General features: G+C 39.8%; 1 protein-coding gene across 3 annotated transcripts; it reads left to right on the top strand.

The window, feature by feature from the left end:
• The first annotated feature begins 30,112 nt into the window (after positions 1 to 30,112).
• Positions 30,113 to 67,552, top strand: PUM3 (pumilio RNA binding family member 3). Of its 3 annotated transcripts, none has more exons than XM_066257172.1 (18): positions 30,113 to 30,222; positions 33,190 to 33,281; positions 34,320 to 34,538; positions 38,438 to 38,573; positions 39,512 to 39,587; positions 42,722 to 42,815; positions 43,065 to 43,131; positions 44,111 to 44,285; positions 45,227 to 45,330; positions 46,273 to 46,351; positions 49,109 to 49,207; positions 50,061 to 50,114; positions 52,399 to 52,479; positions 57,300 to 57,442; positions 58,044 to 58,266; positions 60,623 to 60,710; positions 64,303 to 64,393; positions 67,264 to 67,552. In XM_066257172.1, the coding sequence occupies exons 2-18, from the start codon at positions 33,197 to 33,199 to the stop codon at positions 67,394 to 67,396; spliced, it is 1,947 nt and encodes a 648-aa protein (XP_066113269.1). In that variant the 5' UTR covers positions 30,113 to 30,222; positions 33,190 to 33,196; the 3' UTR covers positions 67,397 to 67,552. The 3 variants fall into 3 exon arrangements, with proteins under 3 accessions (XP_066113269.1, XP_066113271.1, XP_066113270.1); XM_066257174.1 differs by lacking the exon at positions 30,113 to 30,222 and adding an exon at positions 30,239 to 30,260; XM_066257173.1 differs by lacking the exon at positions 30,113 to 30,222 and adding an exon at positions 30,272 to 30,403.
• The last annotated feature ends 4,537 nt before the right edge of the window (positions 67,553 to 72,089 follow it).

The raw sequence follows: 72,089 nt of genomic DNA, 5'->3' as shown, positions 1-72,089 counted from the left end.
AGCTTGGGATTTTCAAAGCCCAATTATTTCAGGAGCTTGGCCCTTGCTAATTCCCTGTTAAAACCTTCCTGGGCCTCATTCTCTCTCTGTGTTAAGGAATGGCCTTCTCAACTTCTGATGAATCATCCTCCTAATGTTAAGCCTGGGAAACATCTCCTGAGGGTTCGAACAATTTATAAACTGTCAGGTGTTGACTCTTCCTGGCCAGCCCCCTCTGATCACAAGCCCAGCTGCAGACTGTCACTTTTAGGTCACTTCTGAAGCCTAGCATGCTTTGAAGTCAGGGTGGAAATTGATTCTTATTGGTTTTATATAGCTATGGTTAATGGCTTATAGATTTTTGTATAGTCCAGCCCTGCTAAGCATGCCTATTAAATCTCTATTAAGGTTGACAAAGGAGAGAGAAGGTCAAAGAGCCTGGGACAAATGCATGGCTTTTCCTCCAAGCCAGATTGAGATATGTCTTCTTAACAAAAATTGTTATGATGTCCTGAAGATTTGAGAGAGGAAGAGGGACCTTTTGGTGTCTATTGGAGGAATTTGGCCTCTAAACTCAAGAACGCGTGTGGCACAGGAGGGGCCGGTGGTATCAGAGTTGCACAGATACCCTACTGAGATAAGCTGGTGAACACAGACACAGATGAACCAGCTGCCCTAGGAGCTTTTAGTTCCTGCCAAGATGGCTATAGTGGGTTGAATGGTGGTCCTGCAAAAGATACATCTATCCAGAAACTGTGAATGTGATCCTCTTTGGAAAAAGGGTCTTCGTAGATGAAATGAAGTTAAGGATCTCTAGATGAGATCCTGGATCATCTGCGTGGACCCTAAACCCAATGACAAGTGCAAGTGCCCTGATAAAAAGAGGAGAGGACACACACAGGGAAAGGCAATGTGAAGACAGAGGCAGAGATTGGATGGAGCAAGCCCAGGACAGAGACAATGTCTGAGCATCACCAGAATGGGAAGGGGAAGACAATTGATTCTCCCTCAGAGCCGCCAGAGGGAGCCAGTCCTACTGACAGCTCTGCATTGGACTCTTCCTAACACTGTGAGAAAATACACTTCTGTTGTTTTAAGCAGCCAAGGTTCTTAAGACAGCCTTAGGAAATTAATATAATGACCAACTACCCCAAATCAACCCTGGAGAAACTCTGGAATCAAGAATAAATATGGATTCCAGAAGCCAGAGATAAAAAATGTGAGCTGATTCTGAGGAGACTGAAGGTTGTCTTGGTCAGTGGTAGGACAGGTGGCTGTGCATAAGGGTGACTTAAGGCAACAGTGAAAGAGAAGGTGGAAGAAAGCCTGTTAGATTCTGCACTTGCCTCTCCTTCAGCTGACTGAGAAATCATTGGCTGAACTTCAGGCTTGTGGGGAGGGTGTCAAAAGAAAGGAGGTACAGTACTAGGCAGCCTTTGAGGGTCCACTCCTCTCCTCCTGCTCTACCTGCAGAGCTATTGCTCACAACCAGGGAGGGGACTCCCAGAGCCACTTCTCCTGAAGTTCTTAAAGGTGCACTCCTGACCTGAGCAGTTGCCTAGTAAGACGGTAGCAATTCATGGTTCCATGGTGCCTGGATCTCCACCATGACACTAATTATTCTCCTCACCTCTGCTCTGATGCCTCTAAATGCATGCAGGCGACCCTTCAGAGCTCATCCAAAGCAGGATTGCTGGAGCAAGAGTTTAAAATGAACACACACACAAAAAGCCTGTGATAAGAGATGTTAGGTTTATGAAATAAAAAATAAAAAAGAACCAGGTGGAAACTAGGATATTCTAAAAAAATATATAACATATGGAATAAATAATGGGGTAGATATAGCTGAAGAATGAAGCAACGATTCTGTATTTGTTACAAATACAGAAAATGGGCTGGTAACCTTAATATATAAAGAACCTGTGTAAATTGAAAATGAAACCCCTTACCATTCCAATTGTTTAATATGCAAAGAATATGAGCAAATATTCTCAATGAAAATAGAAAAGGCCAATAAATATTAAAAATATCTAAGCCTACTAGTAATAAAATAAAAGTAAAATAAAGCAGTGAAATACTGTTTAATCCCAAATTGGAAACGATGTAAAGCAACTATAAGTGATTCATTTGGGATGTCTTTAGTGAGTGTTTAAATAGAAATATCATTGGGAAAGTCATGAGCTTTATCATTGACACAGATTTTAGTGTAATACCTGACACTGGGCTCAATAGAAGGTGTAAAAGAGAGCGTGAGTGAGTACACTGGGTACTTAGAAAGAGGAGGCCAAGTATGGCCAAGGAGGACAGACAGCGAGGTAGGCACACTCACAGATTGCTGCTTGCAGCTTCTTTGCAGAACAATTTTAAAACAAGACTCAAGACCCCTCTTGACCTACTAGTAATCCAGAGAGCTATACAGAGATGCGGGCAAAATTTTGTGACATCCATTCACTTGCAGCCTCTGCTCTGTCAGGAGAAATTTTCTTTACCTCCTGTTCTCTCTTCTTGCCCTCAAAAGCAAGCCTCCCTCCTCTCATTTTGGGACTTACAGTGATCTGTTTGTGTCATTCGGGCTTTGCTAGACTGTAAGAGGAGTGACTGCCTTCTGGAAGCCACCTCGAATGATGAAGTACCAATTTTAAGAATACAAGCTGTGACTCAGGGGGGTGAGGCATACAAGAGGAGATGCCTGCATTCCTGGTGACAGGGAGTTGTCATATCAGCTTGAACTTTCTACCTCTGGATCTTTTTTTTTTTTTAATTAAAAAATATACCCTTCATCAGTTTAAGCCACTCAGATTAAGTCTTTCATTACCGGCAGTCAAATGTGATTTAAAGCTAAAAGGCTTTGAGCCTAGTTAGTTCTATTCATTAGCACACTTGCTATAAATTTCTCTTTGGTTGCAAGCATTTGGGTGAGCCTGACATTCATTTCCTGAAATACTATACAACTTTTATTAGTCATTCAGTAGTTTATTTTCTAGTTAAATTTTTCAAACCTAGTTCTGTGGCAACTCTGGAGCAGGCAGTTAGTGATATATGGAGAGCTCTTGTTCAAGTAATTCACAAGAGTGAGCAGATGTTCAAGGGTTTTGACTGTTAAAATGGAAAGAACATCTGTAAAATATGTTTTACAGACAGATAAGGACAAACATTCCAAGGAGCGAGGAAGGATTGTAAGAAGAAAAGGAGGTGATGGGACCAACAAAGAGGCTGGCATACTGCAATGCAGGTGAAGGCATGGTGGCACTCTGGCATTCTGCTGTTTTGTATCATCTTGTTTAAAATTATCTGAGATTTAAAGTTAGTATGAATGATCCATTGGGGATTTAATCTTAAGTCTCTTTCCCACCCTATTAAATTATATAGAAAATTTATTTTTTACTAAAACCATACAAGACAGGGAAATTCTTTTATAATTCAAATCTGAGCCTAAAGTAAAGTAAAAGTTACATAAGCAGAATGCTGCTATAAAATAGATTTGGAGCAAACCATGGAAAGAGGGAGGGGAGAAAGAAATGAAGCTAAATAGCTTCAGTGCAGAGCAAAGGGCAAGGATTAGCGGGATACTCTTGAAGAAGAAGGGAGAACTTGCTTTATCGTGTATTAAGACTAGTTATAGAGCTATAGACATTAAGGCAGTGAAGTATTGGTACAAGAATAGACAAGTAGACAATTGTACAAAATAGAAAATTTAGATACAGATTCATACATAAATGAACACTTAATTTATAACTAAAGTATCACAGAAAAGTCATAAGAGAAGAATATATTTCTAAATAAGTGGTGCTAACAATTGAATATCCTTAAGTGAGGAAAGAAAAAAGGAAGGAGGGAAGGAAGGAGGAAGGGAGGGAGGGAGGGAGGGAGGGAGGGAGGGAGGGAGGGAGGGAGGGAGGGAGGGAAAGGAGGAAGGGTGGGTTTTGATACCTATTTCAAACCATGTACAAAAAAAACAGGTCTAGGGGATTGAAGATTTAAATGTGAAACACAAAACACTAAATCTTTTAGAAGACAATGTAGTAGACTATCTTCATAATCTCTGAGTGTAAAAATATGAAACTGAACACCGTGGCCGGTGGCACAGTGGATAGAGCAATGTCCTGGAGCATCAAGGTCGCTGGTTCCATTTCAGCATTGCCAGTTGGAGCCTGGGGTTACTGATCCTGGGGTTGATGCCTTGATCTCGGGCTCCCCAGCTCACTCCAAGGGTGCCAGTCAAGTCCCAATCAGGGCACATATGAGAAGCAATCAGTAGAACAACTAAGTAGAACAATGAGTTGATGCTTTCTCTCTCTCTCTCTCCCTTTCTCCCTTCTTCTCTCTCAAAAGAAAAAAACTATTAAACAAAACACAGCACTATTAAAGAAACATATTAATAAATTGAACTACATTAAAATAAACAATTTTATATCAAAGGATACCATTAAAAAATGAAAATGTGCCTGACCAGGCTGGGGCGCAGTGGATAGAGCATTGGACTGGGATGTGGAAGACCCAGGTTCGAGACCCCAAGGTCGCCAGCTTGAGCACAGGCTCATCTGGTTTGAGCAAAAGCTCACCAGCTTGGACCCAAGGTCACTGACTCGAGCAAGGGGTTACTCGGTCTGCTGAAGGCCCGCTGTCAAGGCACATATGAGAAAGCAGTCAGTGAACAACTAAGGTGTCGCAACGAAAAACTGATGATTGATGCTTCTCATCTCTCTCCATTCCTGTCTGTCTGTCCCTATCTATCCCTCTCTCTCACTCTCTCTGTCTCTTTAAAAAGAAAAAAAAATGAGCCCTGGCTGGTTGGCTCAGTGGTAGAGCGTCAGCCCGGAGTGCAGGAATCCCGGGTTCGATTCCTGGCCAGGGCACACAGGAGAAGCTCCCATCTGCTTCTCCACCCCTCCCCCTCTCCTTCCTCTCTGTCTCTCTCTTCCCCTCCTGCAACCAAGGCTAACTAATGGAACAGCATTTATCCAGAATGTAGGGAGTGTAGGGAGAATTTCTACATAAAATAAGAAAACAACAATGCAGTAGAAAACATGAGTGGAAGATATAGGCACTAAACAAATGAAGGAATTCACATAAAAATGTGCTCTCCTTCATTAAGACAGAGGGGAATAAAAAAGCCACAGTGAGATGTCACTGGACTTTCTCTAGATTGTCTATATTTAGAAAGTCCAGCAATGTCAAATGTTGGTCAGGGTGTGGTGCAAGGAGACCTCACATTCATGGTTAACAAGAGTAGAAATTTGTATATTTATATGAGAAAATAGTTTGGCATTATCGAGTAAAGCTTTAGATATACATTCTTCTTGATATAGCAAATTACTGCTAGATATATACCCTAGAAAATGATGTAAACAATATCTAGAGTGACACCACTCATAGCAGCAAAAGACAAGAAAAAGTGATATCAAAGTAAAATTGATAAACTGTGAAATTTCTATGCAGTGGCATTTAATACAGCAACAAAAACCAGTGAACAGCTACAGACAATAATATGGATAAACCATTTTTTTTAAATGTTGGCCAAAGGAAGGTTGACACAAAAAGAGATCTGTCCTTGTTTATTTGGGCTGCTATAATAAAATATCATAGACTAGGTAGATTAAACAACAGAAATTTATTTCTCACAATTCTGAAGGCTGGAAGTCCAAGGATATCAGCATAGTCAGATTTTGTTGAGAACCCCCTCTGGCTTACTTCTTATACTCTTCCATAGTGGAGAACAGAGCAGAGAGGAGAGAGGCTCTCCTGTACTCTTATAAGGGCATGAATGCCATTCATGAGGGCTCTACTCTTATGACTTCATCTAATACTAATTATCTTCCAAAGGCCTCACCTCCTCCTTATACCATAACATTGCAGAGAAAGGTTTCAACATGTGAATTTAGGGGGGACTCACTTCAGTCTATAACAATTCCCTATAATTTCATTTTTATTAAGGTTAAAATGGCAAAAACAAGGATCTGTTGAGGGATGCACGCTTTTGTGGTAGATGTGAAGAAAAACAAGGAAGTGATTAACATGAAACTGGTGGAAAAGGGAATGTGATTGGGACTTTTAGGTGCTGGAAATGTATTTCTTGACACAAATGGTAGTTACTCAGATGGTAGCTTTATACTAATTCTTAAGCTGCATACTTATTTTTTATGTGTTTTTGTGTATGTGTAATTTTTTTTATCCAAATGAAATAAAAAAAAAAACACAAAAACAAAACAAACACAGAAGAGTCTCAATTCAGGCAGGTACCTGAAGCAGGAAAACTTGGCAAGCTGATAAATGACCTCTTCATACAATGTACATGATACTTTCGGCTGTCTTTTTCCTGGTTTTGTAAATACATTTTAAGTATTTTCATCATGAGTCCCTCCTAGGCGATGATAAATTTAGTCAGTGATTGTGCATGGGAAGGATATTTGATTTTCATAAGAGTTGTATTTTGCCCCTGGCCGGTTGGCTCAGTGGTAGAGCGTCCACCTGGCGTGCAGGAGTCCCGGGTTTGATTTCCGGCCAGGGCACATAGGAGAAGCAAGCGCCCATCTGCTTCTCCACCCCTCCCCCTCTCCTTCCTCTCTCTCTCTTCCCCTCCCGCAGCCGAGGCTCCATTAGAGCAAAAGATGGCCCAGGCGCTGGGGATGGCTCCTTGGCCTCTGCCCCAGGCACTAGAGTGGCTCTGGTCGCAACAGAGCGACACCCCGGAGGGGCAGAGCATCGCCCCCTGGTGGGCGTGCCAGGTGGATCCCGGTCGGGCACATGCAGGAGTCTGTCTGACTGCCTCCCCGTTTCTAGCTTTAGAAAAATACACACACACACACACACACACAAAAAAAAAAGAGTTGTATTTTATACAAAATATTCAACTTACATCAACTTTTCTTTGCATGAGGGGACATGAATAAGAATGTTCAGAACAGCACTATTCAAACTAGAAAAATAAAAAGAAACCTGGAAAAGGTGTCCATCAAAGTGAAATAGATAAATTGTGCTATATTCTGGTGGTATATTCAGCCATAAAAGAAAAACTGCAGATAACAATCTGGGTCAATCACTTTTTTAAAAAATGTTGTTCAAAAGAGGTCAAATGAACAAGGACATGTTTTCTATAAAATTATGTTCATTAAGTTGAAAGACATGTAAAATTCAAGCTATTATGTTTAGAGTTCACTTATATGGTAAAAGAATGAAGATAAGCCAGGAAATGGATGAGCATAATAGGGATGGAGCAGGGGTGGGGGAAAGCTGACATGCACTAACACCATTCTAGACTCACTGGGGAGATAAATCAAATTTAAAAGGATCTCATTGCCTAAAGATGTTGAGTAATTACTTTCTAGAACGATAGCATCCTAAGATTGAAGGAACAAACTTTAAAGATCACTACGATAAAATCTTTAATATTTTATTTTAATTTTTGTTATTTATTATGTTTCAAGACAACTTAGAGATTTCAATAATGGGTTGCCAAACATTTTATTTTGCCAGGAAAGGTATATTTAAAAACCTGTTATCTATCATTTTCATTAATGTTTAGAAGAAATGGCATTTCACCCTTACAACATAAGAAGTAAAAAGATATTAGAATAAACAATGGTCCTTTAAGTGGAATAAATTAAGCTTTATGAACCATGTTGCCCACCTCTTTCTAGAGATTTAGTAATTAAAAAGTATAACAGACTATTACTAATTCCTAGACTAGCATATGGTGAACCTTGACCTCATCTACCATTCATCTAATGCTGAAGCCTTTCCCCCCAAATCTGTAAAAAGTGTTGCTAGAGCCTATCTTCCAGTTAATGAGAACTTCCTCCTAATCATATCTCTTCATCTTTGAACACTTGCAAGTGTTTGGACATTCTTCTATTTGTTGAACCTAATTCCAGTTCCTTTACCTTCATTTATTGGCTCTATACCAGCAACTGCACATACTGTTTAGACTGTACCATCTTCTACTTGTCAGCCTCAAGATTTCAGCAGCATATTATACCCTCCATACATATACCCCATTACCCCATGACCCCTGCTCCTCATGTTTAAACAATCCCAGGTATTTTGTACATTATATATATGTGTGTGTGTGCGTGTGTGTGTACACACGCACACACACACATATGTTCCAAGTCCTCAACATTCTTGTTATTCTGGTTACAGTGTTTCAATTTGTCTATATCCAATTTAAAACTTGTGATATTCCAAACTGAGTACAACTTTCCAAGTGGTCTGTCTTGCCCAGTGGAGAGTAGACCCAGCATTTCTCATTCTAAACATAATACTTCTTAAGTCAATGCAGCCAAAAATTGCCCAGATCAACCCTCTGATTCTTTTTAACCCATCTGATGAAAACAAGTTCATATTCCAGTGCTACTTTAGAAAGTGATTGGTCATAGAAAGATAGGGTAGCACAGCTTACAATTTGATAAAACATAAATGTGGTCAATTATTTATTTTTTTTAACTGTTCCAAATTTAGCTGACTTGTGGTTAATTCACATAGCTCCACATGTCAAAATAATATACCACCAACGAGATCCCCAAACCTCTTTCAGAGAAGTTTCCTTGGCATGCCAGTCCAGTGAAGAAAATGAAGTCATATTGTGTGCTGTTTGTGCTTGGTGACTGCTCACTGGCTCTACCTGCTGGCTCCAGGGTCTCTTACGGCTTCTACAGTTAGTTCTCTTACTGAGACTCAGCTCCCCAATATCTGCAAACTAATTATGTTCATTAAGTTGAAAGACATGTAAAATTCTCCCTGCTTAGAAAATTTCAATGATGTGAATTTCCTACTTACAATCTTCTGTCACCCATGCTACCCATGAAGTTAAGAAAGTCCCACCAGCAGCAGTTCAATATATTATTAAACTATATATCTTGCTTTGCCTGGAACAAGATGCCCAAAGATAAATGATTAAATAGCCTTACCCACCTTCTATAAAATGAGAAAGTAAAATAATTTACAAAGTAATTAAATTATTATTAATAAAAGTGCCAACTTTAATTTTTACTATTAAAGGATAGTGTGTATATATATATCTATTAAATGATCTCAGCCTCTCGTATTTATTTTATATGAAATATATAGTATTAAATATATTATTCTATTTCACATTTAATTGTCACTCATGACCCATAACAAGCATTTTATGGAGAGGGAGCATAAAATACAGGGAGTTTCTTTTCCATAATTCAGAAAAGAGAAGAAAACATTTGTTTTCATGAAATACTCTTTGGTCTGCATAAAAAGTCAGAAGTGTATTTACATTTTATAAAAGTAAGACATTTATGCATATTATTTATAACCACCTAACCAAAGTTTATTCTCTCTTTTACTCCTCCAACTCTTAAGAAGTCACCTTCTTTTCAAAGTGCCATTCCACCTCACTGAAATCACTCCATGGAGCTCACACATGGTGTTTTTATACTGATAGAGTCAATTGAATACAATGGTTAAAAGACTGAGATTTTGACATTGAAGAATTATTTGCATTTTCATTCCATTCCAATATGGTTTGTTCCTTTAGCAAATATCATTTGGGTATCTACCACACACCCAGCCTGTTCTGGGCATTAGGGAGGTGGAAGTAAAAAGGACAAATCATTCTGTCCTCATGTACAGTTTGCATTGTAGCTGGGAAACAGACAATCATAATGTAAGTGCATAAATAAATCATTTCAGATAAGGGTACAGACTATGAGGAAAATAAACCAGAGTAGGGGATAGAAAGTGATGGGTGGAGAGGAAGGGAAGGAGATATTTTATGTAGAATGATGTAGAGATTCAAAAGCTGCCCTATTTCCTGTTACTCTGACATTGGACTTGCCTGGGTTTCACCCATTATTACATCCTCCCTCTTCCTCCTCCACCTCTAGAGGGAGAAGAAAGGGAAGAAGAGCAAAGGACAATTGACTAAGTGGTGTTTCTGGTACAGAGTGAGACTGATTTTGACTCTAGATAAAGAAAGAAGAGGAGCAAAGAGGTTCCGGGAAATGGCTATGGCTTCAGCGACCAAAGGAGAGAGGATAGACTGCAGAAAGAGCAGGAGGTGCAGAAACTGCAGTGCTTCAGGGGAAGGGCAGAAAGGAGGACTGGGAGAGGAAGAGCTGTGGGCCAAGGCTAGGCTCCCATCAAGGAGGGGAGTGAGAGCTCGCTGTGATGTGTCACTCCTTTCCTGTCAGTCTGGCTAGTCTAACGGAGGGTTTGTTTCCTTCCGTTATCAGAATGTGTGACAGACTGATTAAAGCATTGGCCCAAGGTTATTAAGTTGAGGTCTTCCACTCTCTAAGACATGATCTTTGAACAGAATTAAAGAGGTCTAAGAACTTAAATGTTTAAAAAAAGAAAATGAGAAGGAGGAAGAATGAGAAGGAGGGAGGGAGGAAGGGAAGAAAAGATATCTATAAAATATTAAGAGTATAAAATACATCTTTATTTTCACTAACTTCTACTAAAATTAAGCAGTCTCATCAAATATGATTGCAGGCTACAAACACAACATTAGAATTGTTTCAGATATCAGATATCTTGAAACATCATTTTGCTCATTACTACTTCACAATTTAATGGGCAGGAGGCATCCCCTTATTCCTCATTTACTGCATTAATAAAAAGGCACATATATTACTATATCTCGCATTTTCTTAAATATTCTAATGATTACATTTCAATATAATTGGGTCACTCTATTATCCTATGCATTATGTTTTATATATTTGAATATATAAGGTCTACCGGAAAGTTCTATCCATTTCTATCACAACAAGTTTCGACACGTAAGTATATGTTTATTTGGCACATGTGTGCCTCTCTATTTTTATCACTTACTGTATACATACTGATATAGCAAATTAACTAGAACAAAGTTGATTCACATTAGTCTTATGTGTGAAGCGATAGTGTACCCATGGCTACTGATAAAGTTCATTTACGCCACTGTAATTTTTATGAATGTCAACAAGGAAGAAATGTTACAGAAGCATGTCTGTTGCATCCACCATATTCCCCGGACTTAGCACCCTCTGACTATCACTTGTTTTTGTCCTTACAAAATTTTTTGAAGGGCAAAAAAATTCAAAATGAAGAACATATCAAACAAGCACTGGTTCAATTTTTCACATCAAAAGATAAAACATTTTTCAAAAATGGGATATACAAATTGCCCTCACGCTGGCAAGAAGTTATTAATAATAATGGCAATTATATTATTTAATAAAGTTTATTGACGGTAAGAAAAATTTGTATTTTGTTTTATTCCAAAAACGGACAGAACTTTCTGGTAGACCTTATATATTGCTGTGAAGGAGTTCAGAACCCTTCACAGACAGCCATAGTGGCTAATAACCCTTGTGTTAAACTCTGCCGGGAGCTTTACGGGGAAGAACAGAATCCTCCCAGTCATCTGTGCCAGGAGGACCTGTAGAACTACCTGAGAATAGACAAGACCACATTCAGCCCTTGCCTCTTGGGCTCAGGGCACTCAATTTAGGGGCAGTTAATAATAATTACGACTCTCCCTTCTACTGGCTTGGGAGTATTTATTTCATCCTGTGGATTTGGGTGCTGTCAGACATTTCAGGGGAAATAGTGCCATCTGGTGGCAGATACTCTTCCTCAGCTGTACACTTCTGTTTGTCTGTGGTTTGGAGCATTCACAGCAAAACAAACACGTTGGCATTTAGAATGGTCAGTGTGTAGCTCAACCCGACTTCTTTCCACTGCATGTGTCCAGTCTTGCCAATTCTCTGTCTCACAGATTTGATGCATAATAATACTCAAGCAAGGTTCTGCACAATCACGCTGTATATGTCCTTTATTGAAATGTTTAGCAGGAGGCAGTCTTGGCAGTGTTCAAATTTCAGTTGTCGCAAGGTTTCAATAATGAAGATCTCTCACCCTCAAAAAAAAGTAAATGAATAAAAAATTCGGTTGTGACAGTGCTTGGAGTGTTTCAAATGCAAGGTGCACAGAGAGATAGAAGGGCTGTGGGAGAAGTCCATGTCCTTCTGTGTGGGGCCTCATATGACGTTGATCTTAGTGGATTCTCTGGGTTTCTGACACACTGACTCTAGATTTGCTCCTCAGTTTTGGTCAACTTGTCCTTGTGTCATCAACTGTGATACTGGCTCTTCAGTGGACTCTGCTACTTCTCACCACCCTGGCCACTGCTCATGACTTCTGCTGCTCCCTCCGTGGCCCTTCCTCTCTGACTGTAGCAATAGCCTCCCAACTGGTCTCATGTTCTCCACCTTTGTCTCCTGCATTCATTCTCCACATGCAGAAAGCATGATCCTATAATAACACAAGTCAAAGCACACCACTTCTCTGCTCAAAATCTTTCTCACTCAGAGGGAAAATAAAAGTCTTCACAATATCATAGAAGGCCCTGTAATCAGGCCTGTGGAAAACTCTCTGATCTTGTCTCCTACATCACTGACAATACAAGCATCTTTCCTGTTCCTCAAACAAACCAGCCATGTATCTGCCTCAGAACGTTTGCACTTGCTGTTCCCTCTGCCTAAAACACTGTTCCGTGTTGCTCATTCTCTCACTTTCACAGAACCAGAGACCTGTACCCCTACCTTATTTTATTTTTCCCCATAGCACCATCTAACACAGTATGTATTGTACATTTTGTACATGCTAACTTTTTGTCTTCCTCTTCCTGCTAAATTATGATCTCCATGAAAATAGTGATTGCTATCTTCTCAGTTATAGTATCCCTAATGTCTAAAAACATGCCAGTCACAGAGCAAAAATCCAATGTTTGATGCATGAAAGACTTATATTTCCTGTCATCAGAAGATCACATTCTACCTAGTGGGTGGACCATCTTTCCCTCCCTGCAATGATATCTGTCCCCTACCCCCATGCCAGACTCTTCTGGCCTGTGAGGTCACTGGATAGCTCTCATGGTTTGAGCTATAGTGAGTTTCTCTGTTGCTTATAGCATTGAAGCAAGACTCCAAAAGGCAGAGTGGCCCAAATCTACTTTTCATGTCAAATTTGAACCAACCTTGGGACACAGGATCCCTCAATTAAAAGTTTTGACTATGATTACTTTGGGGAAGTAACATTACACAAATTGACAGTGCTTGTATAGGCTGGCTATGCTTTAGTTTCTCCTTCAGAGCTTTTAAAAAAAAATACCAATGCCTTAGACCTTCCCACTAAATGCTTCTGGCCCAATTAGTCTGAGCTGGAGGGTTAAAGCTCCCAGGTGATGCTAATGTACTTTATGACGGACAACAACTCTCATGCATTTCGGCATGTGCTTCTCACAGTACATCCATGTGAGACTTGAGATGGCTAGTGTTTTTGCCCCCATTGTTCAGAAGATGCAAGAGGATAATCTATTTGGCAGCCAGAAATCTAAGGGATAAGATTCAAATGTAGTTCTGGCTCCAAACCCAGGGCTTTTCTTAAGTTATAACGAAAGTCATCCCTAAATGAGGTTGTATATCCATGCATAACAACCTCTAATTCTCCTTTTAAAAAAGAAACCAACAAACATATTTCTAGCCTGACCAGGTGGTGGCGCAGTGGATAGAGCGTCAACCTGGGATACTAAGAACACAGGTTCATAACCTTGAGGTTGCCAGCTTGAGCATGGAATCATTGACATGATCCTGTGGCCGCTGGCTTGAGCCCAAAGGTTGCTGGCTTGAAGCCCAAGGTCACTGGCTTGAGTAAGGGGTTACAGTCAAGGTGCATATGATAAAGCAATCAACAAACAACCAATATACCACAATTACAAGTTGATGCTTCTCATCTCTCTGTATCCCTTCCTGTCTGTCTCTGACTGTCGCAATAAATAAATAAATAAATAAATAAATAAATAAATAAATAAATAAATAAGGAAAAGCATATTCTAAGTGCATTTTATTGTCTTTCTTCTTTATTAGACTGCAGGCTTTGAGAACAGAGATCAGGCTGCCTTAATCACTCAGCTTACCACATTCTAGATGCTCTGCAAAATATTTGTTGAGTGAGTGAGTGAATGAATACATGAACAAATGGACAGAGCTATTGTGCCATTGGCCCATCTGCTATATTGTTCTCAGCAAATTCATTGTCAGTTTCATTGCTTTTGTCCGGCTTTCTTGGCTACACTGCCCAGTTAGAGTTACATTCACATGCTGGTTTTACTCCAGGAGCACCTGAGCTCCTGTTTTACACAGTTCAGAAGAGCTTCCAGGAACCTTCTCTTCCTCCCTTTTTTTAGAGCACTCCTGCAGCTGAAAGACTGACTGAGCTATTGGCATGAAGAAATTAAATTTATGTCTGCTCAGAAATCCCAAACCAGCAGGCTTGCCATCAGTAGGCCTCAGTGGAATAATTCTCTTTCCCAGCAAGTCAAAGAAAAAGGAAGAATGATCTTCATTAAGATGTTTCACCAATCAATTTCTTTCCAGATGAACCTAATGGCTCCCTACACACTGGAAAAGTCCCATCACCCCCAGTCAATGAGGTTATACTCACATTACCAAGTCTGTGACTGGAACCAGTGGACTACTAGCGTTTCTCAACCTTTGCACTATTGACTTTTGTGGCTGAGTAATTCTTCATCATAGAGGGCTGTCCTGTGCATTGTAGAACTGTTGCAGCAGTGTCCCCAGCCTTTACCCACAGATGCCACACACACACACACACACACACACACACACACACGTGTGTGTGTGTGCACACACAACCCCTTCCCCACAATGATTAATTTTGTGTCAAGTTGTCTGGGCTACAGTGCCCAGCTATGTTGTCAAACATTATTTTGGATGTTTCTGTAAGGGTATTTTGGGATGAGATTGACATTTAAATTGGTGGATTTGAGTGAAGCAGATTGTCCCTTACAATGTGGGCAGGCCTCATCTAATTGGTTAAAACATAAATAGAACAAAAGACTAACCTCCCCAAAGCAAAAGGGAATTCTGCTAGCAGATGGCCTTCGGACTTGAACAGCAACACTAGCTCTCCCCTAGGTCTCTGGCCTGCTGGCCTTTCAACTGGAACTGCAGCTGTTGGATTTGCCTCCATAACCACATGAATCAATGATTTAAAATCTCTTTCTCTATTTATACACACATATTTTATTGATTCTGTTTCTTTGGAAATCTGTGACTAATACCCCCCCCCAAAAGGTTCCCAGGCATTGCCAAAAAGACACCGAGGGGCAAACTTGCCTCAGTTGAGAACAACTGCTGTGGACAATGAGGCCAGCACTCCCTCGGGCCCAGTTCCTACAGAGGTGGACCTGGCTAAAATAGTCTGGAACCTAGAAGCTAAAGTATCTCCTGGGAGGTGTTTTCTATATGTGATTTGGTTGTCCCACACCTGACCTGAAAACTGAGGTCTCAAGAATCTCTGGAATAGCTTCAGCTAAAACTAATTAGCCGGTGCTTTGAGCCATAAAATCCTCTCTTCTAGAAGAACCATTTTATATATGCTTGAATTTTACTTCAAAGAAGAACCAAAGTGATCGCCCTTTGAATCCAGGATTTATGTATATGTTCTCATGTCTAGTACTCTCTCTCAGTTCTGTTGAAAAATAAAGTATTGTTTGCAGAATAAAGTCATGCAGGAGTTCGGTCAATGCAGATTTTGGGTTCCTACAAAGAGCGCCCAAGAGAATCAAGTACAAAACAGGAGAGGAAAAGAGAAAAATACTATGTCACCATTCTTGAGTTTTATACTTTAATATTCTAAGTCCTTTCTGAAAACAGTATTGAGTGAGTCCCAAAGTGCCTGTATTGATGACAAAGATACTTCCACCAAAAATGAACTTAAAGGGTTTATTCAATGAAATAAAAAGAAAAGGCAATATTTCTAAATTTATATATCATTTTCAATGTAGCTTTAAATAGGTACAAGCTACTAAATAAATATTACAAGGAGACATTTAGCTGGTTTACTTATATCTATAAAAATTTAAGTAATCAATTGGCCCCACCACACAAGCACATTCAGTATTTGTTAAGGAACCAGCCCTTTCTCGTTTCTTCCTCTCCTCCCCATCCTTTTCTTCCCTTTACTTTTTTTCTCTACTTCCCTTTTCCCTTCTCCTCTTCCTAATCTGCTGCATTCTCTCACTCTGTCTTCTTGTTCTCCCAGCTTGGCTTGCTCTCCTTCCTTCCTTTGTATTTTTTTCCACATATGTGTCTTTCAAACATCTCATCCCCTGGGTCACATGCACTTTTTCTTGTTCACATATCAAATTTTGATGGAAAGAAGAGAAGAAATGCAGAGGAAGAGGTAAAAAAAATCCTGTTCTTGTTCCGTTGCCGTGAATGTCAGGGTGTAGGAGCCTACACAGGGATGGACAGGGTGGGGAGAAGGTTGTATGGAGCATGGTTCCCAACATGAACCTGGCAAATATTGTTCATTGCCTCCCGTGTGAATCTGAAAATGGGGCTTCCCAGCACATAACTTCAAAAAGCAATCAGAAAAACAAAAGTAAAGATTATATCTTAGTTATTCCTTCCATTACAGCTATGAGTTTGCTGCAAGAATTAACATTTTTTTTTCTTTTCAAATCACATCAATTTGGCTAAGGTCTTACTCACCAGGGGTAATGAACATTTTCAGTTGGGTTTATGGAAACCACTTTCTCACTTGTGGATAATAAAGAGTTCTACTGGACTTTAGCTGCCCATAAAATTAAGGTGTCAGGGCCTTTAATCTTTAGTTCATATGATTGCCAAGAAAATGCCCATTCCTCAAGCCCCACAATCTTCTAGGCAGGTGCTGCTGCTTCACCCACATTCTCCCACAGTTCAGGAGTCCTCCCAGTCCTCACCTCCACTCTACCTCCCATCACCACCCCAAGGACACCTGCAATGTTTTCCCTTCTGGAGATTCCAGCTTCATTTCTCCAAGAGCCCAGCCTCTTCTTTCTTCTCCCCTTCCAACTCCTTCTCTTCCTCCTCCAACTCTTCCTTTTCCTTCTCTTCTTCCTCTTCTTTCACTTTTTCCCCCTCCTTCTCTTCCCCCTCCGCCTCTTCCCTCTCCTTCTCATCCCTCTCCTCCTCTTTCACCCTCTCCTTCTCTTCCACCACTACCTCCTCCTCCTTCTTGTGAAGAGCATGGGGTGTGAGAAAATGGAAAATACCTCTCATTCTTTTAGTTACAGCTGTGAGAATGAGACTAAAGTAATGCCAAAGTAAATTATATCCCTATGCTTCTATTTCTGATTTCCAAACTTTGGTGAGTTTTCTTAAAAGCTCCTACTTGAAATACTTGAACAAACTTTTGAGTTATTTTTACCTTTTTTTTTTAATCTCAGTTATTCCTAGGTATTGTTTCTGGGTTTGAATTATCTCTTTCTTTTAGTGTGTGTGTGACAGAGACATAAAGAGACAAAGAGAGAGACAGATTGGGACAGACAGATAGGAAGGAAGAGAGATGAGAAGCATCAGTTCTTTGTTATGATACCTTAGTTGTTCATTGATTGCTTTCTCACATGTGCCTTGACCAGGGGGCTACAGCCGAGCGAGTAACCCCTTGCTCAAGCCAGCAACCTTGGGCTCAAGTTGGTGAGCCTTGCTCAAACCAGATGAGCTCATGCTCAAGCTGGTGACCTCAGGGTTTTGAACCTGGGTCCTCTGCATCCCAGTCTGATGCTCTATCCACTGCACCACCACCTGGTCAGGTTGAATTATTTCTTCATTATTTTTTTCTTTTGTTCCCATGAAAAAGACAGGGTAGCTAAAAGGAACAAGTCTAGAACTCTCCCATGAGTGTGCTTATGAGCTTTGCCTACCTTTCTCCAGGTGCTTTACTGATGCATGTATTTTATAGATATTTTAAAATACTAGTCTTATAAATACTTATTTCCCCTAATAGATTTAAAAATGTGCAGGTAGGGCCAGGCCAACCCTTTCCTGGGTTAACTCCAAAGTCATTAATTGACCAGAGTCCCTAATGCCTTATAGGGCAAGAGATTGTAAGGCCAGTCCTTGCAATTTTTCCTTTATAAAAGTCTTAAAATCTGTTCCTTCTTTGAACTCCATGCGGTCAGCACATTAGTCTGGACTCATGTGACTCTGTTTAGGGGACTGAGATAATCCACTATCATTCCTGCTGTAGCAGAACCTGCCAGTAGCCTGTCCGTGTCCCCCACCCTCACTTCATTGCACACTGTCTGGTCCCCCAAACCACAGATGCATCTTTGTCTGAGTGTTCCTCTGATGCCACCAAATGCCTTCTTAATGCTCACAAGGTAGACTGGAAGTCTGGGGAACCATGGTCCCCTGCCACCAATAGCAGCCCTCAGCTCTTGACTGGTGGGAATTCATGTATAAACCCCCAGCTCCTGGACTCTGTGGCTGGGATGCGCTCTGAGGTCTGTGCTCTGCACTGGCTCCTAGAGCCCCCCACCACAAGGTTGCTCTCAATTACCCACATGGTAAATAGCTTGATGATGAACACACTGGCTGCCCTCTGTCCTGCGTTAGTATTTTCTGGCAGCAGCTCCCCAAATCGGTTATTTTCTCCTGAATCTTTGTTTTAGGATTGACACTGCCTTTCATGTTCACATCCACAAAACATTGAAGCACAGTTTTGTGATATTGAATTTTCTACAAAGAGATTTCTTTTAAAACTTTGAAAACTTAGAAATCATTGGAAACCTCCAGTGGATAAAGTACAAATGGTCTTTATTTATGGTCTGAGATTCTGTACAATGTGGCCTTTTTCTACATGTGTGGTCCTGTTGCCTACAACTCCCACTTAAAATGGAGGTTTCAACCATTGCAGACCACTCACCCATTCCCAAGGGCACAATGCTCATCTTGACCCCACAGCATCTGCTGGCACTGTTTGCCCACATGAATGCCTCTCCACCCCCACTTCAGTGTATCTAAAGCTACCAGCCATCATAACCATCACCCTCTCTGAACGTATTTGCTTAACACACCATGACTTTGGCACTTTGCCTCTGTTTCTTTTTTTTTCTTTTTTTTTTTTTTTTGTATTTTTCTGAAGTTGGAAACGGGGAGGCAGTCAGACAGACTCCCGCATGCGCCCGACTGGGATCCACCCAGCATGCCTACCAGGGGGCGATGCTCTGCCCATCCTGGGTGTTGCTCTGTTGCAACAAGAGCCACTCTAGCACCTGAGGCAGAGCCACAGAGCCGTCTTCAGCGCCCGGGCCAACTTTGCTCCAATGGAGCCTTGGCTGCAGGAGGGGAAGAGAGAGACAGAGAGGAAAGAGAGGGGGAGGGGTGGAGAAGCAGATGGGTGCTTCTCCTGTGTGCCCTGGTCGGGAATGGAACCCAGGACTCCTGCACACCAGGCCGACGCTCTACCACTGAGCCAACCGGCCAGGGCCTTGCCTCTGTTTCTTTACTCTGATATTTAACAATTTTTTGTTTATTCCTATCCTGGCCTTCCCATCTGGACTGTAAAATGCCCCTCAGACCACTTTCTATAACACCTCGAATGCTGCTCTACAAATAGTAGATGATGAAGCAAAATTTGAACCCTGCCATTTATTAACTGTGTGACCCACACACACACATTACATTGAGTATTATAGAACCAGTTCCTGGGCATTAGGAGAACCTGATTCATATCTACTCAAATATTCATTAATTCTACAAAAACTTTTTGCTTTAATGTAAGTCAGATCATTTTTCTCTCCTGCTCAAAACCCAGAGATCTCTTTTCACTCAAAGTAAAACCTAACATCTTTAAAATGACCCCAAAAAATCTTTTTACTGTCTACTAACCACTCCCCCCTTCTGACCTTGTTTTCTGTTACTCTTTTCCATAGTTGACCCCAGATACACTGGCCCGCCCTGTTTCTCAAAGACACTAGTCATGTGGGATGGTGATTCCTGACTTGGGCCTTTGCTCTTTCCTCAGCCTGGAAAGCTCTTCTCTCAGAAATATGTTTAGCAAACTCCCAAACCTCTCAAGTCTTTCCTCAAATCTCTCCTTCTCAGTGAGATCTACTCTGACCACATTGTTCAATGTTGTAACTTGTCCATCCACTCTGATTCTCTCTCTCTACCCAGCTCTATTATTTTTTTACTGTAGTACTTCAGACATATCCTACCATAAATATATTTATTGTTTGTTATTGTTTGATGTTTGTTGGCAGGAGTTTTAGTTTCACTGACTACTATAGCCCAAGTGCCTAGAGCAGTGCCTGGGACAGAGTAGACTCCGAATAAATATAGATGTTAAATCGTTGACTAAATTCTTACTATGTGCCACTGAAAAAAATGGCTATGATCCCGATACTTGTGAAATTATAGTTTAGCACTGACACTCATTTAACATATATTATTGACAACCAAATATGTGCTGGGCGATCTGTGAGGCTCAGAGATCTACAGCAAACAAAAGGAATGTCCCTGCTCTCATACAGCCAATTCCTGTGAAGTGATTTAGTGATGTTATCAAAATACATGTATTAATATATATGAAACTCTCAGACACCAAATATAAAATGCTAGAATGTTATTTTAGTGTCCCTATTTTGTGGACTGGCTCTAAGAGCTCCCTGCCCTGCACATACTCAATCTCAATAGTACAATGTGGTGGAAGAAACACTATATAGTGTAGCTCCCCAAAACCTAACTTCTACTCTCAATGCTAACCCATATTTTAATTCTGTAGTTTATATAATTTATGGTCCAAGGAGGGTTTTTTTCGGGCCTAATTGTTTTGAGTTGCTAAATACTAGATAGTACATTAAAGACTATATGGTAGAAATTAATCTTATCCTTCAAAACAGAAAAAGGGCTGAGGATTAGGCTTCTAAAACTCTGATGATAGTTCGGGTTTTTCTCCTAGTCTTGGCATTACACTAAACAAGTCATATGACTGTGGCTGGTAGAGAGTGAACTCAGATCTCATACTTTCAGGGTCCACCACCAGACTCAAACCAAGGTCTCCGTCTCCTCGGGCTTCTCCAAGCTCACAACAGAATGTGGCCAGGATGTAAAAGCCAGGACTTTTCTTCCCAACTTGGGACTCTTCTAATGGTTAGTCTTTGGTTTGAGGCTCCATACCAGCCTGCCCAAATCTTTCTCTGAGCCTTTCCCTAGGTTTCTTCCTCCACAGTCCTTCCTTCCCATATCAAAGGCAGAGATTCTCCCACTGAGCCCATTCCCCCTTACCTTTATCATTCTCAGCTGTTCCCTGCATAACTCTATAGTATCGCTAACTCTGTCTTTGTTTTTTCTTCCCAGATAAGTTGAAATAACACAATTGGTACTTGTAGTGGTTCCAGAAAGCTGGCGGTAAAATGGGACTTTAAGACTGGATCATTTACCATGGGCTGGCAAGAAGGAGCACCCTTCCAAGTGGTATGTGGGGCACAGCTAGTCCTGGACACAATGGAGTGCTCAACTACTAAAAAAACAACACTGATGAGGAGGAGGATATCTGGGGTGGAGGAATGCTCTTGCCAGTGCAATGGTCCAGGCATTTGGAAGTTATGGGGGTGCAACGTATGTAAGGATAGTGGAGTTGGAGGTTTTTCTGCAGAGTGATAATTAGAACTGGAAGCAGGTAGTTAAAGGCAAGTGGGAGAGCCCCAGGCATCTTGGAAGCTTACAAAGAGGACAATATTCAGAGCAAGCACAAGATTTCAAAGAGTCACGAAGCTCCTAAATCTTTTAGTTGCTTAGCCAAGATGGTCTATTACACTGAAGTCAGTAGCCTGATTGGGAAAACGTGAGACCCTGAAATATGGGACAAGGATTTTGACTCTGCTGACTTCCCTGAATGTGCAGAGCTTGCCCACACCTCCTTATTAAGAGCTAGAGTGCCCTTGTGCAGGACGACACTGCAGAGGCTTCTCCTGCAAGACAACTGCTCCCCTACCCCCTATCATCAGGATCTGCTTTGGTGCCTCTCCTGGTAGCCAGGCCAATAACTAGGGTTAAATCCAGCACAACCCAGCTGAAAGCATGCTGGTCCTGCTGAGTGTGAAAGAAGATTATACCCCAAAGAATCTGCAAGAATTGGCCGGCATCCATACCATCAACAGCAGAAGAGCACCTAGGTACTGGATTGTGAGGGTGCTTGACCAAGGGGCTCGAGCGTAAGAGTAAACAAACTGAAAACCATTTCCTTGGGGTCAGTGTTTTGGGACTTAGCATTTAATACCATGACAAGAACCCCGGAAGATGGGACAAACACATTGCTGCAAGGCTATCCCGAGCCTGGAGAGCAAGGGCTAAATTCCTAGGCTGTCATAGTATGTGGTAAAATAGGATAAAAAGTAGACAGAAAATAGGACCAGAAACAGTTTATATACCTTGGAGTGAACAATAATATTCATTTATGGTTTTACACCAGGGCTATGTTAGCTCACCACCTTCTTTCTTAATATAATTCAAAGAGATGTGAACCCTCTGAACATCCTGCTGAGCTCTGATTCATTACATTAGTAAAATAAAGACATGGCTCATATGCTAGAGTCCTGGGTAAGAAATGTGTGTTTAAGAAAGGTGGAGACAAACTCTATAAAAATTCAGGGACAGGCCACTTCAGTCAAGTTTTCAGGAAACATAAAAGCTAAGACTAAAAAGGAGGGGGGGGCGCACACTTTCAGGGTCAGGGGCATGTCTCGACATCCCCTCCAAAGTAAAGACACATTGCCTCACCTTGCATTCACAAATACAAGGAGGAAGTACAATGTCTGGTGACCTTTTCAGGCTCTGGAGGGCACATATTCCACATCTAGGAATTCTGCTTCAGTCCACATACTGAAGAAAGCTGCTGGCTTTAAGTGGAGCCTGAATCGGGAAGAAGCTGTGGAGCAGACTCAGGCTGTAGTGAAAGCAGCCTGACCACTTAGACCAAAACATCTGGCAGACCCTGTGGGGTGGGAGGTATCAGCACTGGGAAGAGATGCAGGTAAACGCAACTATAAGGATCACAACCCAGGGTCTCGGGGTTCTGGAGCAAGGCCATGCCATCTGTACTGAAGAATTATACACATCTCTAGAAACGTCTCCTGGCATGTTGCAGATCCTGATAGAGAAGTTTTTACTATAAAGTATCTAGATTTGCCCATCTATAGCTGCCTATATGAAAGGAATTATGTTTCTCACCTGTTAAGTCATAAAGCCAGGTAGACCCAGTCACAATCCATTATAAGATGAAAATTGTATACCAGGGACTGAGCCCAAGTAAGACTGAAGGGCCTGAGTTAGCTTCATGAAAAAGGAGTACAGACCTCCCACATGACTGCACCAGTCCCCGTCCTCAGCTCTCACATTGGCCACATAGCAAGGTCCTATAACAGCTGAAGGAGGAAGACAAAGGCCAAGCATAAGGTACAGATGAGCTAGCTCAGTTGGTGGGTGCAAACTAAAACTAGGCAGCATCTTTTCAGCCCCACTCAGGCTGAACGACAGTGAAGAGAGAAAATCTCCCTAACAGGCAAGCACCTGCTTTATGTGGAAGGGGATATGGTGCCATAGGTGACACGACTGTGGATCACATGACGTTCTTTGCTGTGAAGTGTGTCCTCTGTTCAGATGCTGTGTTGTGTAGGATAGATATGTGCCTATGTGTCAGGTACTTATGAACTCCTAGGTAGACGCTCTGTGGGCAGGAAAGGCAAGCCTGTTCTTGGACTGGGACTCTGTCCCTGTGAGGAGAAACTGCTGACTATTTTTGAAAGAAAGGTGCCCAATATCATCAAGTTACCAGCAGGTGGCCTGTTGCTCTCTTTGGGAAATAGTCCCAGATCAGGGACTCAGCCGTGGTTTCTTTTACTGGCAGGTTCTAGTTCAGATGAAGCAGTAGTTAGATAAGTGGAAGTTTATGCTATTGGGGCCATGTGTAGTCTCCATGTGTGCCATGCCATTCGTGTACCTATCATGCCAGTTTTAGAGTGCCCAATTCTGAAAGCTGGCTAGTGACAGCTGGCTGAGTCATTTTGTCTGCTTAGTTGTTCAGTGTTCATGGTGAATGCCTTTCAGTGGGTATTGATATGTGAAAATGTTCACATTTTGTGTCCACTGCCATATGTCCATCCACATACCTTTACCCTGGACCTCCTTAAGCCCCATTGTCCTTTTCCTTCCAGGCCTCTGACCAGCTGTTTGAGCCATTGACCAATGATTAGAGGGCTGGTTCCAGGGCACCCCCGTGGATACCAAAATCCATGGATGCTCAAGTCCCATATATAAAATAGTATAGAACAATGCATATGTAACTCTGATCAAGCCTAAAACCAGAATTTAAACAAAAACTTGAACCAATAAAACATGTTAATTGTTCTCATTCTAACAAATGAGAGCTAGTACATGTCACTTAAGGAGTTTTATTTCTATAAAATCATAATACAAGTTAAGTAAGTGCTCTATGTATATATGATAATTCGTGGGCTTTGAGTGATATTAACTAGTCATTATTTTTATTTCTTCATCACATGCTGACAAGATCTTTCATTAAAGGCAGTGGTGGGATTCAAATAATTTAATGACCGGTTCTCCGCCCTAACGACCATTTTAAGTATAAAAAAATACATTAAAGGGTAGTTTATTATTTCATACATTTAATACTTTAAAATAATAAAAAAGGAACACAAAACTAGATTATAGGAGTTTTAAAATATTAATGAAAAAATACTAAGTAATACCTAAAAAAACAATAAAATTGTTATTTAAGATATTTCCATATTGCTTCTTAAATTTTTTTAAATTTTAATTTTTTTGTTTTGTTTTTTACAGAGACAGAGAGTCAGAGAGAGGGATAAACAGGAACAGACAGGAACGGAGATAGATGAGAAGCATCAATCATTAGTTTTTCTGTTGTGACACCTTAGTTGTTCATTGATTGCTTTCTCATATGTACCTTGGCCATGGGCCTTCAGCAGACTGAGTAACCCCTTGCTCGAGCCAGCGACCTTGGGTCCAAGCTGGTGAGCTTTGCTCAAACCAGATGAGCCCACGCTCAAGCTGGCAACCTCAGGGTCTCGAACTTGGGTCTTCAACATCCCAGTCTGATGCTCTATCCACTGTGCCACTGTCTGGTCAGGCCATATTGCTTCTTAATTGGCATCCTCACTTGCAATTTTCTTCACCTTTATCCAAGCATCATCAGCTGTGTGAATTATCCTTAGTCATCTTTTCACTCTAGAAGTAGGATCCCATTCCTTCAGAGGTAGGCCAATTAGACTAATAGTCTAATTAAAATGTAGTTTTTCATCAAAGGTATAATGAATTTTATGAGCTAGATAAATAAATATTACAAGCATAGTTCTATCAAATCTTTTTCACCTATGGACAGAATGAACATTATTATGGGTGCTTAGAATACGCTGTTGCACAGATGAAAATTAAAAAAGATTAAGAAATGTAAATTTGTGATTTCCACATTAAGTGGTTGCCCAGGCACCCATCTTAGAGAGAATCCTGATTACAAGTGCTATTTTAACAACTGGTTCACCGAACTCAACAACAAATTAGGTATTGGTTCTGCAGAACCGGTGTAAACCGGCTGAATCCCACCAGGATTAAATGTGATACTTTGTACTACAATCAGATAAACTTTCATATTGGTCATATGATTTTCCTGCTGCTCCTAATCATTTCACCAGAGAAAGTAAGTTAAGACAAGGTCACTTTATTTTTACTAGATAGCAAACAGACATTATGAATATGCAGTTAATATTTACTCTATTAGTACAATTTTTAGCAAGTTTATGGTATTGAAAACCATAATCCTTCCTCCTCCAAAGCATCCCTTTAACTAAAGAAAAATGTGTTGGCAACTGCTCCGTTTCCATGGATTTATGATTCTAATAGGTCCTGAAAATAAAACCCAATCTTTGCCAAAATCTCACTTATGCTTTATATCAATAACATGCCCTTTATCCCTGCTTCTGTATTTTGGAAACAGAGAAACAACACCAATTAGTTTAAAAAGTCATGAATTAGAACTCTAAAGAGCTGATTTGGGGGAAGGGAGATGTGTGGGAGCTGAGAGCTAACACACTTTATTTTTATGAAAAAGAGAAAAGTTGCACAAAATCACAAGGAATTGAAAAAAAACACATTTTCCCAAATACATTTGGAAGTGTATAGTTCATATTTAAACCATTTTCAGTATCTAATGAAATTAAATCACTACAGGAGACCTCAAGGAACAAGAAGATTACAGTTATGTCCAAGTGTATTATACATTTAATTCTTTAATTCTGGTGACTGCAAAAGACGGATCAGAAGGTGCAGGGCTTAATCCTCAGTTAACTAGAAAATCAAATCCACAACTTGATCTCCATGCCTTAAACAAGTGGCTCTGAATTTTGGCTGCACACTGGCATGATCTGGGGAACTTTCCAGATTTTCAGTGCTGAGTTCCCACTCAGACTAATTAAATCAGAATATTGGTTTTGTTTTTTTGCTTTTTAAACTCCCTAGGTGATTCTCATGTGTGGCCAAGATTGAGTCACCACGATGGATACTAAAATTATTTTAAGTTTTAGCTTACTATTATTAAATTTTGTTTTAAACCAGATTAGATTAAATTACAAATTAAATATCTACCGCTGGATAAAGGCATATTTTCCAAGTGACCTTTAATGTTACTAGAGTAACAGTGAAATCTAAATGCCTGGTTAATATTATGTCTGATGGACTTCCAATCCTGGCGGTGCTCAAGTGACCCAGTTTTAGGCATTGAACTATAAGGGGAACCTTGCTGGGTCTTTTCCTTCTGGGATAAAAGGATAGCAGCCTACTGAGGGGGAAAGTGAATTTATTTTTTTCTCCATTTTTTCTAGCCCTGAACTCTGATGTAAATCCTGAAACTGAGAAGTACATCTTGCAATCAGAAAACACCAGTGAAATAAGTCAAAGACAAACACTGTACGATCTCACTTATATGTGAAATTGGAAAAATCCAGAATTTACTAAAACACAACAGATTGGTGGTTGCCAGAGGTGGAGTGGGGTGTGTGTGTGATAGGATGGATTAAGGTGGTCAAAAGGAACAAATGGAGGAAAAATAAATAATAAATGAAAGCAGCAACTGGGAAAATGAAGTTGACAAGCAGAGCATGGTGGAGCATAGAAGCTGTGAAAGAACATGAGTCTTTTGTGACATTGTGGAGTCATTGAAAAGGAACAATGATTTTCAACCAGTATGCCATAAGAAATTATAAAACATGAAATATCAGACTATTTAGTCAGGGCATGGACTTCTTTTCCTTTAGACTGTCAAATAAAAAAATGACAACAGCTAACATAACAGTAGCTGTCTGGTATGAATGAATCAAAATTATATCTATTTTTTTGTCAGACTGGCAAAAAAAAGACATATTTTGGTGTGCTGCATATTTTTAGTAATTAATTTGTGTGCTTATGGAAAAAAATTATGTGTGCCATGAGATGAAAAAGGTTGAAAATCGCTGAACTGAGCAACCAACTACCTTTGGAATTTTGTTGTGTGAAAAAAATTATTGCTTATTAGCTGAATTCTCACTACTTGTAAACCAAAAGCATCTCAAATGGAAAAAACTTGGTTCTATCTCTGTCTCCCAAGCTATGAATCACTCAACATTTGCTATTGGCCAATAACTTTATAGTTATTATTACTTCTGTGTCACAGAGCAACCCCATAAGTGTTGTTATTCCCATTTTAGATATGCAGAAACTGAAGCCCATAAAAACTGAACTATCTTGTCCTTGGTCATACAGACCTTGCATTCAGAGCCAGATTCATTTAATTTAAATGCCAGTCCTCTTAATTACATTGCTATAAAAACTCTTGGATATATACTAGTCTAGTTGCTCTGATTAAATTGTATCTTATATTATTTAGGAAGAGTATTTTGTGCTTCTAGGAATACAGATAATCCTAGACATTTAAATGATTAAATGTTTGAAGAATTAATGGGCTTAACTTGGTTAACTCCAAAATTACAGGCTAAGCTTTGTCGCTGTTCTGCAAAACCACATCATACTTTCAGTCCACTACAAACAAAAACACTCAAGTGAATCTACTTTTTGACAGCATAAAAGGCTTGAGAAAAACATTATTAATATTAATCAAACACTTTTTGGTATGTGATAATTTTTTTCTCCCTGATGAAAAGGCAAATGAAAGGGTTTTGAGGTACCTATTTCAGACAGCTATACAGATGTGTCTGAGAGGATGTAAGGTGCTGCCATCTGTGGCCTTGAAAATACAAACGTGTACTTGTGAAGTTATTTATATATTTAGACTAGCATGTACCATAGTATTTGGCTAATAAGCACTGATGATAGACCTGCAATTCTTGTTCTGTATTCTCTTCTCTCAAGCATTTACTGCAGAATTAATGGATTAAGGAAAGCAGTACAAGGCAGTCAGGTTGAGTTTGGAGTCAGGCTCACCACATCAAAACTACTTTATGTTTCCCCCTTTTTCCATAACACGATGGAGCAAGACCTACCTGAAATGTTCTTATGAGATGTAAATGAGTTTAGATGCAAACATAATGGTTGAGGCAGACAACAGATACTTATTAAACACCTCTGTGCTGAGTAGTGGGATAAGTGCCTAAGTAGTGGGAAAGTTGCCCTGACCCTGCCTTTAAGTCTAGAGAATTACCAGGCTGAAGCCTAATGCCTTGAGGGGCAGTCAACTGTGATTTGGAAAATAGTAAAATCTGAGCTTAACACACCTCGTATCAAGTTCCAATTGTTTAACTTTCCAAGTGGTCTTGCAAAAGATATGTCAGTGTCCTCACCCCAAAACTTATGGAAATGACCTTACTTGGGAAAAGGATCTTTGCACATATAATTGAGTGAGGAACTCCAGAGGAGATCATCCTGGATTATTCCAATGGGCCCTAAATCCAATGACAAGTGTCCTTATAACAGAAGAAAAGACACAGAAAACCATGCGAAGACAGAGGTGGAAATTGGAGTGATGCAGCCACAAGCCAAGGAACACCTAAAAACTCTGAGAAGCTGGAAGGGGCAAAGAATTCTCTCCTAGAGCCTTAGGAAGGTGCACAACCTTGCCAGCAACTTGATTTTGGACTTCTAACCTATGGAACTGTCACAGTCATTTTCAGAACTGGCCCATTGTGCGGCAAACTGGTACAGCCCCTCCCTGCTGATCCGTTCCTTTCCACAGGTTAGTTGCATGTTGCCTCTCATTTGCACTCGTCCTTTTCCCCTGCAGAGCAAGCTGGGGTTAGGTTTGTTGAAAATGACCTTCAACAACCAAAGACACTAAAATGTTTGTGTTTTGCTGTGTTCTGTGATGAATGAGAAATGCAGATTTCAGAAAGACAGCCCTTACTGTTTGAAAACATGAGAAGGACCTAAAACAAGTAGATTATCCAGGGCAGGAATGGTTAGGTGTTGGGACCAGACCATATATATCCTTTCCCCAGCCATCCCCTCCACCAGGGGCACTAGCACGTCTTTGGCTGATGTTCCAGGTGCATCGGATCTGCTAGTCGTTTTTTCTCCCCCAGGGTTGCGTGGCCTCCAAGATGGTAGTAGCAGCATCCCCAGCGTCCAGTTTTCAGTATGTTACAAAACCTCCAAGGGGAAATTTCTGTTATAGAATAAACTGTGTTTGACACGAGCTTGTGGTGTCAGTTTTCTCATCTATTAAATGGGGGACACTATCGTAACTAGTCTGTTTCTGAAGTGGAAAATGTGATAAATGTAGTCTGGAGTACTGGACAGCTGTTAAAAATGGCAAACACTGAACGCTAATCCTGACCATTCACTGCACTAAGCTTTCCATGTATGACTTAGCTATCCCTATTATACTGCTCAGGTAATCAGAGCTCAGAGAAACTTAGTAATTTGCCCGATGCCGCACAGCTAGAAAGCAAGGTAACCAGGATTACAGTTCAGGACTCCGGAGAAATCTCTTTTATCCTTCGCACTCGCCCGCCAGAGAGGATGCAAATTCATGCACTCTGAAAACATTCAGTATTTTAGTGTTAACCCAAATTATAGGATTCACCACGCCAACCACACCGGCTTCAAATACTGTCCAGCCCTCGCGAGATGGGACTGTCCTCTGTCCTCTGCGCCGTGGAAGCGACAGGGTTAATGACGTCACTTTCAGGAGCCGCTAACACGTCTTCTCCTGACGGATCTTCTCAAGGACCAAAAGGCGCGTGTGGCACGGCCTTAGAACACCGAGTTTCTGTTTTCCCAGCGAATCCCGCCCTTTAACTCAAGTTCCCTTGCGGAAGAAGAAAAAAGTGGCGCCAGGGGCGGGGCAAGTCCAGGAAGCGGAAGCGGCAGCCAGGCCGAAAGCTGCTTCTCTGTGGGCTACACGTGTGCGGTGAGTGTCTTCGCCTCAGGTGACTGGTCCTGGAACAGGTTCGCCCTGTGCTCGGCGCTGGAGTGGGAGGGTCTCGGGGTCACCCGAGAGGGCAGAGATGTTCATACCTGTCACTCATTGGGCAGTCTTCTGTGGTCTCTATCCTGGGAGTTTTGAGCTAGACGGGAGCCTGGCGATCAGGGTGGGTTTACGACTCTTCTACCACGTTGTCCTGAGAGTGATTAGCCTGACTAACTTCACCCTCTATAACCGTAGCCTGTGCTAGTTGCGTTAATCTTTTGGTAGTGCATTTGAAAAACCTCCGCTCTGCTCCTCATCAGTGCTAGGTTCCGAATTCACAGCCTGAACGTACACTTGTAAGTTCTTAGCGCTGGGAGGGAAACTTACTGGGTACTGAGGGGAGTCTGAAGAAGTGATCTTTAAGCCGACCTAAAGCATGACTAGAGGCAACCTTGAAATTGGAGTCCCGGGGAGAACTCCTTGAAGCAGAAACAGTAACTTGGGCTCAGTTCTTGAGATGGAAGCTATAGAAAAGGAGCCGATGTCGTGAGCTAGGAGTACAGTGACACAACATAAAATTAGAGTGGTAGCGTGGGACGAGGTTCTTCAGGGCTTTGAAGGCTATGCATTCCTGTTTCTATTCCCATTTGTAATTAAAAACAAATAACCCATTAAGGCTTATAAACAAGGGAGAAAATTCTAGGTCCTGGTTATCTTTAGAAAATGTATGTAATTTCTGTTGTTTATATAATTGGAGGTTATTGATGATGGTTTGGATTAAGGTGGTAGTGGAGATCAGAGCTGGAGGGTTAGAGATATATTAAAGAGGACTGAAGAAGACTTAAGGACTGAAGGTAGCAGACAAGGGAGAAGAAAATTGTCAAAGATAATTTTTTTTTTTTTCCTTGAGTATCATTGTGGATGATGTGCCATTGGTTGAGATGGAGAAGAATAAATAGGGTGGGGAAAAGATGAGGGTGTTATAATTTGGGTGTTATTTGCAGTGTAGATAAAGTTAAAGAATTATGCTTTGGACTTAGTACCTGTAAAGAACATAAATGGAGGTATCAGGTAGGCAGTTATATACAGAAGTCCCTGCTTCTCACTTAAGAAAAAGAAGAAAAGACAGAAACATTAGTATGAGCTTATTTAATAGGTACAGAAATATAGGTTTGTGTGTACACAGAGCTTAGTGAACATACACATGTATTTTAGTCCTGTCTGGTGAAAAGACCTGGAAGCAGCCGCATCCCACCGACAGCAAGCATACCTAGCACTCATATCCTGGTTTTTAAACACCATTCTCAGTAAAAGGAACCAGGAGAGGTGGCTGATTTCATGACCACCACAGGAAGAACATAAGGTGAACTTAGAACAAGTTTCAGGAAGTAAGAACATGCTTTAAAGGAAAAAGATGGGGCTGAGTCAAAAGGACACAGTAACATGAAAGATTTTCCACTGGCCAAGGTTGGAACAATTTGAGCAATAGTATTAGGTTATAACCCAAGTAATAAAATATCTGAAACCATACTAATGTAACTAAATGGGTGGTGGGTGGGACACATTTTCCCCATGGAAGAATTCAAAATAATAAAGATAGAAGTAATGTGAGAAATAGAGAGTCAGCATTAAAACACCACAGTAATTGCTGTAGGCAAGATTCATGAGAATGCTAAAATTAGTGGGAGAAACAGGCTATCACATAATCTCAAAATACATCATCCAAATATTTATTAGCTGCTGTCTATGTTTAACAGATTCTTTAATCTACTTCCCTCTGGGAAGTAGAGCTTAATTCCCCTCACATTCAGTTTGGGCTGAATGTAGTGACTTGATTCTAATAAGTATAGCACAGAAAGGGAAGCATAGTAAGCTTACAGTGGAGAAACCTGGCAAACAGTACCTTAACCAAGTGATTAAGGTAATATTGCCAGTCACATTGATATCATGTTCCTCTAATATGGTGTGATGCCACAGCACTTCACCTCTGTGGTAGTCTTCCCCAGAAATTTACAAAGCCAGTCTAATAATAAAATATCAGAGAAACCCCAAATGAAGGATATTCTTCAAAGTCCCTGACCAGTAGTTTAAAACAGTGTCCCAGTCCTGAGAAACACGTAAAGACTGACAAACTATCGTAGAAATAGAGTGTTGTCTGAGATCCCCAGCATCTACACTAGAAAGTCAACTTAAGAAATTTAGGAATGAATCAAATGTACAACTTTGGAAGGCAGAGAAATAGCCAGATGCCTTTTGCTCTTGTCGTATTCTGCTGCTTTTAGGAGCCTTGTGTAAGTGAGGGGTTATCTGTCGTCTGTCCTGTGTACTGTGGGGTTTCTGTACCTGGATGTGACCTCTTAGGCAGATTCCTTAAAATGAAATATTAAATGTTTCAGCATAGTCGTATTTTGGAGGTCACTGAAAATTAGTTGAGAATAACAAATTAAACATTTGAAGTTAGTCTTTGTTTTAGCTACAATGTGTTACATAAGGAACTTTTAGATAATCTTTTATTTTTGTTCATTAAATTTGAATATATGGTAAATGCAACCTGTTGTTTGTTTCTGCCTCTTTAGGATAGAGACCCAAGAAATCAAATGGTAATATTGTCAGTTTCTCATCACAAAATCTGCCCAGATTATAAGAAACACAAACTGACATGTTTATCGTGTTTAATGTATATAATGGCCTATGTTTAGCCAGTACTACTGCAGAAGTATGTATATCACACAGTAGCCAAGGTATGCGTGCGCAAGTTTCTATGTGTGTATTTTGTGTTGGTATCTTGTTTATTTTTATTTGTAAAATCTTAGAAGCAGTGATTGTTTACTTCCTGGACATGTGTAGGTACCCACATGAATTGTCCTGCATCTGTGAACTCAAGGACTAAATGTGGTAGTGACTACTTACTGACTCTTTGGATGAGAGCAAATCAGTGATCCTTTTGAGTTTGTTTTTGTTTTCCAGAGTTGCTATGATGGAAGTCAAAGTGAAAAAGAAATTAACAGGAAAAGGTACAAAGACATCACAAGAGAAAAACAGATTTTATAAAAACAACGGTAAGATAGCCTTACCAATATATGCTTCCCGTGTGGTTGTTTGGTTTTTATAATTGGAGGAAGGTGTTTGTGGAATGAAGGGGCATGTAGCAGATGGCAGTCTGTATTCATAGGCTAGAATTAGGATTAAAATAATAGGAAAGTGGCTGAAAGTGAGACATTTAAGAAATTGCCAGGGGAATAGGATTCTGTATTCATAAAAGACTCCCTCATGTCAGCTGATGATGCTGTTGCCTCATGTTAGTCACACTGATTCACTCATTTTAATGTTTGATAAAATGTGGCCGATGAATACATTCTACTGGTATACCAATACTTTTATCTTCAAGATATCTAATTGTGCTGTCTTTATTATTCCATCGGGTGTCAGTATTGCAAAATAGAAAAGTTGGAGTCTAAGTTATTAAATGTTTCCTAAACAATCTTTGTTTTATTTTCTTATAGCAGTCTTAGGGTGTAGCTGTTGCTATTTTTATTTCATATCTTAGGTAGTTATTTTGTAAGCTTTGTTGACCAAAGAAGATTTTTGTCAAATAACTTTATTAATAGACTTTGAAAATAGAATTTTTGAAAAATTAACATCTTTAATTTGTCTGTGTGTTATACCTCCTAAATTTCAAGTGTTTGTTTTATTTTTAGATTCTTATGATATTGAACCTTTAGAAATCATGTGTAAAAACTTTAATATGCAGTCATTAAGATAGAATACAAAGGTATTTAAGTAATACCTCATTTCTACTTATTGCTTAAAGTAGAGAAAGACACCAGATTGGCAACTGGTTATCTCTAGAATTGGGTAGTTTTTATTATGCATTTCTCTACTTTATAGGGTTTCTATAATGAACTTATTATAATTTTATAATCAGATTTTAAACTTTGTTTTGGTATTTTAGATCCTATTCTGCTTCGTATTTGAGAATAAAACAAAGTATTTTCACTAAAAGAAGCTGTAATTTTCAGTAACAAATATAATTCAGTGGATAAAAGAGATCTAGGCTCAGGATCATTGAACTAATTATTATTTATTATTGTCACTAGATTATGGTTCTTCAAAGACCTTCCCAAGAAAAGTTATTAAGGATGGTGGACCTAAAATCACATCTAACAACTTTCAGAAAAATGCCACAAAACCTGGGAAAAAAGGTGTAAAGCAGTTCAAGAACAAGCAGCAAGGGGATAAAATATCAAAGAACAAATTCCAGCAGGCAAATAAATTCAACAAGAAGAGAAAATTCCAATCAGACAGTAAAAGTGATGGTAAGCCCCAGTTCATTCCTTCAGCATAGTTTTTGTGGAAGCCTTGCCCTGCCTGAGCTACGGCCAGAGTCTGTGTACTAGACTCTAGAAATCTGTTAGAGACCTCACGTTCTTATTCTTTGACAGGCAACATCTGGGGTGGGAGAGAAGAGTAGGTGGGATTAAATAAACAACAGGAAGTATCTCTTTGGTCGTAATTGTCCTCTGGTGTTTAGAGTTCCTTATGTTCCAGGCTCTTGCTGAATTCACTAAGCTATGGAGTTAAGCTAATTTTAATGCCGTTAAACGGAGGGATCTCAATATAACATTTCTTTTTATAGGCTAAAATTTATTTTATTTTATTTGTGTTTGTGTGACAGAGAGAAACAGAGAGAGGGACAGACAGGAAGGAAGGGAGAGATGAGAAGCATCAGTTCTTCGTTACAGCACCTTAGCTGTTCATTGATTGCTTTATCATATGTGCCTTGACTGGGGGACCACAGCAGAGCGAGTGACCCCTTGCTCAAGCCAGTGACCTTGGGCTCAAGCTGGTGAGCCTTTTTCAAACCAGATGAGCCTGCGCTCAAGCCAGCAACCTTGGGGTTTCGAACCTGGGTCCTCCATGTCCCAGTATGACACTATCCACTGCGCCACCGCATGGTCAGGCTAGGCTAAAATTTATTTATTCATTCAGTCAGTTATTAAATAAATAAATATTTAAATTTTCTGCGCACTTGCTTGGAGATGGAAAATTTTAACAACCAGTAAGTGTACTTGTCTAATCAGCATAGAAGCCAGCCTTACATAAGTAGTGTGTCCAGCTAAATATCTGCCTTGGCTGAGGATGTCTTAGTGAACAAGAAACATATAGGCCCTGCTTTCATGGAGCTTAAATCACTCTAATGTAGTCAACCGATCAGATGGCTCAGATCCAGCAGGCAATTTTAAGGAGGGTGTAGTGCAGGGGTCCCCAAACTTTTTACACAGGGGGCCAGTTCACTGTCCCTCAGACCATTGGAGGGCCAGACTATAAAAAAACTATGAACAAATCCCTATGCACACTGCACATATCTTATTTTAAAGTAAAAAACCAAAACGGAACAAATACAATATTTAAAATAAAGAACAAGTAAATTTAAATCAACAAACTGACCAGTATTTCAATGGGAACTATGGGCCTGCTTTTGGCTAATGAGATGGTCAATGTGCTCCTCTCACTGACCACCAGTGAAAGAGGTGCCCCTTCTGGAAGTGCAGCGGGGGCCAGATAAATGGCCTCCGGGCCGCATGCGACCCGCACCACCGTAGTTTGGGGACCCCTGGTAGTGTATACATGGCCTAATTGACTTTCATTGGTTCAGAACAAGTTGCTAACTGATGGGATATCCTCAGGCCTCCTATTTGCCTGTTGAAGCAAACTGCTAATCTCTTTGTCATGATGTTCCAGGGGTTGTTTCTAACCTAGAGCTTTGCTGTCTGTTACACCCTCTTGTGTATTATCTTGCATTGGTCTCCAGGTTTCATTTGCTGCCATATATAAATATATACCTTCTCTGATGCACCATGGGAATATCACTGGTGACTTTCATTGTCTTTTTCTCCAACATGGCCTGTCCTAGCACTGCTCCTTTGCTGCCAGCTGAGACTACTGCCATACAGCCTTCTCAGTCCAGTTCCCTAGCCCTGTTCACTGCTCTCTACTCTGCCTGGGGATGTTTACTAGAGGGACAGCCTCCTTAAGATGGAGGTTGTGGGAGAGGAAGGAATGGAAATTTGTCATTGATTTTTTCATTAGGCCTGCAGGGTCCTTTCATGTTCCAGCTTCAGTGTTTTCTTTTGAACCCTTTTTCTTCCTCGTTTTTCCTCACTTCTGCACCCCCTACCTTCTCTTTCAGGTTCTCTTCCCTACCCTCTCTAATAGCTCCTAATTCTTCCTTTCCCTGCTGGAATTCTTGGCACCTGCATTTTAAACACACACATTTTCACTGTTTTCATTTTAAAACACACTCATTTTACTACCCTGTCATGCTGCAATCTGGTTCATTTTGATATGGGATGTTCCTGACATCTCAAAATGGAACTCTGATTTTATTTTCTCATATTATTATACTATAGGGGATTGGATACTAGACAACCCCAAAATTTGTGTCTCTACTGCAACCTAACATGGCATATATCAAGGGTACCCAAATATTTGTGGAATTAAATGAACTCTGAATCACTTACTGTCTTCTGCTGTATAGTACATGATGGTCTAATATGGATGGTAAATATGCCTCCTGTTATCTACAGTCCTCTATTACCAGACCAGGAATAAATAACCAGTAAGGGGAATAAATATGTTGTATGTTGTATAGTCATTAAAAGTTATGGTTTTGAGGAATATTTAAGGAACACTTAGGATATAGTTATTAAGTTTAAATGGCTAGTACAGTTACGCAAGCAACCAATAAGCTATCGGCGACAAACAGACACTTAAGCCACATATAATAAAGAAGTTTTGGGATTATAGGAGAATTTTGCTTTTGAATTTTCTAAGTTTTTTATAAGGGGTGTATTTTCTAAACAGAAAAAAAGGAGATATTTAGAAGCAACTAATTCTCCAAAAAGTTCTTTGGAGGATACTCATGTTAGCAATACATATTTTATTAAGTTGTTCTTTGTTTGGCCTCATCAACCTTTATTTTATTTTTTTTAGATTTTATTTCTTGATTTTTAGGGAGAGAGAGAGGGAGGAAGAAAGAGAAAGAGCAGGGAGAAGGGGAGAAGCAGGAAGCATCAACTCATAGTAGTTGCTTCCTATATGTGCCTTGACTGAGCAAGCCCAGGGTTTGACCTGGTGACCTCAGCATTCCAGGTTGACACTTTATCCACTGCATCATCACAGATCAGGCTCATCAGGCTTTTTGATTAAATCAGTAAACCAGTTCAATTTTTGAGGACAAAATAGCTAATAGAAAGTCACTTGAATTATTCTACAGAGAGCTTAGGAATTTTTTTGGTTGTGCTTTGTTGTTAGTAAGAGGCTGCCGAGCATCAAGTTTCCGAGTTGTCTGGATTTGAATCCTGACTACCATTCACTAGTTACAGGACCTTGAACTAGGAGCTTAACCGTTTGATGCCTTTGTTTCTGTTTGATAATAGTACCTCTTAGCAAATTTCCAGTACTCAGTACAGTGTTAAGGATAGTCATCCCGCTGTACAGTATCTCTAGACTTTCTCATCCTATGCAGCTGTGACTTTGTACCCTTTGATCAGCATCTTTCCATTTTCCCACCTACTTGCCCTGATAACCAGTGTTCTACTCTCTGCTTCAATGTATTTGACATTTTTAGATTCTGTATCTAAGTAAGATTTTACAGTCCTTCTTTTCTGTATCTACCCCAGAAATCATCTTGTACAAGGAAAAATATAGTACATTAGAATTGTTGTAAGAATTAAGTGACTTAAATAACATCATTCAGAATAGTGAATTTTTTATACATTGTTTTTCCTGTTTTAATTTGGACTAATTAACTAGGACTAATTAATTTGGATTAATTTGTTTTCCTCACTAATTATACCTAAAGTCCAATGAACTTAATGTTCTAAAGTAGAATATTATTTTATAATTGAAAAAGATACAAGTTTTGAATTGCTTTATCATTCTTTCAGTTTCCTTTTTTTTCTCAGTAGGTATCTTACGATCAAAAAAATTTCTGTTGAGTGAATAAATGGTTAGTTTTAATCAAATTTAAAATGTATAAATGCTCAGAAATGAAGTAAAGTATAAGTTTATAGAGAACGATATTTTCCGCCTTCTAGTTTCCCCATTGAGTATATGTAGATCTAATCAGCAATTGCTCTACATCCCTGATTTGTTCTTGTGTTTGGCACTCAGAATGTTAAATGTAATTGGAAATACTTTCTATAATGATTAGAATCAGCAGCCAAGAAACCCAAATGGGATGATTTCAAAAAGAAGAAGAAAGAACTGAAGCAAAGCAGACAACTCAGTGATAGAACCAACTATGACATTGTTTTTCGGGCAAAGCAGATTTGGGAGATCTTAAGAAGGTAATGCTCCTCAGTGGTATCTGTATTCGTCTCTTTGAGCTGATGGAGGAGTAACAGTGTGCCTTGTAAATAGTGAGATGTCCTAACACAGGGGTCGGGAACCTATGGCTTGTGAGCCAGATGTGGCTCTTTTGATGGCTGCATCTGGCTCGCAGACAAATCTTTAATAAAAAAATAATAACGTTAAAAATATAAAATATTCTCATGTATTATAATCCATTCATTTCCTACCGCTCATGTTCATGGTTGTGGGTAGCTGGAGCCAATTACAGCTGTCCTCTGGGACAACACCAAATTTTTATTGGGTAATGCTTAACGTACATGGGTCATTTTATGGCTCTCATGGAATTGCATTTTAAAATATGTGGCGTTCATGGCTCTCTCAGCCAAAAAGGTTCCTGACCCCTGTCCTAACTGAAATGCCTTATTAACACTTGGATTATTTAGAGAGGACTCCTCCAACACTCCGGCAGAGAGGCATCAGTAGTTGGATATCTGCACATTGCAGAAATGTGAGGAATCATTAGAATGGTGTTAGATATGTTTATGAAAATGTATGAGAGTGAAATTGGATTTGAGGTTCTTCCTGAAAGAAGTCTGAGAAAATGAAGGACAATTTCATATTGGTTAGGTTTAGAGATACTTAAGTATTTGATATACTGTGCTTGTTTTATTATTTTCTTTACTTTTGAAGTTCTGGCTGTTAAGATTTAGATTGATGCATGTAATTATACCTTGTGAGATGAGTTTCTGCCTTTGAGAAAACTTATTTTCTTTGGCTGCTCTGGAACAGTAATTTTAATGTCAAAAGCTTCGCCGCTTTTAAAGAGAAAATCACACATAACTGAGTGAATATAACGCTGAAACACTTTAGTTTTGCATGTTTAAAATAATGTCTTTACTTAAGCTATGTTTCTTCCTTTTATTCTCTTTTATAGAAAAGACTGTGACAAAGAAAAAAGAGTGAAGTTGATGAGTGATTTGCAGAAGTTGATTCAAGGAAAAATTAAAACTGTGAGTAGGGCATACTTACAATTGCAGTTTTAACAGTTGAAATTGACTTACTCTCAGTAAAGGGTAGCTGATAGATGACAAGTGAAATTATTGGTTTAAGTGTATTTGGCCAAACAATTTCAAATACCAACTAAATAAAGAGTTTAATAATAAGAAAACTTATTGCTGGGAAATTGTAAAAAGACTGTCAAGTATTTATGTCATCTTAAAATAATAAACTTAAGATAAACCAGTGTTCTTCAAAGTGGTCTTGAGGAATTCATTAGTTCAGTACTCTGTATTAAAATGTCTTGCTCTGGACTGCATATACTTTTGTATGTGGTGCAAACATGATTACATCTTTTCTTCCATGCTTTTACAAACATGCAAGATTTCTTTTTTTTTTTTTTTTAAGTTTTTTGATTTATAGAGAGTAGAGAGAGAAAGGTAAGAGGGAGGAGCAGGAAGCATCAACTTAAACTTGCTTCTCTTGTGTGCCTTGACCGGGAAAGCCCAGGGTTCAAACTGATGACGTCAGCATTCCAGGTTGATGCTTTATCCACTGTGCCACCACAGGTCAGACAACATGCAGGATCTTTAAAATATAATAGATTTAGGAGTTCTAAAGTAATTTTTATTGTTGCTGATTAGTCCTGTTTTATAATAAACTTCTATTGTCTCATACGTATTTGGATACTTTGTGACTGTTCACTGTTCATGTGTAAGGCAACATACTCAATATCTTTGGGAACTCTGGAGGGGCAGCATTTGACAAACCACATACATAGGGTCTAACAGGCTGCATTGCAGTTCAAAGGAATGTCTTCAGTAGCAAAGTTCCCAGCTCCTGCTTTCTTACACATCCAGCGAGATCTTCTTAGAACAGAATTGTTCCTTTGTTCTAGGAGTCTGTTATCTTCTGTTTACACTCAAGATCTTTTCCCGTTACCTTTAGTCATTACTTCATGCCTGTGGACGTGGGAGTTAGTCCGGTGTTTAAATCTGGTGTTCTAATCACTCTGCTGCTTAACATTATCTGTGCCTTTCAACAATGAAAATTTATTATTTACTGTGTGCTAGTAGTTGTGCTAACTAACGTATGTGTTGCCTCCTTTACCTTAGGTTGTTATCACTGTTAGACATTTTGTACCTCTGGGACTCAGACAAGTTAATGTTCATTCCCAGGCTCACAAAGGATAGCAGGCTCCCTAACTTCTACTAAACTTACTTTCTCATCTGTAAAGTGGGAATAACAACAGCTCACTCTTAAGATTACTTTGAGGCCTAAAGGAGAAAACTATATATAAAGCATGTGCTGTATTTCCCATGTATAAGATGCTCCCATGTATAAGACACACCTTAATTTTGGGGCCCAAAATTTGAAAATAAATATATTACATAAAGTTATTGAACTCAAGTTTTATTCATCATAAAATTCTTACAACTCCTCATCACTGTCAGAACTCCCACAAATTAGCTTGTCCTCATCAATGTCTGATGACAAATCACTGATCACTGTCTTCAACAATGAGCACAAAAACAAGTGCAAAAAAATGGGAAATGCAAGTAAAAAAATCTACAACCTCTGTATAAGATGCACCCAGTTTTTAGACCCCAAATTTTTCAGGAAAAGGTACATCTTATACATGGGGAAATAAGGTATATTGATATTGTAAGAAGTCAATATATGTATATACAAAAACAGCCTTATTTTTTAAAAAAAAGTAGTGTTTTAGTTTTAATAAATGTCTATATAAATATCCCTTAAGGAAATTCTTCTGAAATCTGTTACTTTGATGAGTGTGATTCTACCTTCTGATTTGTTGGAATTAAAAAATTTTAAAGACAAGCTAAGCAAGAAATAATAAGCACTATTAAAGTAGACAGGTAAAGCCCTGGCCAGTTTGCTCAGTGGTAGAGCATTGGCCCAGTGTGTGGAATCCTGGGTTCAGTTCTCAATCGGGGCACATAGGAGAAGCAACCATTTGCTTCTCCACCCTTCCCCTTTCTCTCTTCCTTTCCCGCAGCCATGGCTTGGCTTGAGCAAGTTGGCCTCAGGCACTGAGGATGGCTCCATGGCCTTGCCGCAGGTGCTAAAATAGCTCAGTTGCTGAGCAACAAAGCAGTGTCCCCAAATGGGCAGAGCATTGCTGGGTAGGGGGCTTGCCAGGTGGAATCTGGTCGGGGTGCATGTGGGAGTCTGTCTCTGCTTCCTCGTCTCTCAGTATAAAAAGTAAAATAAAAGGAGACAGGTAGGCCCTGTCTGGGTAGTTAAGTTGGTTAGAGTATCGTTCTAATATACCAAGGTTGCAGGTTTAGTCCACAGTCAGTGCACATACAGAAATCAACCAGTGAATGCATAAATGAATGGAACAACACATTGATGTTGCTCTCTGTCTCTCTCTAATAATAAAAAAAAAAAGATAGGAAGGGAAGAATGAAGGTAGGAAAGGCAACTAGACTGGTACTATATAGCATAGTAAAAAGTAATTTTGCATGCCTTACTGTTCGTGGTTCTTGTTACAGAAAATTAATCACCAACTCCTTCATTTAGGACTTAATTGATCCAGTGGTTGTGAGGGGCAGATGGGTGATGGGATCAGATTTGAGATACAACAAATTTTTAGGACTCTAATTGGATATATGTTCAGGGAATCATAATAAAAATGTGAGAAATTGAGGGATTGACTTATAATTGCTAAGGTGTAGATTCATTTACTTATACAGCAAGCCTTTATTAGATCTATCTTATATCTATACCTTTGGTTGCCAGAATAATAGTATTTTTGAATTGGAAAATTCCCCTTGTAGGGGAAGTAACTCAGGGAAATGAGAAATAGAGTGTATATGATCATTAGACAGGTTTAGTTTGATTTTTGGTTTTAATTAATCATGATAGGAATCGGGCAAAATGGTTAAATCTGTCCTTGTCTCAATGCCATATTGTAGGCAGCAAAACCAAAGAATGCCATTTTGAACAATTAAAACAAGTATTTCTACTCCCAGGTAACCTAGATTTAATTTTATTCATGAAGGCTCTACCTTTGTTTTTAACAAGGAATTCTGAAAGAGATAGCAATAGAACATAAATAATATGGCAGAAACCTAAATATCAGAGAGACTTAGTCTAAAGGCCCAAATTGTCACTCCTACAGATTGCATTTGCACATGATTCGACTCGTGTGATCCAGTGTTACATTCAGTATGGCAACGAAGAACAGAGAAAGCAGGCCTTCGAAGAACTGCGAGGTATTCTATTTTGAAGATTAATTGTAATCATTTTAAGAGGTCACTTGTTTTCTCTTTAAATACCCAAGACTATCCTGGAAAATAATTCTGCTGTGGGAAAGCAGTGTCCTCTGTAGGGCCTTTTTTGTTTGTATTTGTTCTTTGCCTGAGACAGAGAGCTAGTTGTTTGTATATATTTCCAGGATTATGCAGTTACTTAGTTCTTTCCTTTGTTGCTAAGTAATCACTGTAATGTATTTTGTTTTTCAGATGATTTGGTTGAATTAAGTAAAGCTAAATATTCCAGAAATGTTGTTAAGAAATTTCTTATGTATGGGTGAGTTGTTTTATATATAAAATATATTTTTACTAGTTTTTTAATGGTGTGAATACCGATTGTGGGCAGATGTCACTCAAAAGTCTGTGATCCTAATAGTTGTCCTCAAAGGATGCTTGTAGTGTTTTCAGGGAGTGTAGTCTTAAAATTTAATTGAAGGTAAAATAAAACAATGGTACTGTACTGCCTTTGTCATTCTGAGGAGTATATCCTGAAGCCCTAGAAGAGTGGGATAACTAACTGTAATTAGTTATTAGTATTTAAAGGGTGAAGGGTTGGAGGGGTAGGTGAGTAGACACAGGGAGAATCAGAGGGTCAGGAAATGTCAAGATGGGAGGATTTCCTGTATTAGGTGGAATTGATACTTGTCTTGATTACTCTTTTAAGGTGCCAAAATTTGCTAATCAGCAGCAAAAAAGTATAGTTGACAAAATTTTTAAAAACTATTCCTGACTATAATTATGAGCTGCTTGATTTTAGGTTGTAATATAAATACTTATGATTAAGTCCTGTTTTAAAAGAGCATCCTTAGAATATGTTTTATTCATATTTCCGTGCAGCTTTGACTTTTACCTTCTCCCTTTCTCCTTCCCTAATTTTTCAAGCAGAGCAATTTAATGGAAACTGACATTTATCGAGCACTTTTGACAAGCTGGCCACAGTTCTCAGTACATCTTAACTCATTTCCTTCTCACATCAGCATCATTCTTTCTATTTTATGAGTGAAGAGGCTGCGGCACAGATGTTAAATAACTTGTTCTAGGTCTTGCAGCTGGTAAGCAGAGCCAGGTTTCAGCTGCTGAGTAACTTAGGAAGCTTGAGGTAGAAATACAAGTCAGTTTGATCTTATTTTTCATAAACATTTCACTGGTAGCCCCCGCCCCCTTGGTCTCGGGAATTGTGTTGGTGTCAGGTTATGTTTTGTCATCACCCAGCTTTCTTTTATCACTTATCTTTTCCCATTATCGCCTTGGGTTAGGAGTAAACCACAGATTGCAGAGATAATAAGAAGTTTCAAAGGCCACGTGAGGAAGATGCTCAGACACGCTGAGGCATCGGCCATTGTGGAGTACGCGTACAATGACAGAGCCATTTTGGAGCAGAGGAACATGTTGACAGAGGAGCTCTATGGGAACACGTTTCAGCTTTACAAGGTAACATTTCAAGGCATTTGTTCTGATGTTTTTACTTTTTCTGTGTGTTACTGCTGAGGCCTTGTTTTCAGAATGTATTTTTACTTGGGCTGGTCCTCTAAGAGATGGTCTCTTAAGGACCCTTTTTCTCATGGATTATTTTGTCTCTTGGTATAGTAAGCAAATGATGATACTTTCTCTTTCACCCAGAGCACTATTTTTAAATCCCTTTGAATCAAACTACTTTTGTTACTCCCTCCCAAGTGCTCTGTGTACTGCTCCAGTACTTCCGTTTCTGCAGTCAGGTAGACCAAAGCAGAAGACGCTTTACAGCCAGTGTGGCTCTGCAACCACCCCCTGACCAGCTCTGGCAGAAGTGCATTGGACGCCCTGTTAACACCTTGTCTTCACATCTGTGGATTACCCTTCTCCAGGTTGTACCTAGAAAGAAAGGGGAGTAGGAAGACTCATCCTACAGGGATTGTGTCTGGAAAGGCCAGTAACTAGGACATTTAAAGGATGTATTTCAGAACTTGGGATGTAAATGCCCACATTTATCTCCAAGGATGTGGATTAATTCCTGGGCTGCTTCTACTAGTCAGGTTCAGTGCCTGGGTTTAGTGCTTTGTTTCTTTCCTAACATTCACGATAGGAATATGCAGGTAAGTACAAAACATGTTGGTAAAGATTTGAGAATTGACTCTTGCCCTTGTGATTAGGCTTATGCTAGTCTAGTTCCTGTGGGCTGGTTGAGTTGGTTGGCTGTTTAGTGTGGCTCATTCAGTACATTGGTGGGCATATATACTGAGAATCAGATAATCAGAATTACTCCATGAATGCTTTTGTTATATGAATAGAGGAAGTCTGAAAATGATTTTATTTGAAATGACTGTGATTCTCTTTGTATGATGCTGAAGAAACTTGATTAAATTTAGAAAGATTTGATTTTTCTTCTGTTGCAGTCAGCAGATCACCCAACTCTGGACAAAGTACTAGAGGTACAGCCAGAAAAATTAGAGCTTATCATGGATGAAATTAAACAGATTTTAACACCAATGGCCCAAAAGTAAGAAAGCTGTTTTTGTCTTTTCTTAACAAATAGTCTTTGAAGGAGGAAAGTTTTGTGTAACCCTTGTATAGAAAGGGTGCATAGTTTTTCAAATATAATGTATTTCAGTTGGATTGTAACACCTAGAAAGTGAGCATGTGACGTTGCCATTTGGACCATGGTGGAGTGGTTAAGGTGTAGCCTCAGATCAGATGGCCTGGGCGGGAATCCTGGTGTCCCCTTTAATCACTAACTGTGACCTTGGGCATGTTAACCTCTCTGTGCCTCAGTTTCCATAAAACTGAGATAATAATAGTACCTATTTCATAGAGTTTTATGAAGATTAGGTGGGTTGATATTTCCAAAACACAGAACGGTGCTGTGCCTGTAGGGCAACATGTTTCTGCCATCTGCTTAGACGGGGAACTTGAAGTCTTTGGTACCTAATTGGCCCCCACTGCACACTGAATTCACCACGTGTCACATTAGGAAGCTCGGCTCAATTAGGTGTTGCTGTTGCTGATACTATCTTGATCTACTCTAAGTTTAACTTGGCTAAAATTATTTTATGAAACAGAAGCATTGTGAAAGATGCTTGACAAAAAGAAAATAGCTATTAAAATAGGTCCACATATAGATTTCTAATCATATGTTCATTGTTGGGTAAAAAATATTGATGTCCTTATTTAAGAGAGTATATTTTGAATGATTTCATTTTGCTGATTAAATACTAGAAATTTGTACCCTGGTTTTGGTGATAGATGGTAGGCACTAAAATATTTGTATAGTCTAAAGTTATTTTAATTTTAATATTGCTGAATGATACAGTCAGTCTTTTGATAAATTATATTTGCTAAAACCAGTTCACTTGATTTGATCATTTTAGGATGAGGTTGCTATGTCTGTGTTACTGTAGCATCAGATCTGACACATTTTGTTTTCCCCTTTTTCTGTTTTCAGGGAAGCTGTGATTAAACACTCATTGGTCCATAAAGTATTCTTGGACTTTTTTACCTATGCACCCCCAAAGCTAAGATCAGTAAGTTCCTTGTTTTAGTTTTTAAACCAAAACACAGAAGAAGAGCCATGTTAATATGTAAAACACTGCTTTGCTATATGTTATCTTTTAGAAGTTTTTAGAGAGTTTTTTATTTAGAGAAGATAATACACTAAACTTTGTTTGAACAAGCCTGCTAACTGCATTTAGATTTTTACCAGAACACAGTAGAATTGACATAGTTTTATCAACTTCATTGACTTTTTATATTTTAATTATCATCTAGCATATCCTCTAGCAAACTGAATCTAAAAATCAGCTAACAAATGGTGGGATATTCAGCATTCAGGTACGTAGTTTGAAATTCACCTGGGCCAATACAAAAAGTTATGTTGGTGTTGAAAAGTTAGAGGACACTTATGTTAAACTACATGGACCATGACACATTGGACCTTATATGATAGAAGAAAAGGAACAGAGGTTGAAGGTAGATTGCACTGCCCTTATCAAGTCACTGATGGGACTACAAGTGAGAATTCATCGTCTATCCCCTGGACTTTGCTTGCCTCATTATACAGTGAGCTCATTGTCCACTAGTACTCATTCTAATAAGGAATGACTAAAATAATGACACTGAATTCTTAACAAATATGCCAGACTAAACATTCATAGGCATTTTGACCCTCTTAAAATTGGCATACAAAATACTTTTCCGAGAAGAGCCACCCACCAAGCTTGAGTTCAGTGACTGCAGCAGCTGCTGCTTCCCGTTTGGGGACATCTCTCCCTGTCCTGCAGAGCACAGTATCTAGATTTACTGAGGCAGCACTGTATTTTCAGAACTGGAAAAATGATCATTTGAATATATTCAGTGGTGAAACATCTTTGTATTCAGTTTTAAATGTGTTTTAGTAATAGCACAAAAAATCTTTGAGAACCTAGTGTGAATATAAAATGATGAGGAAAAATTTTTTCTGGCCCTGAGGGCATTTTCATAAAAGAGACTTAAACCTTTGAGGGTAATGGAAGCATAATTGGAGTATGTATATAACTCTCCAACTGGATAGCTTTGAAGAAATTTGTAAGTTAGGTACATAAAATTGAAAGCAGTGTTGTTGAGATCCATTCTGGTAAGGAGTGTAAAATATTTATGGATGAAATTGCTTGTTCTTTATTGATAAAAATAGGCACAGGCCTTTCTCCTGGCAGGAGACCTTGTACTTATTTATTTAATACAGATTTTTAAATTGGGAATGAACTAAAATGGGGCCCTGCAGTTGTAAACTGCCAGAACTCATTTACATCTTTATGCTAGACTTCCAAAATGTAATTTAGAAATTCATTAATAGTGAAGAATAAAGATTAAAAATAAGCTAAACTACTTTGTAAGAAATTAACAATTAGGCCCTGGCTGATTGGCTCAGTCATAGAGCATTGGCCTGGTGTGTGGATGTCCCCGGTTCAATTCCCAGTTAGATCACACAGGAAAAGCAACCACCTGCTTTTTCCCCACCCCGCTCTCCTCTCTCCTCTCTCTTCCTTTTTCTTCCCATCCCTCCACCCTCCTCCCTTCCCGCAGCCATGGCTTAATTGGTTCGAGTGAACTGGCCTGAACTGGCCGTGAACACTCAGGATGGCTCCATGGAGCCTCGATGCTAAAAATAGCTTGGTTGAGGCATGGGTCCTGATGGGCAGAGAGCATTGGCGCCAGACTCTGGTTGCTGGGTGGATCCTGGTCAGGTGCATGTAGGAGTCTGTCTCTCTATCTCCCCTCTTCTCATTTAGAAAAAGAAAGAAAAAAGAAATGAAAGATAATTAAAGATTGAGTTTTTACTAAGGTTGCTGATAGTATGGGCCTAATCTTATATATTCATTTTATTAGGGAAGTGCCATTTTGTTTTTTGGGGGTTTTTTTGTTTTTATATTTTCCTGAAGCTGGAAACGGGGAGAGACAGTCAGACAGACTCCCGCATGCGCCCGACCGGGATCCACCCGGCACGCCCACCAGGGGCGATGCTCTGCCCCTCCGGGGCATTGCTCTGTCGTGACCAGAGCCACTCCAGCGCCTGGGGCAGAGGCCAAGGAGCCATCCCCAGCGCCCGAGCCATCTTTGCTCCAGTGGAGCCTCGGCTGCGGGAGGGGAAGAGAGAGACAGAGAGGAAGGAGAGGGGGAGGGGTGGAGAAGCAGATGGGCGCTTCTCCTGTGTGCCCTGGCCGGGAATTGAACCCGGGACTTCTGCATGCCAGGCCGACGCTCTACCACTGAGCCAACCGGCCAGGGCCTTGTTTTGTTTTTTATGGTGAATTATTAATGTTATTTCTGAAAGTATTATAATTTGGTGATAAGCCAAAAAGGACTTTTTCAGCCAAAATTAGTGTTTTGGTTCTCATTATATACATGTCTTTTTTAGGAAATAGCATTTTGTTTAGTTTATTTGGCTTTTCTGTTACCTTCTTACTATAGTGCCCTCCTAGCTAGCCTCCTTTTTCTTGAAAAGTCATTTTAGAATATTCTATGCATATATATTCTTTGAGTAGACATTGCCTTTAATATAGACATATTTTATAAAATAGACAGGTATTTTAATAGAAATTGCTTTCCAGAAGTATTTGTCGCTCTTGATGGAAAAGAATGTTCCTGTAAAGATGTTTGTGTGCTTCTCTACAAAATGAAAAATTAAATTGTTTGCTACCTATAGTCTTTTTTATTCTCTGCACTAAACTGCTCCCCAGTAGACAAATTTTTTTAAAGACAGAATGAAAGAATAACCCAAAGCCCTGATGGCATTTGTTCTCTAGGAAATGATCGAAGCCATCCGTGAAGCGGTGGTATACCTGGCACACACACATGATGGCGCCAGAGTGGCCATGCACTGCCTGTGGCACGGGACGCCCAAGGTAAGTGTCAGGGCTTGACTGGCCTTTCCTTAGACTTTCTGTCTCCCCTGTCTTAACCCTGTTGTGCATAAACATCTGGTTATCTTTGCAAAGTTGTGACTCTGGCCCTCACAGGAATTGGCCTTCTTTGGGCCTTGTGTTTCTTCTCTGCTGGAGTTTTCATTAAAGTATAAAGACTCTCAGTTGTCATTATTTGAGAAGGGACCTGTCAAGCAAATAAAAACAACTATATATGTTATGCTCACATTTATAGAAGCTTTGGTATCTGTCGGGCTCTTTGATTCCTTATTTAATGATCTTAATGGGGGAGGAAGCAGAGGCAGGAGATAGTGCATAGTTATACATTTGTTCTTATGGGTGTTAAGTACTTGAGGGAAAAGGAATAAGGTCACATAAATTATAGAAGTTTTACAGAACTGATTCTCATTTCTTTGATTAGTATAACTGCTTTTAAAAGACAGTTGTACTTTGTGCACTTCTTAATTAATACAAATTTAATTTCTATTCAACAAGTATGTATTGAATGCTATAGATTATATATTTGAAGACAGTTTAGACATTGGAAGAGGGATCTCAGTTCTCACTGTAAAAGGCCATTTCATTAGGTTGCCTTGCAACTGATGATTTTATGGGTCCATATTTATGTCTGAATGGATTATCACATACAAGTCTTAAGATTCTTGTAGCTCTGAAAGTGCTAATATACTGCAACTTTTTGTTCTGGCTGCATAACTATTTTTACTAATGAAAAGTATGCCACTCCAGTGACAATTCAATATAGTATTATAAAATGTTTGCCTATGAAATACCTTGACACTATAACTAAAAGTTGAGACAGTGTTTCTTTTTTAAGGACAGGAAAGTGATTGTGAAAACACTGAAGACTTATGTCGAAAAGGTGGCTAATGTAAGTATAATAAAACTACATAATTTTAATCATGTTTAATAAAATAAAATGACTATTATAGAAAATTGAGAAAATTACCAAGAAATTAATTCATTGCCTTATTATAATCTTTTATGTATATGCATGAATTTTATATATAAAATTTACATGAAATGAGATTTTTCCTTATTAACATTGTATAGTGACAATTTTCCATTTTTATATTTTTCAAAGACCTGATATTTACTATCCTATTTAATGAATTTGTTCAATCATATTATTAAACATTGAAGTTACTGCCTAGAATAAATTGTAACTAAAGTTTTTTGTAATCCTTAGGAGATGCTGTAGCAGCTTTCCTAGTGAAATTAGAAGATACACAGTATTTCTGAGGCAATAATAACCTCAAAAAATAGTATTTCTATGTATTTAAATACTAAATAGTTTTCCATAGTAGTTCTAGAATGCAGGGTGCAGGAGAAGTAGGTTTGCAGTTGTTCATGTAGAAAATAACACAATAATAAAAATACAAGAATAAACTTTTGTATATTCACAACTACGAACCTTCTTTTGGCCCACACTGTATATAGAGTAGCAAACAATATAAAAATTTTTTAGTTATTTTGTGTGTTACATTTTATAACTCATTTACTGGTGAGCTAAAGTTAGTGATAGCAAACAACTTTTTTCTGTGAAAAATCTAATGAGAACTAGCATCTGGTGAATACTTAATATAGTAAATATAGTACTGATTCAAACACATCTGCTGTGTGATTGTATACATACCTGTTGTCTTCTGTAGGGTTGGAGACCAGGAAGAGAGTACAAAACCACTTAAAAAGCAGCTAACTTCTCTAACAAACTCTAGTGAGTTGTTTCCAGAGTATGAGAATATTTTATGATTCATTATTCAGTTATTAAGTAAGTCTTTTTGTATAACATTTAAATTTGAGTATTTTAAAATAGAACTGAATAAAAATAGGATGTTGGAAAGTTTTAAAAGGTATTAATAGTAAAAGACCTTTAAGTAATAAAAATAAATTGTTTTAATTTTAATGTTTAGTTACAACAAAAATATTTTTTTGAGAAGCTGCAAGGCCCTGTGATGGTAACAAGAAATTAACAATGCAGTATATTTTTTATCTCAAGGAGTTGCTTCTAAAGGGGGGAGATAAATTAAAACAACCCGTGGATTTGGTTTGTGGGTTATTCAGAAATGTTTAATTTCCAAATACTGGGGTTTTCTTGACATACTCTGTTATTTCAATTCTTTTCAATTTATAAAGAATTATGGCCTAATGTGTAGTCTACCTTAGTATCTTGAAAAGAATGTATTTTGTGGAGTTACAGGGTATAGTACTTTGTAAATGTCAATCAGATCAAGGTGATTGATAATGTTCAGATCAAAGTCTTTACTGGTTTATTATCATTGTTTAATTCTATCTGTTGCTGAGAGAAGCCTGTTAAAATCTTTAACTATAATCATAGAATTATCTATTTCTCACTTAAATTCTGTATCAGCTACTTTTGTATTCACCCAGAGATGTTTTGTACTTGGTTCTGTTTCTGGGGGTAGGAATTAGAAAATCCGGCACCAGTGCTTGTGTTCTCGATGCACATTAGTTTCTGCCTTGTTTCCTTCACTTACCTTGGGTCATTTTATTTTAGTATGTATGTATCTGTCTGCCTCACTTTTTCTGATGACTTCATAATATTTCATTATATAACTTTTATAATTTATTTAAGCAGTCCCTACTATTGGACACTTGGATAGTTTCTAGTTTTTTGTTATTTCAAATAGTATTCCAGTGCATGTCCTTTGTGCATAGAATCTCTATGAGATAAACTCAGAACTAGCATTGCTGGATCAGGAGGTACATGGATTTTTAGTTTTTTAGTCAGTTGCCCTTCAAAAAAGTTGAACTACTTTACATTCTCACAGTGACATAAAAGCGTGTGTGCTTTTCTTCAGACCTTTGCCAAATTAATATATTATCAATGGTTTTCACTTCTGCCCGTAGAATAGGTGGAAAATAGTACCTGTATTTTATTATTTTAATTATTGCCCTTAATTAATGAGCATTATTTCATGTGGTTAAAGCCATTCTATACTCTTTTTTTTTGGAAAGATACAACCTCATTAGATAAAAAAAAAAAATCTGGGCTCTTTGATAGTAAAGAATGTACTTTTTTGTTTGTTTCTCTTTCTCTTTAAGTCAATTCCCCCCCCCCCCCCCCCAGGGGTGGAATAAAAGGGGAGAAGCTAGACATTTTTTTTAACTGTTTCTGGCTTTGATTCTTACAGGGCCAGTACTCCCATTTGGTTTTACTGGCAGCATTTGATTGTATTGATGATACGAAGCTTATGAAGCAAATAATCATATCAGTAAGTAATTCTCTTGGTTTTGAATTTAAGTTAAATTAATATATCATTCGTGGGTTTGTGTTATTTTGTACATACATGTGTAAAGACTTCGAAGTATCCACCTTGACAGTATTTTGTTATTGACTCAGGTCTATTTTGGGTTTGATTTATTTCTGTGTAAACCACAATCTTATGTTATTAATAGTATTGTTTTAAATATGTAAAAGAATGGTTAAATTAGGGTAAGATGCCTTTTTAGATTGTATAATATACTAAATGAAAAATTAGCAATGCAGTACTTAGGTTTAATTAGAAATTTGTTGACATGGTAAATCTTGAATTATTCCAGCACTCGAATCCAGGCAGAGGATATCTGTGCCCTTTCTCTTTGGAGAAATTACCTCTACGCAGTTCTCCAGCTCATTAATACCTCTGTCCTAGATTGAGCTGGAGAAGGAAAACTGATACAACTCACTCAACTGTGATACTTCTTAGAGCTTTTATGAAAGTTTTTGTAGAGTCAGATTAAAAATTATTACTAAAATGACCTAGCCAGGTACCTCAGTTGGTTAGTGCATCATCCCAAAGTACAGAGGTTGCTGATTTGATCCCTGGTCAGGGCACATACAAGAGCAGACTGATGTCACTGTCTGTCTCTCTCTGTGTGTCTTTCTCTCCCCCACTTCTGCACTAAAATCAATAAATATTTTTTTTTAATTATTAATAAAATGAAAATGCTAGGTTTTTACATTTCAGCTATTTCTTCTAGCCTGGTCTGATGACCATAAAGTAATAATTGAATGCAATTTATTTAACGCTAAATTTGCCTTCAGAAAAACTGCGCTGTCTTCTTGAAAGAACTTCTCTAAATAAAAACTGCATTCTGAAATCATTTCCTTCATTCTATAATGGTTGACTTCTGAATCTGTGTTCCTCTCCTTCCTTTTATTTCTAATGTGCAGGTAGTGTTGGGTATATAATAAAGGTTTCAGGGGTAGGTAGGGTTAAGAAATTGCAACATTGGTTGTAGCATCAAAACTTGGAAACATTTTTTAAAACCACATAATCTGTATAAACATATTTATCTGAAAATGATACAAACATTTCTGTTTGATAGGCATGGATTTGGAGAAATCTTAGTGATAAGAACTAATTTTACACCATCTGCAGAGAGAAGCAGGTGGAGGTTCAGAAAGAGACTTTACCTGTTGGCATGTGGTGGTGCTGTGGCCTCTCTGTAGCCTGTCTGGACTAGTTGAGCTGAGTGTAGGAGAAAATTAATATCAGCTCTTAGAGGGAAAGGAGATTTTCCTCGGATGCCAATTGTAGGTCCCAGTGAGCGTGAATTTCTCATGCCCTTGCTGTCATTTTCCAACTCTCCCCTTGACTATTTTAAGATTGTAATGACTTCCTTTGGAGCAAAATTGTGGGAAGAAACAATTTGGCAAGACTTGCATGTCACAAACTGAGTATTTTGACATGTTCCTTGTGACTCTATTACCCTTTTGACTCCAATCAATAATGATTGTTTTTCATTCTGGTGACAGTGATGTGAGGCCATAGATTTTGCTAATGAATAAAGTTGTCTCATGAGAATGGAAACAGACTGGGCTATTTGAAGTTAGCTTTTGTTTAATATTTTCAGGACAACTAAAATTTGCATGACTGTTCCAAATAGATTTCAAGAGAAACCATACTACCTTCAGGGTTTGCCATAAGATTTGCCATAATTTATCTGGTAGATATTTTTTCAAAGATTTGTCCAACATTTACAGTTTTAATTCCCTTATACTTATCAGTGTGATTCCTGCCACTACTTAACCAACATTCCTAATGACTTTCTCATTCTTAGGGCAGCTTTCCTAGAAATGTCCTGATTTCCTCTCTTGCCTGTAACTGACAAGCTCAGCAGGTTCTGGATATCATTAAACTATGTAGCTAGTGATAAAATTCTGGAGTGCCAATTGCCCTTGCATTTTCCCCACTCATCCACCAGAAACCTGTTGCAGTGTACAGTTCTTTGTAAGAATACCCAAGAAAGCAAAATGGCCCCTCACAGTGGCGGGCAGGCAATCCGCGCACCCTCAAGCCCCCATCTCTCTCGAGAGCAAGCACCCTATATCTGTATATAGGCCATGCACATGTGGCGCAGCCATGCACTCAAGTATCAATCAGGCAAAGTGCTTGCAGCTGGTAACCTTGTGAGCAAGCCTAACACAGCTGCCCCACAGGTGGTTAGATCCTATTGCACCTGTTCTCTGGAAACCTTAATGTAGTATGGGGAAATCTGTATACATAACCTTAAACTTCTTCAAAACTCTATAGAAGAGCACAGTGGAGTTTACAGTCATGGAAAGAGGAAATCATGTCCTGGGTGAGTGACCTTTACTTATTTGCTTTAAGTCACTTGTTTAAACCTTGGGCTTCTTACCTGTAAAATGAAAGTAAGCTATACTACCAATGTCATCATGATGTGAAGAGTATTTAAGATGATGGACATACTGCTCTCAGCATAGGTTCTGTTTCCTAGTAAGCACTTAACTGTTAGCTATTGTTATTAATTGTAGGAAGCACAATATACTTTTGTGCAAAAAAATGAGGGAAGCTTGGGATTTTAAAAAGAGAAATGTGTCAAATCTAGAGTTGCATCATCAACCTTGGGGTCATGAATTTTGCTGTATCATGTACAATGGTTGATAACTGACTTAGTTATCAGTTAACTCTGCTAACCACCATACTGTTGTCCATGTCTATGAGTTTTAGTTTTATATCCCACATACAACTGAAATCATATGGTTGGTTCTTGACTTTTTCCATCTGACATACTTCGCTAACATGACACTCTCAAGATCGATCCATATTGTCGTAAATGGTAGCATTTCTTCTTTTCTTATGGCTGAGTAGTATCCACAGTGTGTGTGTGTGTGTGTGTGTAATGTCTTTATATTGAAGCACACTTCAGTTATTTCCATGTATTGGCCACTGTGAATAGTGCTACAGTGAACATATATCTTTACAAAGAAATGTTTTCAAATTTTTCAGGTAGATACCCAGAAGAGGGATTGCTGGTTATCATATGATAACTATCCTTAATTTTTTGAGGAGCTACCATGCTGTTTTCCATAGTGGCTGTTCTAGTTTATATTCCCACTAGCAGTGAATTAGGGTTCCTTTTTCTCCACAATCTCTCTAACACTTGTTACCTGTCTTGTTGATAATAACATTCTGACAAGTGTGTGGTGGTATTGCATTGTAGTTTTGATTTGCATTCCCCTTTGTATCTAGTAAACTTGAATGTCTTTCATATCTCTGTTGGCTATTTTTATGTCTTCACTGGAGAAATGATGACTGACTTAATTTTTAGCTTGGTTCCGTGCACTAAAATTACTGATCTCACTGTAATAGACATTTAAGAGAATGGCAGATCTGAATGTTCCCTCTCATAGTGAATTCATTTTCCTAGGAGAGATTGTATGTCTTCTTTGAAAGAGACTAGAGCTGGAATCAGGGACCAGGACTAGTCAGAGTCCTGCCACAAATACTCTCCATCCTCTGGCAAAGTCACCTCTCTTTCTGGGTTCCTGATCTGTAAGCCTGTGTGATTGGACTGAATTCTTTCTATGGACCTATCCAGTATTGAAGAATCTCCAAAATACATCGGTTTTGAATCTCTTACTAGGTTTGTTGCATGAAATAGGAATGTTAGAGGGAGGAAATAACTGATGGTGTTTCTGTCCTGTATTCTCTGTTAAGATCAAAGGAATTTTTAAACTGTGGATTTTCTGTCTTTGAAAACATCAGAAAATTTCACAGGAGCTTAATTAGGGTAGGGATGACAGTTGCCTTTGTTTTTTATTCATACAACTAGGAAAGGAGGTTACTGCTCTTGGGGAAGCTGATTGAAATTGTCATAGAGTATAGTGATTGTAACTGCTCTGTGGAGTCTTTCTGCATCTGTTTCACTTCCCCCCCTTTTGTTTTCTGTGTCATACTAAATGGCCTTCATGTGCCATGAATAAGCAACCTACTTTAAAAGCCTTCACCCACTTGTTCTATTTAACAGGGTTTCTTTATCTCCCTTCACATACATCTCAGTGGAGAAATTCTAATAAGAATGTTCTTCTATGCTGATGCTGCATTTAAGTGTAGCTGCAAATCAGCTGATCTGCTTAGCGACCCCAGCAAGTGATGTTCGTAGTAATGGTGGCCTAAGAAATATCAGTTATATAGTGAATGGAAATAACAGCTTTAAATATTTTTTTAAATCTTGAACTTGGTCAGTTGTATGAATGGATTTTTTAGTAATGCTAGTCACAGAAAACCCATTCTGTGTTATAAGTATAAATCTCTGTGCTTGAGAGAGACGATTTCAGAACTAGTTCCACATTTTCCATTTTGTTGGGGAAAGCAGCTGTGTTAGGCTTGCTCGCTGGTTTACTGGCTGCAAGCACTTTGCCTGGTTGGAGCGTGAACACGTGGCAGCGCCCTGTGTGGATAGGCTGTGTAAGGCGATGGGGCTTTCCCTCAGTGGTGATTCTCCCAGATCGCTTTCCCACCACCCTGAGGTGCAGTTTTCCTGCTCCCTTGTCCTTCACTGCGAAAAGCAGGTTGTCCTATGTTTATTAGCTCTTTTCCTTTTTTGCTTATTTGCGAGCCTTTAGTAAATGGCTATGGCCCGACGCTTTCAGGCTCCGCAGTTCCTCTCCGTCTGCCTGAATTCAGTGAACCCGCCTGGCCTCAACCACCAGCATTACAGTAGTTAAGTGTGTGTCCTTCGTTGCCATTCAGATACAAGCATCCTTTAAGCATGCAGATTCATTTTTGTTCCTACACTTTTACAGGAAATTATTAGTTCCTTACCTAACATAGTAAATGACAAATATGGAAGGAAGATCCTGTTGTATCTCCTAAGCCCCAGAGACCCTGCACATACAGTACGAGAAATCATTGAAGTTCTGCAGAAAGGAGACGGAAATGCATACAGGTAAGAACAGTGGAGTGGTTTGTGCCCTTTGTCCTCTGGTTTATTAATTTTCAGTAGCGTGTGCTTTCAGAAATCTGCTCATGCATGCACACCCTTCTCATGTTCCCTCTCTCAAACTGAGAAAGTCAATTCCATTTTCGAGCCTTTGGTTGTTTTTATCTTGAAAAGGAAATAAAAGCATCATTGCCTGTGGCCATCTTGCACAAAGTAGGCACAAAGGTGTGTGACTTGTTTTGGTTTTGCTTTAATTTGGAGCTACTGATAAACGTGATTAAATGCTCTAGAGAAAAGTCCATAAAATAGTGTTGTCTTATGAGATATTTTGTTGTTGATTTTGGATTGTTTTGGGTTTTTTATTACATAAAGCAAGCTTCCACTTATTGAGTACTTGTTCTGTCCTGGGCACTAGTCATATGTATCCCGGGGACACAGACATGAAAGACAGATACCCCACCCTCCAATCATTTAGGTACATGCATAACAGAATGATTCGTTAACCGTAGCCTGGGACACAGACTGTTTGTTATAAGCCTTTACATCACCATATATCCTTTGCCATCTATCTATCTTACCTTAATTCTCATTCAACCCATTCCAACAGTAAGAAAGATACAGAGACCCGTCGCCGCGAGCTCCTGGAAGCCATCTCTCCAGCCTTGTTAAGCTACCTGCAAGGGCACGCTCGAGAGGTGGTGCTGGATAAGTCTGCGTGCGTGCTGGTGTCTGCCATTCTGGGAGCTGCCTTTGGAGACGTGCAGCCTGCCATGAACGCCGTTGCCAGCTTGGCAGCAGCAGAACTGCATCCTGGTGGCAAGGATGGGGAGGTAATGTGCTGGTATAAGACAGGCAGGAAGGCTGCAGTGCCTGCAGAAACGCCAAGCACTGAGAACATTGCTGCGAAGAGGATTCCAGTGATTATTAACTCACTGCGTACCAGCAGTACATTTGAAAATTGAATTCAAACACAGTGCTCTTTCAACACTGTCTTGCAGTGACTCCATGAGTAAAAAAATCCTCTTAATGTGCCTCTCTGTTGTCCATGATTGGCCCCACGCCCCACGCTGTCTTCCTAGTATATTCTGTGCTCTTAATTCTATTTTGAATTTGATGTGGACTTTGGAACCTCTCTGCATTTGTACCTGCTTCTCACTCTCAAGTGTTGCCCATATCTTTTTGTTCCTTGCTTTCCATGAAGAAAGCCTTACTCATCCTTCAGGATCCCTAGAATCCTTTGTGATTTCTTCCCTAGTCCCCTTATTAAAATAGAACTCTTGCCCTATCAGGCATCCCCAAACTACGGCCCGCGGGCCGCAATGTGGCCCCCTGAGGCCATTTATCCAGCCCCCACTGCACTTCTGGAAGGGGCACCTCTTTCATTGGTGGTCAGTGAGAGGACCACTGTATTTGGCAGCCCTCCAATGGTCTGAGGGACAGTGAACTGGCCCTCTGTGTAAAAAGTTTAGAGACCCCTGCTAGCTGGATAGCTTGATTGGTTAGAGCATCATCCCAGTACGCAAAGTTGAGGATCTGATCCCCAGTCAGGCACACACAGAAACAGAGCAAGGTTTCTGTCTCTTCCTCCCTTCCTCTCTCTCTAAAATCAATTAAAAAAAGAAAAGTTTGTCTTCTCCTGCTACTCCTCTTAGTTACTATCTTTAAAAAATAATAAAATATAAAAAGTCTTTGCTCTCTCTGATAGGTCCTTCCTATATTTTGTCTTAGGTTATTCTGCCCTTCATTTTAGGTTTATTCATTTGTGTACCTGATAATGTGCTAGGCTTTTGGGTCAGCACTGCCCTCCGCTCCCCTCCACCAGGAAGCTTACCATTTTGGTGAAATAATCATTTCCAAAAAATCATTTCTTATTGAGATACATGCTCTTATATATGGTAATTATATGAGTGAGAGCCATTCTATTCCCAAGAAGGCTTCCCTGAGGCAATGGATGCTAAACTGAGACCCAAAGGACTAGTAGCTCAGTGAAGAATGGTAGGAAGAAGAGTCTAGGCAGAAGGAAGAGCATTTGGAGCAACCTGAAGGAAGGAAGCTGTTTAGCTTGTGTGAGAACAGAAGGCTCGAGGGGTTGGAAATCACTTAGCAAAGGGAAGAGGAAGGCAGAAGCCAGATCAGGCAGGGCCCTTTTCAGCGCCTGACAAACTGATGTTTATTGGGAATCTATTTTTTTTTCTTTTTTTTTAAGTGAGTGATTGGAGGCAGACAGACAGGAAGGGAGAGAAATGAGAAGCATCAGTTCTTTGTTGCAGTGCCTTAGTTTTTCATTGATTGCTTTCTCATATGTGCCCTGATTGAGGGGCTCCAGCAGAGTGAGTGACCCCTTGCTCAAGCCAGTGACCTTGGGCTCAAGCCAGCGACCTTGGGGTCTTGTCTATAATCTCACACTCAAGCCAGCGACCTCGGGATTTTGAGGCTGGGTCCTCAGCATCCCAGTTTGATGCTCTATCCACTGCGCCACCCAACAGTATTGGGAGCCTACTGTTTTCTGACCCACAAATTAAGAGAAATGGGCTGTGGATCTTAGAGAAGCCCTGGCCCCTGCTCTTGTAAAGCAGATCCTATCAACAAATCAGGAAGGTGCATGCATAATGAAAGTTTTCTTTTAAAGAAGTTGAGCTAGGTGTCTCTCATGCTTGATAAGGAGAGATCCTAGGTACTGTGGGAACAATGATGTGGCATTTAGAAAGGAATAAAATTGAGCTAAAGAGTTATTTTTTGGCCTGCTTATCAGATAATGTCTGTATATAGTCACATGTATATAAACATTCAGCATTAGATTTTAGTGTTTCTGCTATAGTGTCCTTTCCCATGGGTGTGTTTGTATCTCAGAACTGCATATCGCAATCTGAAAAGTGGTGAGCATGATTTTAAGATGAACGTGGTGGTGCTTTTTAAACTGAAACTCATGAAACCATGCCTAAACTAGATCTAAGTAGCAGTGGCATCTTGAATAACCGTCTCCGTATTATTCTGGGGATTAGAGTAAATCCTCTGGTTCCTCCAGATATAATGGTAATTCTAGATGAAGATTTCTTAAGCCACATGGAACTTTCAACTTGGCTGTGCCCTTATCTGAATGTGGTGTTGTAGAATGAATTTTAAGTCAAGCCGTGGATGAAAACAGCTTATAAATTTATAAATTACTATGTTCTTGACTCCTCATAGCTTCACATTGCAGAACATCCTGCAGGACATCTTGTTCTGAAGTGGTTAATAGAGCAAGATAAAAAGATGAAAGAAAACGGAAGAGAAGGTAGGTTGTTAAACTCAACCTTTTGTAGTAGCCTAAGTGAAATTTCAGTAATTCCAGGTATCGCTGAACCCTGTGTTAGTCATTCAAGTTCAGATGAGTTCACTGAGTGTTCAGAAATAATGTTTGTGAGTAAGAATGATTTAGTGGTTGCAAGTATTGCTTAGAGAAACGCTAGAAATTTGTGTCCTAGAATTATTTAATTTTTTTTTCTTTTTTCTACCCTCCTTCACTCTCATTCCTCTTTTTTCTTTTTTATTTATTTATTTAATTTTTTGCTACTTTGGAATTCTGACTGGGCCTGGTCAGTTTTTTAAAGTGCCATTTTATTCCTTGAGGATGGTGAGATCAGAACAGTAGGTGGGGGGCCATTTGTGAGTATCATTATTCCATTGCAAGTCACGCTGTTTAACTCTAGTGTTGAGGAAGGGATAAGCAAAAGAAAATTACTCCTATCAGAGAATTGTGAACTGGTGCCTATTTGCACTGAAATGTATGTGACCAAAGAGCAAGCCAGTCCTTGGTGCTTACTGGTTTTTCATAAATCTTATGGCTGCTCTGTAGAAACTCATCTCTCAAGAGGAGAGCAGCACCTTTTATCCGATTGAAAAGTTGCATACCATTCCCTGTATGTAACCAGACCTCCTCTTACTTCAGCTCCATCTGGTATTTTAGCCACTAAAGAGATTTCTGCCACTTGAATAGTTTGGGTTTTCTATTACTGTATCTGGAAAAAAAGTGATAGATTCTGGATTTCTGTCTTTTGGCAAGTTGCATTTCCAATGGCTAGTAAGGCAGTCAGTATAGCAGTAGAGCTATATTCTCACTCTACCTTTAAGAATAAAGACTTGGAGCTATTTATCACTGAATTTTTTTGTAGAAGAGAAAGCTTCTACATTTTGAAAGAAAAAAAACAATATATTGAATCATCTTTTTCATCATTAAAAAGTTGGTACGCATTTGAGCTGAGTTTGTCAGAAAGTTTGTTTGATGTACTTTTTAAAGTCCAGGAATTTCCTTGTGATTTTTCTTCTTAATTAAAATGCCTTGACAGCCCTAAAACATGCCTGGTTGGGCCTCAAGTGTTGGTCATTTTCATGTGGCACCATATGAGTGTCACTAGCTGTCTTGGTTATCTGTTGCTATGTAGCAAATTACCTCAGAACAGTAGTTTTCAAAACAATAATCATTTGATCAGGGTTTGGTGGAGCTTTTTTCTTCTCTGCTCAGAGTGTTGCTCAGCTAGGGGCTAGACAGGTGTCCCCAAACTACGACCCCCTGCCGCACTTCCGGAAGGGGCACCTCTTTCATTGGTGGTCAGTGAGAGGAGCACTGTATGTGGCGGCCCTCCAACGGTCTGAGGGACAGTGCAGTGGTCCCCTGTGTGAAAGGTTTGGGGACCCCGAGTGTCCACTTTCACAATGCTGACATTGGCTGAGGCCAGCAGTCTCAATTCTGTGATCTCTCCAGGCTGCTTGGACTTCCTTACAACATGGTGGGTTCTGTTTTAAGAGAACGAAGTAGATGTTCTTTCATGGTTTAGTCTTATGCCAAGACCAGCTTGGCAAAGGGTGTGCATGAAAGGAAGGCGCTGCAGGAATTAAGAAAAAACACTCAAGGCACAACATAAAGAAAAGATGGGTACAGGAGCCTCCCAGACTCTAGGACTAAAAGCCCAGATCTCTGCAACCTCATCATATTTATTTGTTTCTTTACTCATCAAGCAAATTATCAGAGCCTGGGTTAAATTAGCAGAGCATGGATTCAGGTACAAAGAATGATGACTAATACCTTTCAGGTATGCAGAAAATGGCTATAGGGATCAGCTGCTTCCTTTAAACCAGCGGTAGTCAACCTGGTCCCTACAGTCCACTAGTGGGCATTCCAGCTTTCATGGCGGGCGGTAGCAGAGCAACCAACGTATAAATAAAAAGATTTACCTATAGTAAGTTGTTTTATAAAGATTTATTCTACCAAACTTAGCGAAAATCCGACATAAAGTACTTGGTAAGTAATTATTATGTGCTTTAACTTGCTGTAACTCTGCTTTATAAATTTTATAAAGTAAAGTTATTTCCCTACTTTATAAATCACCATTACTGTGGAACCGGTGGGCGGTTAGAAAATTTTACTCCTAACAAAGATACAAAAGTGGGCAGTAGGTATAAAAAGGTTGACTACCTCTGCTTTAAACAATGTTATCAGTGCTTGCCGGGGCAGCGTTCTGCCCCCACAGGACTTGGCGTTCCAAAGTCCACACCAAAGACTTGTGTCAGGGCAGCATCCTAATCTCTGGCCATTTTCCTACAGTCTCAGAATTATGCAGCATCACTTTCCTCATCTTGGTTAAGTGAGTCATAAAGCCCCACTGAGATTTGAGAGAAGACATCAGTTCCATCTCTAGATTGGGGAGGAGGACAATATTCTAGAAGAGCTCACAGGAGATAGTGTGGTCACCTTTGGAAAACACCATCTGCCTCACTAGCTGGTCTCTGTCTCCTTAGCATGCACCATGAAAATCTAAATAGCCATTAATATCTCATGGCTTTTAAAGGCTCCTTACATGTGGGTATCTCTCAATGAGTGTCACATGCTACCTACTGCCTGAGATGTTTGCTTTTTTTTTTTTTTTTTTGTATTTTTCTGAAGCTGGAAACGGGGAGAAACAGTCAGACAGACTCCCGCATGCGCCCGACCGGGATCCACCCGGCATGCCCACCAGAGGCGATGCCCTGCCCCTCCGGGGCGTCGCTCTGCCGCAACCAGAGCCACTCTAGCGCCTGGGGCAGAGGCCAAAGAGTCATCCCCAGCGCCCGGGCCATCTTTGCTCCAATGGAGCCTTGGCTGCGGGTGGGGAAGAGAGAGACAGAGAGGAAGGGGGGGGTGGAGAAGCAAATGGGCGCTTCTCCTATGTGCCCTGGCCGGGAATCGAACCTGGGTCCCCCGCACGCCAGGCCAATGCTCTACCACAGAGCCAACCGGCCAGGGCCAAGATGTTTGCTTTCAATATATGTTCTCTATCTCCAGTTGCACTGAATCCTGTTCTTCAGAATTTCTCCCTTGTCCAACAATTAGTTACACCTAGATGGCACAGTGATAAGATATACCAAGACCTTGGAAATCAGATATACCATAACAAGAAAAGATTTGATAGGTGAATGTTGAGTATTGAAGAGTAATTGCCAGGTGTAGGCACCACTACCTATGCTTCTGAGTGAGCATTTTCCATGAGGAAAACAATTTCAATCAACGCCAACGTGCTGCTGTGAGACATTTACTTCCTGAATACTTTTCAGGTTATGGTTAAACCATTCAATAGAACAAAAAAACACACACATGATTAAGTGAGCATTTTATAAGAATTCATTGTTTCTCTTGAGTAATCACTGCTAAGGATTTAGATTAGATTTGAAAGATGGCTGTATAAGTGCATTATATAAACTGGAACTGAAATTTTTAGTGTTAAGGGAATTTGGGTGAGAACTCTTTATTAGCTTTTTTATTAAAACATACTCAGATTTAAGGCAGTAGAGAGGGAGACTGGGAATTTAAATTTTTGTATATGATGTTCACTAAGTTGCCTTACGTTTTACAGGCTGTTTTGCAAAAACACTCGTAGAGCATGTTGGCATGAAGAACCTGAAATCCTGGGCTAGTGTAAATCGAGGTGCCATCATTCTTTCTAGGTACGTATACTGTGCCCTTCTCAGCTCAGGGTCCCCATCCTGACTACCTGTTCATACATCAGATTTTGCACGTTTATTTCTTAGCTCTAGTATTTGTTCCCCATAATTCAGTATTACTCTCAGTCACTCGTGATCTAGACAATTATACCAAATATTAGAAAGCAAACTCTTTCAGTCTGTCCTTACAGTTTTTTCCATTTGCCCTCTTTTAGATGTTAAAGATCATAAAATTATGACAAAGGAATCATTTGATTGTCTCACCACATTTATGGTTTTGACCAAAATGTATTTGCATTTGAAAATGATGAAAGATTTCTTTAAATTGTGTCTGAATTTAGATGTAATTTTCATTCATTGTTTTCAACTATCCTGATTTGAGAAGCATTTGCTTCTGAAGTCTACACATGAATTGTCTATTTCTAATTGAGATGGATAGAAAACTGATGATTTGTGAATTGAGGCATATGCTTAATATTGTTCTCTGGACACAGTACGTTGAGTTTATATTTTATAGATTATCAAAAATTTTGGGCATTCTGTTTCCAGATAAAACCCTTCTATTAACATTCTTTTAAAAATAGATTTGTGTATTGTTTTGAAGCAATCATTTTTTATTTTTTTCTTTGCTGTGTTATTGACTTTTGGTAACCTCAGTATACCAATCTGGGTTTGAATTTCCCTCAATATTTTCAATACAAGTGCTTTGCCATTTCACCCATGTTGTTTATAAATGTTGTGTGTGTTCAACATATTATTTGATTTGCTACACATACTTACAGATGTACACATTCCATACGCATGTTAGTTTTCTTCAGGTTCAGTATCTCCAAACATGGGTGATACAGATCATTTTGCTCATTTCCCATTAAAATTAGTTAATTTTTCAGTTGATGTCTATAACACCCAGAATCCATTAGCTGAAAAATGAACTCTTTTGCTATAAATTTCCTTACCAGGCATATGAAATGTTAACACCTACTGACATATTCTTTCATTATATTTAATTAACTAAAAATTTCAGCAATGCCATAAAATTAATTTATAGAGATTGCTCATTAATCCAAGCTGCCCTTTGGTAGATTTCAAACGTAAGAAGGATGCTATAGTTTATTATGGAGGGCTGCTTAGAATTGGAGCAGGAGCACATGAAATACTTGGGGTTCTAAAGGGAAGTTGAACTGTAGGTAACCTAATAACTGTTAGGTTAATAACTCAATAATAACCTAATAACTGTTAGGTTAATAATTCAATATTCATTTCTGTTTGGACTTTCAAATATTGTCATGTACTTGATTTGTTTGGTAAAATTCTCTGCTTGTTTATAATTTTACTTCAAAGCTTTGCCATTCTTTTTTCCTAAATCTGTTTTTACACTAATTGAAAAAGCATTCTGGGGGAAAAAGAAAATCAGCCTTGTGTGCAGTTTGAAAAATAACTCAGGGAAGCAGTTACCTAGCATTTACAGGCATGAGCTGTGGACAAGCTTCTTGGTTTCCAGTCCCAGCTCACTGTGTAGCCTTGGGCAAATTATTCAGCTTTTCTGAGTCTTAATTTTCTTTGTTGTAAAATTAGATAAATAGTGATCCTGTGTTATTTTTTAAAAAATCAGATGGCACATATAAAATACTTAGTGTTATGTCTAATACACATGTTCAATAAGTATCATCTTTTATTACTATTATGCATTATGTGACTAGGTGCTTAGCCAAGGTTTATAAAATAAAAACGCTTAGTGAGTCACAGGTCTGTTAAAAGGGCACTTGACTTTTCGACTTTTTAAGTGGCAAGCAGTATTTACTTCCTGTGTCCCACGAGAGGGGCAGTGCTGCTTAGGGTTTCTAGCTTATCCTCTTTTTTCTGGACATGATGAGAGTTATTGGGACCAGGCACTTTAAAAAATGCCAAAGATGTATTTTAGAAGTCCACATTTAAATGCCCTGAGGAAGGGGGAATGGGGATGGGAGAAGAGAAGGAAATTCAGCCCGGTGTTCTGCAGTCAAGTGTCTGAGTCCCAGCCCTGGAGAAAGAGAAAGGGGCTGCTCGTAGCGGCCTGCTGGGCCCCGCTGACTGGTGCCGCTGCACTCCAGCAAGGTCTCACAACTTGGAACTGATGTTACCCTGCTTAATAGCTCTCACTAACTGCATGCTCATCAAGTGTCAGACTCTGGCTAGGTGTTTTACATGCAAGATCATTTGAGCCCCCAAACAACCCTGTGAGGGAGAAGGTGGTTTCTGTTGTTGGTCCTACTTTACAGGTCAAGAGTCTAAGAGGATTTTAATAGCATTCTCTTGGTTGTACAGTTGCTGAGTGGCAGGCAGGTTTCAAATGTAGGCAGTTAAGCTACAAGGTAAAACTCTTCACCTCTTCACTAACTGTTTTAGCTGCAGACTTCAGCAAGGCCACTACAACCGCTTCCCTTTCACTCAGTTTTTCTCATGCACCTTTATTCACTCATGTTCCTTCCGTCACTGAGCGAGCGTTCCTTGGCCGTGTGTTCTGTACATGTGGTGCCATGTGCTGCTCCTGGGTTTAGATGGAGAAGGGAAGATGGAATCCATATGGTAAATAATCGTAAGGCAGGGTGTGAGTCCCAAGGTGGCACAGTGAAAGTAGGACCAATTCTGTGTGGAACAAAGTCGCACCTACATTTGCTTGAGTGACTGCACCAGCAAGATTATGAAATGTTTTTTATTTACGTGGTTTTAGAATACAGGCTACTAGCCCTATCATTTACCTGATGAAAAAAATGCATTTATAGTTATAAGACTTGCCTCACAAGTCACTAAATTTTGTGTACTATGGATGCAGGTGGCTCTTGCAAATGATCTAGGGGTTTTTATGAAATTTAGTCCTTATCTTCTCTCTTCAGCCTTCTCCAGAGTTCTGATCAAGAAGTTGCAGACAAGGTCAAAGCTGGACTGAAAAGCCTGATTCCCAGATTGAAAACAGACAAAAACACCAGCAAAGGAATAGAAATGCTGCTTGAAAAACTGTCTGCATAGATGGAAGCAGTTAACAAGATGGAATCATTTTTTCTCTTCTGATCTGCCTTCCCAGCGTGGGAAAGCAGGCGAGGGGCCCACCCGACTGATACTTGTGTACGCTGTATATGTTTCTTCTTTGTATAAGAATTTATTTATAAAAGACTTTTTAAAATACTCTTTTTTTAAAAAAAAATTCCAGCATTTACTTGATCATCTTGAGTAGTAAGTCACAGTGTGAGGTGGTGATGAAAAAGGTGTTACACACATACACAGTGATACCAACCAAATACATAGACAGTGGTTGCACGAGTGATTCAAGGGTTGACATCCTTTGTGAGCAGTAGTCTGAGAAGGCTTCATGGAGGAGGTGGGACTTGAGATGACCTCAGAGGAAAGCAGGATGTGGAAAGAAGAGCCAAAGGGAATTTGCGGTGGGATCAGTGAGGTAGAACTTAATGGTGTTGAACTGAACTTTAGGAAGCCTTGGGGCCTTGGTGGATACAGAGAGGGGGGTGCCCTGCCACCAGGGCAGCCACATTCCTAGCTGCCTGTGGGTTGGGTTCAATGTTAGATTGTGTTTGAAAGCTAGTCGGGTAAATTAAATTCAGGCTAATCGGGAGAAATGTGCTAGATAAATTAGGAGACCACAGGGTTAGCAGGTTAAGGCCAAGGTTACTTGGAAAATCTGCCTGTCTTTGGATCTGGGCCTTCCAAGTAAGTAGTTCCTTTTGATGAGCTTTCCTTCATTGGGATTGTCCCTGAAGTAGTTGACTCCTACAGGGTTTGAGTTAGAGAGCAGATGCTAATTTGTTAACAGTGCTGAAGTTTGGATTTGAAGTAGGATATTCGAACTTGATAACTGTGCCTGGCTTTTAGCAACAGAGTTTGGAAGGTGTGTTAGATATTTAGGCTCATGTAGCCCTGTCCTGACTACTTTAGATATCAAGCCTAGTGTTTTCTCTAAGTTGCCTACTGTAGTGTGACACCCACTGGGGTTTGTCACTCTGATTACTCTGGCTGGAGAATTGCTGGGCCTTTGCTGACCAGATTTAGAGTGTAATACTGGTGGCCGAGGCCAGGCAGGTTCATGTTGTATTTGGACAGACAGTAGAGGAACTGTGGAGCCAGAAAGTGTTGGGCCATTTCCATTTAACAGACTCTCAACGATGGATGAGCAAACAGGCAGGGGGAAACCACTTCTCACTGCAGCCCACGAATGAACAGCAAAATAGCCTCTCGCAGTGGCAGGCTAGTGATCCGCCAAACACCGCCCTGAGTGAAAGCATCCTTAGCCTTACATAGGTTATGCACATGTGTCTCTGTCATGTGCTTACGCACTAATCATGCAAAGTGCAAGCAAGCAAGCCTAACATAGCTGTTTTCCCAACAGTCCATCCCTTTAGGGTTGCTAGCTTCACAATCTATGTGACCGGTATCTACCTCAGTGCTCCCTGTGCGAGGAGTGAGGTACATTACAGAAACAGCATAGACTACAACAACCAAGTTAAAAAGGTACAAGCTATACCAAAAATGACTAATTACACAGGTGCCCTTCACAATGTCTCCCTGAGCCCTCTACCCAGGGCATTAACTGCAGGTCCATCTAGCCCCCTAGCCCATGGTAGGTGGGAGGGCCTGTATAGACCAGGGCCATGTCCACTGAAGAAAGTGTTTTGTCTGTAACAATGGGAACAGCTTCCTGGTGCAGGAGGGCCTCCAAAGGTGTCACAGCCCCTTCTACCAATGTCTCATTACTGTCTACAAGTGGCATTTCCATCCAGCAAGGGAGCCGGTAACCCCCTTTTTTTGCAGTTTCTTCTTCAAGAGTTCATTATACTGCTCAATGGTCAATCCATAATAGACAGCCCAGCTGTCTGCAAATCACCAAAGTAAAGGTTCATTGCAGCTCTTTGATAATGGACCTCAGTGCCTTTCCACAAGCCCCATCCAAACCACTCAGCAAGCTTGCAGGACCTTTGGGTGGGGGGTCAAACAGATTCAGGGCCTATCTGCCTTGACAATTCTTAAACTACTGCTACAAAAAAGTCCCTATTATTTTCTAAGGCCAACACCTATTGCACATTAGAAGGAGACCAGTGGATTGCCAATTCCACATGGGGCCTCCTGCTCCCACCCATCCCATTAGACTAGTCCCTCAACCTTACCCCTATTTAAACTGGAACAATGAGTCTTGTGGATCCTCCTCTCCCTCAGCTGTCTCCATCATATAATTCTGCAACACAAATGCCAGCCATTTCCTTGGCAGCTGCCAGAGCCGCCTGCTATCCCTGCTTTGCAGTAGCTGGAATCTCTATTCTGGTTTAAATGCCACCAAAGCTCTAACAGTACTCTTAGACCTGCCATCTAATTTCTCTTTATCTGCCCCAACCCGTAATAAAATCTGCCCACATCTGTGTTTGGGTAGCCTTTACAGACCTGTTTCTCTTGTTAGTTGTGGGGCAGCATGGACAGCAACCTGTACAGCCTTACGGTTCCATGCTGCCTCCACCTCCCCCAAATCTGTCTAACAAATTTATCAACTGTGTGTTGATGGCTGCTTCACACAGGGGCTCAAGGTAGCCACTAGTGACCCAAAAAAGGTCTGATAGGGTGCTACAGAGAATAAGGTCCTTCATCGCTGCCTTGAAAATTCCTCATCTGGCCCATTGGACCTCAGGTTGAAAGTAGCATTCTTTATACCTAGTTCCCAAGAGGACCTGCTGCAGCTCAGTATATGACTGCCACTGACTCACTGCCCCTGGCAAGTTCCATTCTGCCAGAGCATATGAATGGCAGCCATCACCCATTCTAGTAGGGAATGGTTTCCTGTGTTGTCATGGCAGTTTTGAAGATACTGCCTCAAGGAGGAGTGTGTGGAAATGGCAGCCAATTTCTCCATCTTTATTCTGGAGACCATGATGTCATCCACCCTATGTCCCCAAACCACAGCAACCAAACTGCCAGGGGCTCAATTGTTTTCTGCCTGAATTATATCCCCAATTCCATCAGCTCTGCCTGGGTGTAGGGCGGGACCACAGAGTGCTCTCTACTTGCGGAGGGGGTTGTGTCTGCCCCTGAGGCACTCGGCTGTTGGGTTTTTACCTTCTGGGTGCCCACTGGCCAAGCTCTGAGTTTGCAGATGGCAGTTTCAGCCCAAATCTCAAAAGAGGAGGAGTTGGAAACACCTGCTACTGCAAACCCAGAGCCACTCTGCCTGCACAAATGCAGCTCCTTCTTCAGAGACTGCTTCCGCTCCTGAGACTGCTGGCTCTTAGCCTAAAGCTGAAGCTCGAGCTCTTGAACCCACAGTTGTTTCCCTAACAACTGCCATTGGCAGTGTTCCGCTTCTAAGTCAAACTGCAGTTCTCACACCCGTACTTCCTTCTCACATAACTATTACAGTTCCAGGTTCTGCTGGCATCCAGCCTGCATTTCACACTGGAGTTCTCAAAAGCAGTCGGCCTCCTACTCTAGCACTCATTCCAGTTCAAGCCATTGTTGGTTCTCAGCCTGTAAATAGCCTAAACTGGAGTTCTGGAATTCACAACTTTCTCCAGTGGCCATTCCAGCTCATGCTGTTGCTGGCACTCAGTCTGCAGCTCAACCTGGAGCTCTTGACCGCACACAGTCTCTTGCACTGAGCTTTCAGTTTCTTTTCACAGGGCTGTAAAGAAACACCCAGCCCATGGCCCACAACAGGGTTGCCACAGGGAACAGCCACTCCTCTATTTCACACTTCAAAGGTGTCAGCGGCTCCATAATAATCTGATCCGAATCTTTTCAACTACACCAGATGTAATGCTGGTGGTCTAAGCCAAGCAGGTTCACATTGGATTCTGGCAGATGGTAGAGGAACTGCGGAACTGGAAAGTATCAGGCCATTCATGTTTAATAGATTTTTGCAACAGTGGGCAAACAGGCAGGGGAACCACTTCTCACGGCAACAGGTGAATGAAGAGCAAAATGGTCCCACACAATGGCAGGCAAGCCATCCGCAATCCACAAGAACCACCCTGAGGGCAAGCACCAATAACCTTACATAGGCTACACACATATGGGTCTGCCACATGCTCACGCACTAATCATGCAAAGTGCAAGTGAGCAAGCCTAACACAGCTCTTTTCCCTACATGAGGTAAAACATAGAAGACCTTGCAAGTCAGAATGTCTATTCAGTTCTTTCATATCTGAGTCCCTAGTTTAGCTGGATATAGAATTCTAGGTTGAAACAGCTCAGATAAGGGCCTAATATCCAAAATATATAAAGAACTCATAAAACTCAACAACAAACAATCCAATAAAAAAATGGGAAGAGGACATGAACAGATACTTCTCCCAGCAAGAAATACAAATGGCCAACAGATATATGAAAAGATGCTTATTTTCATTAGTTATTAGAGAAATGCAAATCAAAACTACAGTGAGAGGCCTGACCTGTGGTGGCGCAGTGGATAAAGTGTCGACCTGGAAATGCTGAGGTCGCCGGTTCAAAACCCTGGGCTTGCCTGGTCAAGGCACATATGGGAGTTGATGCTTCCAGCTCCTCCCCCCTGTCTCTCTCTCTCTCTCTCCTCTCTAAAATGAATAAAAAAAAAAAAAAAAAAAAAAAAAACTACAGTGAGATACCACCTCACACCTGTTAGATGAGCTATTATCAACAAGACAGGTAATAGTAAATGTTGGAGAGGCTGTGGAGAAAAAGGAACCCTCAT

The sequence above is a fragment of the Saccopteryx bilineata genome, chromosome 2 (assembly GCF_036850765.1).
Source record: "Saccopteryx bilineata isolate mSacBil1 chromosome 2, mSacBil1_pri_phased_curated, whole genome shotgun sequence".
NCBI classification, from domain to species: Eukaryota; Metazoa; Chordata; class Mammalia; order Chiroptera; family Emballonuridae; genus Saccopteryx; species Saccopteryx bilineata.
The sequence above is the reverse complement of the archived record's forward strand: the minus strand, read 5'-3'. Positions and strand labels throughout refer to the sequence as shown.

What these genes read in the sequence shown, in the direction of transcription:
- PUM3 (XM_066257172.1), top strand. Translation starts at nt 33,197, where the DNA reads ATGATGGAAGTCAAAGTGAAAAAGAAATTAACAGGAAAAGGTACAAAG. An exon ending in CAGATTTTATAAAAACAACG is followed by an intron (nt 33,282 to 34,319) that starts GTAAGATAGCCT and finishes TATTGTCACTAG; the next exon opens with ATTATGGTTCTTCAAAGACC. An exon ending in CTGGTGGCAAGGATGGGGAG is followed by an intron (nt 58,267 to 60,622) that starts GTAATGTGCTGG and finishes GACTCCTCATAG; the next exon opens with CTTCACATTGCAGAACATCC.